This window comes from Phalangium opilio, unplaced genomic scaffold, assembly GCF_054372755.1.
Source record: "Phalangium opilio isolate 3A_F unplaced genomic scaffold, DU_Popi_V2 ptg000087l_1, whole genome shotgun sequence".
Lineage (NCBI taxonomy): Eukaryota > Metazoa > Arthropoda > Arachnida > Opiliones > Phalangiidae > Phalangium > Phalangium opilio.
In genome coordinates this window covers 777,930-850,018 of record NW_028324192.1, presented here as the reverse complement: position 1 = coordinate 850,018, position 72,089 = coordinate 777,930, and the positions used below count along the sequence as shown (strand labels likewise).

General features: G+C 37.0%; 9 non-coding genes across 9 annotated transcripts; all 9 read right to left on the bottom strand.

Moving 5' to 3' along the window:
* Positions 1 to 38,284: 38,284 nt before the first annotated feature.
* TRNAR-UCG (transfer RNA arginine (anticodon UCG)) lies at positions 38,285 to 38,357 on the bottom strand. The gene has a single exon. It is a non-coding gene; the product is annotated as a tRNA-Arg (tRNA).
* Positions 38,358 to 38,612: 255 nt separating this feature from the next.
* TRNAR-UCG (transfer RNA arginine (anticodon UCG)) lies at positions 38,613 to 38,685 on the bottom strand. Its single transcript has one exon. It is a non-coding gene; the product is annotated as a tRNA-Arg (tRNA).
* A 414-nt stretch (positions 38,686 to 39,099) lies between these two features.
* Positions 39,100 to 39,172, bottom strand: TRNAR-UCG (transfer RNA arginine (anticodon UCG)). The gene has a single exon. It is a non-coding gene; the product is annotated as a tRNA-Arg (tRNA).
* An 85-nt stretch (positions 39,173 to 39,257) lies between these two features.
* On the bottom strand, positions 39,258 to 39,330 carry TRNAR-UCG (transfer RNA arginine (anticodon UCG)). The gene has a single exon. It is a non-coding gene; the product is annotated as a tRNA-Arg (tRNA).
* Positions 39,331 to 39,421: 91 nt separating this feature from the next.
* On the bottom strand, positions 39,422 to 39,494 carry TRNAR-UCG (transfer RNA arginine (anticodon UCG)). Its single transcript has one exon. It is a non-coding gene; the product is annotated as a tRNA-Arg (tRNA).
* A 737-nt stretch (positions 39,495 to 40,231) lies between these two features.
* On the bottom strand, positions 40,232 to 40,304 carry TRNAS-ACU (transfer RNA serine (anticodon ACU)). Its single transcript has one exon. It is a non-coding gene; the product is annotated as a tRNA-Ser (tRNA).
* A 250-nt stretch (positions 40,305 to 40,554) lies between these two features.
* On the bottom strand, positions 40,555 to 40,627 carry TRNAR-UCG (transfer RNA arginine (anticodon UCG)). Its single transcript has one exon. It is a non-coding gene; the product is annotated as a tRNA-Arg (tRNA).
* A 742-nt stretch (positions 40,628 to 41,369) lies between these two features.
* On the bottom strand, positions 41,370 to 41,442 carry TRNAR-UCG (transfer RNA arginine (anticodon UCG)). Its single transcript has one exon. It is a non-coding gene; the product is annotated as a tRNA-Arg (tRNA).
* Positions 41,443 to 41,530: 88 nt separating this feature from the next.
* TRNAR-ACG (transfer RNA arginine (anticodon ACG)) lies at positions 41,531 to 41,603 on the bottom strand. Its single transcript has one exon. It is a non-coding gene; the product is annotated as a tRNA-Arg (tRNA).
* Positions 41,604 to 72,089: the final 30,486 nt, after the last annotated feature.

Genomic DNA, 72,089 nt, shown 5'->3' with positions numbered 1-72,089 from the left:
CGATGCGCTTCAAGCACGAAGTTCAGTATCGGATAGAGACTATGAAGTCGTTCTTGATTTGGCTTTAAATATATTTGATGTAATTCCTAATGAATGGAGGAGATATAACATGCCTCTTGAGTAACCAAAGACCGAAAACTCATGTGACGTCCGATTATATATAGTGTTATACGTATATAATTTACTACGTAACGATGAAGATATTAAGTTACCTTTCACAAGCACATTACTGCGAAGATGGATATTTAATTTAATCCAAACAATTTTTTTAGAAAACTCCTCAAAACCTTCTAGGAAAAACGTGATTGTTTTCAAAACTCCTTGCAAATATGCAAATGGTGTTCGCAGAACGACATAGAGTTGCTGCTGACATTGCGAAAGATTTTGATTTGAATGATTTCTATTGCGACGGTAAATGCACAAAAGAAATCCTGAATTTGGGAGAGTGTGAGTGTTTGAAACCTCAAGTATATATTGATGACAATTCATTGAATTATGCAGGCAAAGAGCTCTTGGATTTATTCGCAAGAAAAGGGTTTTTTGTGGAAACCAATATGTATTCGTCGTTTAATGAGTCAGAAGAAAACCGAAGATGAAGTTTGTAAACACATTATGCGTAATCAAACCGATTTTTATGAAAGAGACATCCTAATGATCCTTCCAAGAACCATGAACCAGTCAGATCATTGGCTCCTAGCAATAATTCGGAAAAACGGAATAATATCTATATTTGATCCGTCAAGCACGAGTCAACAGGTTATCGAGCCTCATGCAAATTTGAAATTGATATCATTTTGGCAATTTGAAACGGATCTTAAGGTTGAAATCCAGTACGTCGAAGAATCCCTTCCAAAACAAGAAAACGCTTATGACTGTGGATTGTTAGTTTTTTCATACGTGTACAGTACTTTAAAAGGAGTACCTCAAATGTTTTGGAAACCTCCACCCGACAGCTTAAAAGGTCGGCAATGGATTTATCATTTGATTGAGAGGTTCAAGAAACGCATGGGGCGTGTTTAGGAATTACGTTACGTTATACATCTCTGTTACGCAAATAAACAATAGTACAATTTTGACAAAAATTGAATGAAACTCAATATATATTTTAAAAAACCAAAAAGGTCCTTATACGAAGTGAATCTTTCATAATTTGGGGATCCAAAGCGCTCATGACGCCACTTTTTCACACCTATTGATTCAACAGTGAAGTTAACCACGCACATATAGAACTAAGTTTAATGCTCTCTTTAAAATTGAAAGAGAAATTCAGGGGAAAACTTGTAAATAAAGTTTGCATATATACCAAGCAAGAGGGGTACCCCGACTGATGCAAGTGCAAGTTTTGATTTTAAAAACGTCTTGGTTTGGACCAAGGCCGAAAAAACAAACGATATGCGTGACGTTTATCAATTGGCTGAAGTTCAGATATTGCAATTTGTTTTAGTTATTTTTATCCATTTAATCATTAATCAATATTAAATTCAATCAAGAGATTTTTCTGCTAATCGATCTATTCCCTCTAAATTAATTAAAAAATTACATATCTACGCTTTTTCACAAACAATTATATTTTCCGAAAACATTTTATCATGAAATTAATTATTTTGAAGGGAGTACGTGTTTGAGGGATCAATATTGAATATTAGAAATACTCTGTCTAAAGAGACCAAGCGAACTTTGACATAATTCGAAAGGAAAATGTAAATATTTAATAGTAGATGCCAAACCAGGTTGTTGCACGAATTCATACATTTAGCTAAATCGTCCCTTTGAAGAGAATGCGTCAAAGAGGTCTCCACAATTTTTTGTTGTATATTAACGAAGTGGATGTTTTGGCAGTTGTGTTGGACAATTATATATTTTTTTGATGCTCAAGATATGTCAGTTAAAAAAAGATGAAAACTCAACGATTATCCCTTATCACCTTATAGATACCTATTGGCTTGCTTCTTCTTTGCTTTTCGCGTACGCGGCGTACCTTGTCTTGTATTCGAAAATAACGGGTCCCCCTGAAGATACCCAGCAGATTTCATTTTGCAATTTTATACTGCGCTCGTCTAGTCTAATTTTAGTTTTCGCCAATTTTATATTTTGATTTATTTAACTCTAGCAGAGACTTTAATTTTTAGCAGACCGTCCGACTCAAAAGGCTGCCTGCTTTGTTTAACACAATTCTTCCTATCTAATTTTTAGGTAAAATGACAGTATTTCCCTACTCTTTTAAGTTTTCAAATCTTCTTTATTTTTGGCGATGACCCTTCCCTTTCAAGTCAGGAGAGAGAAACATCGTTTCTTTGTGATAAAAAAAGGTGATACAACGTGATTTTTTTCTTTAACCTCCGTCAATCTCTAGCTTTAGTTTTACAAATCTTTCTAGCTTAGGGGTAGTTGTAGTGCATGGAAAAAGGGAGAGCGGAATTTTGGCCTTGCATTTTGTTTGAAAACCCATGACGAAGGTATACTTTTTTATTTTTAACCATTTTGTCCATGAGAGTAACAGTTTAGGGGTTATGTATATGCATATGTTTTTTAATGGATAAAAAGGGAAGTGGGTATGTTTCACTTTGATTCGAGTATTTTTGGAATAAATTTTTTTTTGTGTATACAATATTCCAACTTTTCATCCTCCATGGTTTAAGGGAAGTCCCACACACTTTGCCCATTAAATTAGTCATTTGGTGACCGTTTTGAAATGGAAAGGGAATATTTGTTCAGTTAACAAAAAAGGTCCGCGAGTTTTTGGCTTTTTTTAAAAATTAACGCGTTTTACATTTCTAAAAATTTAAAACAATGTCAGAGAACAGTATTTCGTTGTTATTGTGCTTTTGTGAAAGTAAGAAAAAACACAAATTAAGGACAACTCTTTTTCAACTTAAATGGATCATCTAAACGAAAGCTTAAAAGATTTCACGGGTTCAAAAAATTTTATCAGGTTAAAATATATATATATATATATTTTTGTATATTATTAGCATTTCATAAGCTTCTATCCTTCAGTCAAAGATTGAAATAGTAGCAGCGTTAAATTTCGTTTGTTTTATTAATCGAAAATGGAAATTACAGAAATTAATGGAATTGATCACATTTTACCGAGTGAAAAATTTTGGTCAGAAAAACCTGTTTTAAAAACCATCTGATATTGACTTTAAAATCAAAGGTTTATGATGAGGATTTTGATGACTTTATTGATTTGGTGATTTAGGGGAAGATAGCATTCTTGTCAACAAATCAAAGATCAAACTGCTCCTGGCCCATTCGACCGAAACCCATTAGACCGATACTCATTCGACAGAAATGTAGCCAAATTTGGCGGTAAATTATTGCAGAAATTTGGTCTAAAAGCCTCTATAGTTATCTTCGTATAAAAATGTCTTAGCCAATTAATGTTTTTATATTTTGTACGTAAATATATGAAAAATTAAAGGTCATATTACACTTAAAACCTTTTGGGCACTAATTAAAGTTACCCCCCATTTCACCCAATTTCCAGTTTTCCTATTCTAATTAACCCAATATTGCAAACCCAAAAAGACTCAAATAGAGTAGAATTTGATGGTTTTATTTATTGTTTTTTCATTCCATAAGGGATACACTTACTTGAAGTGTATAGCCGCTCCAAAGAGGAAGAGACGTCCTCCTAACCAAACAAAACCTAACATAACAGAAATGTTTAGGAAAAGGCATATTATTTGACCCTAAACGTCAACATTTTGGAAAAGGTGTAACATTGTTAAATGATTTATAAAATATTCCTAACCTAATTTAACCAAACGTAACTTCACATAACAGTAATGATTTGGAAAAGGCATATTATTTGAGAAGTCAAGGAAGCTATACATCAATATTTTGGTAAAGGCGTAACATTATTAAATGATTTATAAAGTATTACTAACCTTACTTAACCAAACCTAGCCTAACATAACCCAACCTAACCTAAGAACCAAAATATAATACCCCAGCTATAACATCCAATTTGTAACTTAACCTAACAATGCTATATTTCTCGTTGTGAAATCCTTAATACTGCTGTATTATAAATTCGCCTTCTAAATTCAGCACCTGCAAGGAAAATAAATTCGATTATTATCGATTATTCAGAATTATACTTATAATTCGATTTTAGTACACTCACCTACCTGATGGAGACTCGAATGAAGATTTTCTGCTTTACCACTAGACCACGGTGAGACGCAGACCACTTCGAAATCAAATAAACTAATATACTAGCTTGGAACTTTCGGTTGAAGGGAATTCATTCCAATGGGATTCGATAGAATGGGAAAATATTCCCTTTTGATAGAAAACCGCTATCGGGCTAGATTTTAAAATACTGGCTAGAAATTTTCGGACGAATGGGATTCGTTCCAATGGTATTCGGTTGAATGGGTAGACTCCATTTTAACATCTTTTTTTCCCAAACAAAACACACCTGCTAATGTTTCGGTTACCAGGGTAACGGAAATGAAGATAATTAAGCTATCTAAACGATTTTTAATAAAAACAGGGATATATAGACTTTTTTAAGACGGAATGGGTAACAGGGTTATTCGGGTGCGCGTCCAAGTCCACGACCCCCTTACCCGTGACGGAGGGGTATGAAAGAAGAGGCGGGTCTTATTTTTGTTATGGCGTTGTATGTATATCCGGGTCAAATAAACGTCGTCTGCCAAGTTGGAGTGGGCTCGGATTGTAATTTTTGAAATAACATCGTTTAAAAATGGAAGTTACACAAGACATAGGGCTTGCAACTGAAAAAAAACGGGGAAGACCCAAGACAATTAAAAGTGAGTTAGAATTGAGTAAAAGTCTTCATAGATATTACAGCACGAACAGGTTTTAACCAAACACTAAGCTCACAAAACTCCTGACCATTCACTAAGCCTTGGTTAACTTCATCAAATTCGTTTACAAAATTATGAGGATAGTAGAATTGATTGGCTTAAGAAAGAATTAGCGAACACTTTTCACCCTCCAAATCCAAAACACCGGCACCAAATTCTCTAACTACCTTCTTAATTGCTATTAAAAACAATTCCCGAATAATTACCGGATCCTCGCATTTAGACGGCTCCATTTTGAACCCCTGTGAAGACGCTTATCTGTACAACGCAAAAGGGTCGTAGTCATAGCGACAGAGGTAAACAGGAATTAAGTATTTTTGGCCCTCCTTGTCAGCAACGTCACTAATACGTAGTTTTAGTGAGCCAATAAGATAATTTAATTTTTGGTTACGTGTTGAAGGAAGGGGCTATATACTCGGCTATGAGTCGGACTAAAGTAAAGGCCAAACGTTGTTCATTCCGTCTTAAAAAAATAAATCTATCCCTGATAATACTTAATAAATTTTGAAGCTATGCACCTTTAATTAGCAATGTAAATTTAAAAGTAGGGTGGTTCAAGTTTTTCTAATTGTGAAAGTTTTCAATATAAATTGGTGAAAATTCTGGATATTTATTTTTTTCAAATTTTCTAATCCATATACAGGGTGTATCTGAAATGGACGTAGGAGTGGAAGTATTTGGGTTCCTGGGGCCAATATAAGGCGAAACTGTGGTATGACATTTTGTCGTACGCCAACCCATTTGGAAGTTACTTGAACCTCACACTTGCTAGTTTGCATAAATCACAGCATGTTGACTTCGTCTTAAACAGTAGGAATTAAGTTCAAGATAGGATGATTATTGCAAATTAGTGGTTGCCAGCTAAAACAAGAAAAGCCTCATAGGCATAGAGTTTATAGTCAATTTTTGAGGAGTAGAAAGTTGTGCAGTTGTTGACTCATAACTAACATCGTTGTAAAACAACATGTCACGATTAGTTTTTTGAAACAACTGACCGATACTAACGGGAAACTGACAGCGATAACTAGCGGAAACTAATAAGGAACACCTACATATTGCTTCATTCTTCAAGCAATCGAAAGGTTGTAAAAGCGTTCATTTTGGTTTGTGTACAAGTCTACATATCCGGCGACGTCTTGTTTCCATTAAATTAGCAAATAATTTTTTACAGGCTTTAAAACACCAAAGTGTTTTAAAGCCTGTAAAAGAAGTACCTTTTTTACCGTTTTTATTGGCAAATTTCATAGAATAATTCTAAGGTGTAAGAACGTACATTTCCTTATGGGTACATTACATTGCATCTCGCATTGCATGGATGTCTCCTGTCGTTCTCAACGCTGGCAGATTGCTACCAGTTTGTAAACGTCATAAGTCTAAAGTTTTAGGGTGGTCTGCAAATTTACTAAGGTTTAATCGTTTATTAACTTATTTGTGAAGTTTTTTCTTAGTTTTAAGTTAACCCTCCACTTTTGGTTTTTTCTCAAATTATCTTTAGTTTTATTTGCGGTCATCCGTTCGGTTCCGAGGTGAAGAACGAAAATTTCTTCTTAAAATGTTTTCTCTGCTATTACCTATACTATTACTTTTGGTGGTACCTCGTAATCAGTGTAGGCCAATCACGAGCCTTTCAACCCTTTCTTGAACAAGTTAGTAGTGTGTGACCTTGAGAAGGAATGCTAGGTTTTATGAAGCCCACTCCTAAGTACGCTATTCAACATAGCGTACCTAATTTGTTACGGGTGAGGCACCAAGAAAAATGCCATTACTCCCTCACTGTAATTTTTTGGAGAAAGGAATGTTCCCTTTTTTGGTCACTTTGAACCATAAAAAGTTTTAATTCATTTTCAACATTTAGGTTTCTACAGTATTTGTTGATTTTTATAAGGGTTAATTTTTGCAAATTATGCATTTTACTGCTCAGTTTTAACAGGCGTTGCCCAACATCCCATCCCAAACATTCGCCCACTAACATTTATTCACGAATACCGATTTCGATAAGTTGCAACATTAACCTAATCTTTAAACTAAATGCAACCTTTCGATTTTAATGTCGATGTTCCTTATTAGTTTGCGCTACTTATCGCTGTCACTTTACCGTTAGTATCGGTCAGTTGTTTCAACTCACTAAATCGTAACTTGTTGTTTTACATTGATGTTCTTTATGAGTCACCAACTGTACAACTTTCTACTCCTTAAAAATTTGCTAAACTCTATGGCTATGAGGCTTTTTTGTTTTAGCTGGCAACCACTAATTTGCAATACTTATCCTATTTTGAACTTAATTCCTACTGTTTTAGACGAAGTCAACATGCTGTGATTTATGCAAACTAGCAAGTGTGAGGTTCAAGTAACTTCCAAATGGGTTGGCGTACGACAAAATGTCATACCACAGTTTCGCCTTATATTGGCCCCAGGAACCCAAATACTTCCGCTCCTACGTCCATTTCAGATACACCCTGTATGTATCAGTTCATTCCATAAAATATATTAAAAGAGTTTTAAACAAATCCCAAACATTCTTTTGTTGTAATTTTTTCACCCCAATGTTTTTCACTATTCTTTTTTAATATTAATTCATCAGATAGTTGATTAATTTTTAGAACTTTACAAGCGATAACCTTTTGGGTTTGAAGACTTTAAAACACGCCAACAACCAATAGTACGAAAGCTTTCCAACGACACGACATTTATACAAATTATAGGTAACTCTGTAGAAAATTTACTATAGATCTTCAGTCACGTACGATTTGAAGGAAAAATTGTGAAGATAATAGAGATGGGCCGATACCGATCCTATATCGGTATCGGTACCGATATTTCTGCGCGATATTTTTTGAAGTAAAGTACTTATGTTGAGAGTAGATGGCGCCATAAGACTTAATATTTAACGAATCTCAAGCTATAGAGAACTACAGGAGAGTGAGCAGACGTATAACTGGGGATTCTGTTACTCCAAGGAGAATTCGCCTGAAACCTCAAAAAGTCGAAAAGTTGGCTTTTTTGAACAAGTGCACTGTTTAAACACTGCATTATTACATAATACCAGAGGTGGATTCGGGGAAGTTACGAAAGAGGCCGAATTTATGGATGGGCAAATGCTTTATAAAAGCGATGGGGGAACATAGAGCTACTCTTTATTTTTAAGCCCCGCCAAAAATGAGAGAGAATTCGCGAGGATAGCAGGGTAACGATATCGCCACCTAACGGATTGAAAATAGCGTCTACTTTAGTATATGATGTAAAAGGCTTACTCAGTCAAGAGTCGTTTATAGTTAGAAATGGAACAATCGTCGGGAGGCGCGAACTTTCCCATTATTAAGAAGTTAATAGAACAATTAAAAAATGATCTCAGCTATTTTGTGACTTCTTCTGAAACTAGAGTAGCGTTGGTGGCTCATTTTTTAAGTTCCAAAGCAGGGTAAATACCTTTCCGTTTATCATCCGATTTCTTTGGTGGTATTGTGACGGGGTTTTTTAAAGTCAAGCACTGGGTTGAAACCGATTTAAAGCGCGGCAAAGGCTTAGCTATCTTTTCTGATTGTTCGCTTTTTTATCTATGTTACAACCTACAGACTTATTTCTCATATTTTGTTTGACCATTAAATAAAAATTACATTGAGTTGATACTTCTTCATAACTTTTAGAGCTGTTAATACTCATAATAGGTCGCGAAGAGTTTTCAAGCTTAACTTCGGAGGCCATTTTCTCAATTTCCCGTGTTACTTCTCTTAACATCCACCAGGTAGAGACCTTAATCTTACTCCGTTGATAGAGGACAGGAATTTTAACCCACCCAGCCGTTCCTCTCCCTCTCTCTCGTAGATAAAATGCCCCACAGTGAGCCCTATGGCTCGTTCATAACTTCCTCTAATCCACCTCTGATAATACAATTAGTATTATTTCTTAGGATACCTTTTTTGGCCTATCTGTCCTGGCCTATAAGGGGTATGAAACTCCACCAAAGATTTAGATACATGCAGAAGGGCCCAAATAGAAAAAAATGAAGAAACGCCAAATACAAAAGTATGGAAACGAATGACACTACAAACAGGAATTCATGCCTTGGCTCAAACCTGACCTCAACGATGCTATAAAAGCTAAATCTACCTTCTGCGATGTCTCGTTTTTGGCTAAACTTCAAGTTATAAAAATCATTTGGCCAGAAAAAAACACACTGAAAAGCTTAAAGATGCAAATCTGTCGGTAAAAACCTGGTGTATATTAAAGGGAAAATCTGTGGTTTTATCGTCGAACAAAAAATAGCCCTTCAATCTGTTGACCATTAAACAGAACTCATGATTCAAAAAAAGCTTGAGAGATGCGATTGACTCTGTTGCTAGACGGTTCAAACAATTCTGCCCTGGCATTTTCATCATGAAATATAATTGCCATTCACTCGCTTTTCGCGCTAGTGCGGCTTGCAAGAAACTTCCCCGTCGGTGTGAAGACCTAGCAAGAAACATCCACAATTTTCTTAAACATAGTCACAACCACTTAGCTGAATTAAAACAGTTTCAAGAAATTTTGGATATACCGGTGCACAAGATTTTGCATCCGTCTCAAACGAGATGGTTATCACTCATTGCTGTTGTTTTACGAATTTTGGATTAATGGGAGTCATTGAAATTTTTATTTTCAAATATGTGGAACGGCGAAAAGCTTTTTATTGCGAAGGAAATGTACAAAAGGCTCTATGATTCCAGCGTGAAACTTTACTTCATGTTTTTAAAGTGGATATTGCCAAAATTTACTGGCCTTAATGAGTATTTTCTACTTCATGTTTTTAAATAGGGTATTGCCAAAATTTACGGGCCTTAATGAGTATTTTCAGTCAGCTAGAGTTGTAATAGTAGAACTTAAAGCAAAAATGTGACAAGCTACAAAGGTCTCCTAATAATCTTTATGGACAGATTATATGTGACCTCAACTGATTTAAACGCGTTAGATGTATCTAACAAATCAAAATACTTTCCCCCTTCAACAAATATATTTGACTGAATTGAGCGACGAAAGATTACAAAGTCGACGAGGTTTGCAACAACTACAGAATGATTTTCTCAATAGATGTATGGAAGTTCTTAATAGAAGGCTGCCAACAAATGAAAAACCGGTATGATTTCAATGATCCGATCCTGACGAAAGTGTCTGTTCTTGCTCCAATTTCTGCAATTGATGGCATAGTTCCTTCATTGCTTTCGTTGGCCTCTCAACTACCCAGGATTATTAAACAAGATCAGCTTCTTAAGTTAAACGATCAATTTCGGTAAATGTCTTTATGTGCAATTCCAGATGAAATTAAAACCACTAAGGAAGTCGACGTCTTTCGGAATGAAGTTTTACAAATGGAAGAGAAGACTAGAAAGAAACGTTTTGATGTTGTAGCTAACTTTGTGCTCCATGTGTTTTCGCTACCTCATTCAAACGCTGATTGTGAACGAGTATTTAGTAAAGTTAATTTGACTAAAACGGAATCAAGAAACAAATTAATAAAATCGCTCGTAAATCTAATCTAATCTAATCTAACCTTTGTCTATGAAGGGATTTCGGATTTCCACACTAAGCCTGTGGCTAGTATACAGGTGGGTCCCTTTATGGATTAGTAGCCAATGTGTTGCTGAAAAAGTAAGCTGTGTAAAATTTGAGCCTACCAAAAAATATTTACAACCGGGATATATACAACTGATTCTAGTCAAAAAAACTGTGATGATTTAGACGTGATAATTTAGGTCTAGCGTGATTTTAATCTTTTTTATGGAATAACATTTTCCAACAAGTCATCTGATATGATTGTTCCAATAATAGAAACGCTGAAGCTCAAAAAAATGCCAAGTTGTACTTAAAAATAAAAAAAAAACATTTCAGTATTATTTACTTATCTTATTCAAGTGTTTTTATCATCTATTTTACATTGGCTTATTCATTAAATTCATCCAGGAAAAATTGTTTCGCGACCAAATCTCAAGCAAGTATAGTGATAATATTTAAATTTTCCGCCAATTTTGGTTGCTTAAGAGCGTACGATAATTTTGTTCTGAAATCGATATTTTTGTCCTTCGTGCGATTGTTTGGAAATTTTAATCTGGCAACGCTGAAATTCGGTTAGCGTGGAGTGGTCTGGCGTAGTAAGTATCCTACTTAAATTATTTTATTTATAACCTTTATTTAAATTATAATAATAATGAAATATATTTTCAAATGTTTATCATTTAAAATGCCCGGACCAGGTAGACCAAAAAAGGTACTAAAAGCCTGCCGTGAGTAAAACTCGCATATATTGCATTCACTATGGGGTATAGAGGAGAAGTGTCAAACTAGTTCTATTGCTAGTACATCAACAAGCGACGATTCAACAACAAGTACCAGTGCATCAACATCAAGTGCCAGTCCGTCAACGAATTCAACAAGTTCTATATTTGAAAGCAGTAAAAATGTGAATTTTGTGAAACTAGTGAATTGGAATGCTCTCCAATTTCAAACCAACCTCAGGGAGTTCATGATAAGAAAAGAAAATTTACTAGTTCCTGCAAGTTGCATTATGATTTTTGCAGTTTTGTGAGGAGGATAATTTGAGGTTTTGCAAAGTCTGAAGGAATAATGAACAAAAAAAGTTACAAGGAAAGTTGAAATTTTTTTTCCGTGTAACAAATTTTTTCAAATACCAGCAATTAAAGCACATAATAAATCAATAAGTCACATAGAATGCTTTGAAAAAGAAAAAAATATGCTTTCTCACTCTTCCAATCCTCTTCCTGCGGCTGTCCTTAAGATGAATGAAATTGTGAAAGAAAGGCTTATAAGCCTTTTTAACACAGTATATTACATAATTGTGTCTAATTCATCTTACAGTAAATTTCAAGATTTGTGGTCACTCAAAGAAAAAATGGCGTAAACATGGGATTTTCATATACCTATCATCACAAAACTGTTCCTTTGCCGACTATATTTCGCAAGTTTATGAAAAAGAAACAGCTAAAGCGATAATGAATGCCAAATATTTTGCCTTGATTATGGATGGGTCCACCGACAAAAGTTCATGTAACCAGTCGATAGTTTACATCTCTATTCTAAAAAATGGAAAACCGACAACAAAATTTTTGGCAATCTTAAAACCAGAAGTTTGTAATGCTGTTGGCCTTGAAAAATGTCTTATAGATCATTTCAAGTCACTTAAAATACTATGAAGAAAAATGAGTTTCCATGGGAACAGATGGAGCTTCAGTTTATCATGGCATGCATAATGGATTGATTGAAATTCTTAGAAAACGGAAATCTAACAAATTTCTCATTAGAGTACATTGTATGGCTCACAAAACCGAGTTGTTATGCAAACGTCCCTTCAAGGGTAATGAGATAATTGAGGATATTGTGGATGATGTTAAAGAAATATACAATTTCTATCACAAGTCTTACAAAAAGCTTGATGGATTAAATGAAATTTCAGAGCAAATTGATGAGAATACCTTAAATACTGGGACATTGTCCCAGACGAGATGGATATCCTTCCATTTTAAGGCTTTAAAGGCTATTAAAGGAACAGGAAAGCACCTTAAGGAGTTTTTATCAACACTAAGGACTCCAAGACTCAGGACAATGCTAAATATTTGGTTGAAAAGTATGAGTCTCAAGATAGAATGGAACTCATTCCAAAGAATAGTTTCAAGTCAATTGCCCATGAAAGTCAGGTGAAGTCCTAAGGATGAGTAATCGTTAATGTTTGAGAAATATTCATCTCGTTATCCAGCCCTATGCAAGATATTTGAAATAATTTCACTAGTTGTTCCTTCTTCAGCTGAGGCTGAACGGGGGTTTAGCAAAACAAACAGTATTAAAAGCAAGCATCACATGTTGCTCAGATCAAAAAACGTGGATGTCTCATTAAGAATTTGCTAACAAAAAATTTATTTCGATGATTTCAACCCTGTTCCAGCTGTGGCATTGTGGCTTAGTGATAAAATAAGAGAATGGCGTATTATAATACCGCAAGTAATAATAAATGCTTTAGAAATGGACAAGTTCCTAACTGCCTAGTTTAATTTGTGAAATTTTTCTTTAATGGTATTAAAAACATATTAGTGCAAATAAGCCAAAAAACTAAGTTATTTAAAAAAATGAGATAATTATAGCTCATGTACTTGTGATATCAAAAATTGAGTTAACAATTTGTTGGTTTTAAAACTATGCTTAAATTGTTTGTTTCAAAGCTATCCCGTATATAAATAATTTTGTAAGAGGATTAGTAAAAAACAAGTTGGGAAAACCAAAATATTACCTCTCCGAGTCAAGAGGAGGCGTACTTACAAACTTATTTACCCAGATATGGAAATGTTTCTTTTTTTATAAACAAATACTGAAGTTAATTTTATGAAATATTAAAGAGGTATACAAAGCATAGCGAATATACTGTAAATCAGACGACATTGTACATCCAATAAGGATATACTTGTACACATTAAAATCATCCGATGGGGGGAAAACGGGAAATGAAGAGATAAAACTTTGGAGGGATATTACCTTTACGTGTTTGTAAAGGCCCAATTTTCTACTCCTCAACTATATACCCTCTATGTTCAAAGCCAGATTCACAACAGGGTTGCCGTGCAAACACTATCCTCTCGTTTCACCTCAACGATTTTCTTAGTTTGTCAACATGACTGTTAACGTTACATAACACCAAAGCTTATTTGTGGCTACACGCACTGAAAGTAATTGCGCGCCATATAACGCATGAAAACACGAAGCTAGAACCCGATAACGATCAGACCTTCCACTGATCTGCGCTGCCTTCAGCAGAGCTCACCAAAAAAGACAGCGGATTTTGGAAAACGTTAACCGGTGAGCTCTGTCGTCATAGCTTTGCTGAACGCTTTTCTCCGGTCACCGGTGTTTTAGAAATTACGCTAGTGGAATAAAGCGTGCAAGGTACCAAGGCTTAACAAAAATTGTATGATAACATATTTATAGAGATATATAAAAACAACTTTTATAATTAAAATTAGAAAGACTAACATGTCTCTTAAAATTCTCGCTTGATCAACTGGTCTCACGCCAATTAAATAGGTATAGTCCCATCAGAATCAGCAAGAGCTATTTGTAATAATACCTCCATGTTTTTACCGCCAAGCTGAGAACTACGCGTTTTACGTCACGTTATCCAAAAACCCGACTATTTTCTTTGGTGACCGCGCTGGCTCAGCCCTGAGCACCGTGACGTCAAAATTCAAAAACAAAATCTCTTTCTGTTTGACATTGCTAACAGCGCTGAGCTCTGCTGAACGCGGCCTAGATTTTCACCATAATGCTTTATTCAATTATATAATCTAAGCCTGATTATTTAAAAGTGTATTTAACTTTCGGCCCACTCTGAACCGTTAATGTCTCTGCATTACAGAAACGAAAACCAAACCTAAGCGTTCACTTTTGGGTTCACTAGGCCTATTGAAAAATAAAAGTTCATTTGACCGACATAGTAGCGTTCTTCTTGTTATCAATAACGAAAGGATTATGCTATAAACAGATGTAGTATAGCTTAAGTAATATATAAACATCCATTTCAAATAATAATTATAAAAAATATTCCTGGGATATCAAAATGAAACAGAGCTTTAAAGCTACAAAACTACTAAAGGCATCGAAATTACGAAAAATATTTCCATGTATTAATTTTACATTATGAGAAAACCAAATATTAAGGTTTTGTAGAATTTCTTTCCACATCAACACAAGGCGAACTGCTAACGCGAAGCATTAGTGTAACAACGGACGGACACACACAGACAAACACATAGACTGCTGTTTTACCCTTTCCGTATTAATTTTGTTTTGAGAGACAAGATTACTTTAAATACTAAAATAAATATAATAAATATAATTATTATAATTATTATAATATATTTTCTTCGTTAGTTGTTCGCCTTATTGAACGTTACATCGTTTTGATAAAGAACAATTAAACATTCTTGAGAGACTTGACTAATATTGGCGTTTGAAATGAAACATACGCCGTTTGCTTCGCCTTACTCAAATAGGTAGTATATAAGGGTGCCGAATCGCAGCTATGGATAAGAACATCGCGAATTGCGTGAACCTTGGCGGAAGACCTCGTCAATGGAAGGCTAGACGTTTCTGGTAACCCTAGCCGATCGCCGCGTATGTCTTAACCTTAAGGATGGTGGTGGTGTTAGAAGCCAGGTGTGTAGACTGGTATCCATGTGGGATGGACAAAGAATAGAAGATGGTGGTGTTTAGAAGCCAGTAAGTACAGACTGGTGTCCATGTGGAATGGACAAAGACTAGAAGATGGTGGTGTTTAGAAGCCAATAAGTTCAGACTGGTGTCCATGTGGGTGGACAAATGAACAGAGTTGTTAAAAAGGCAATGGAGTAATAGCCTGTAAGTCGAATACAATTTCCGGGTCTGGAAATTTAATACACGTTTGCCCCGATATGCAAACTGCGAACGCGGTCACGTGGGTGTAACAACGGACAGACAGACACACACTCACACCAACACACCCCCCACACACACACACACCCCGACACGTCGAAATTAAAACCTCTCCGTGACATACGTCACTTGGAGAGGTAAAAATCTAATAGGTCACTTCTGCCATGCCTTTTTTTAACGAGTCATGACATTTTTCGCCTTCGGTAGACAGCTAAACAGACGTAGTGGGAGGAGTTACACTTCTCAAAATAAAAAAAAGACAACGAGAGCCCCCTTAGCCATTCCAGTCCCCTCCATACATTCCTGGTAATACCTATTACTGAGTAATTGAAGCTTTTGGAATGCATTTTCTTAATTTTATCTTTCTAATTTTAGGAATATTTTTGAAAAGCGTATCATATCTTTACAATAAAATACATAATCTGTAGATTAGGGCTGTTCGATACTACTCGATGCCAACTTGGTATCGAGTACTTCAGTCTTTCGATACCGGTATCGAGTACCGTTTTTGGGATCCGATACTGGTATCGAGTACTTTCGAAAAATCCGAAGCATCGAGTACTTTATCCCCTATCTTTTCCCCCTGGAATCGAAGGAAGGTTTATTTTTGAAACTTGCGGCCAATCATTAGCTTTATATTTTAACACGTGAATTTTTCCCTCGTCGACCTAGTTTAGTCTCTATACTCCATCCCTAGAGTAGACTGACGTCAGACGTAGCTTCTTCAACCATAGCCCATTCGATCGCGCACAAAACGACGCAAGCTGCTCGTGCTAAAGAATCCCGTTCAAAGAGTTGGATTTACATATATAAGCGCGACTTTTGAAGAAAATTCGTAGTAACCGAAAATTAATATTAAGTTTTATAGGAGGATTTATGTTTTTTGGCCAGTTCCTTCGTCCTATTGATACAAACGACCTGAAATTTAACTTAGACGCGTTTCGACGTGTTTTATTATACTTAAAAGGATTCTAGCTTTCTAGAGTGGATATTGTTTTATAAAAATTATTTTCCAAAGTCAAAATGATGTCCAGAAATTTTACTCTGAGATGTGATACAATCTATTCTATTATATTCCAAAGGATTCAAGCTTTCGTACCGAACTTAAAAGGCGTACAGAAAATTTATGTGAATAGCTCTAACTAAATTAAAATCACATTTTAAAAATTAGATTAAATAAATTTAAATTAAATTTTAATATATTGCAGCAATGGTTTTCCGAGAAAAAAAATTAATTACGAAGCTTATTATAATTAAATACGCAAAATCAATCATAGGTGGCGCTTTAACAAAAAGTACTCGATACTTTGGGTATCGAGTATTTTTTTCTCCGATACCGATACCCGGTATCGAATACAATATTCAGTACTCGATACCGGTATCGATACCAAAAATCTTCGATACTCCCAGCCCTACTGTAGATGCTTGACTAACATAAGTGAAACTTGTCCATTTGCTTGCACGCATAGAACCATAAGTAAATAATGTATAGCTCTCTAGGGGCTACATTTTATTTTCCTATGATAGTACATTATCTAGATTAATCAACCCCGAATAACCATTTGATTGCGTGCATACTTTGGAAAATAGCAGGAGCAAAAGCTGAAAATCCTTGCTTGTAACTTAAATGTCAGAGGGAAAATCTCTATAACTTCACATAATTACAAGTGGAGATAGGTTTATTGTAACCTTTTTCACATTTTCAACGGCTCCGTGTTTAAACTAAACCCTTCAGTCGATATTAGCAAAGAACGAGAGCAGTACGTGGCACTCAATCTCAGCCTTAGTTTCAATAGCGTAATTCAGTAAAGAGAGATGAATTTCTTCATAGTTGCTCTAACTTTTTGGGCTGTCGCTGTACCACTTCAGGAGACCACGGCTGAGGGTCATGAAAGGTATAGTGCTTAAAACGTTTTTCTTCTTCATTGATAACTATGCACCTAAATTTCAAGTCACAGCTGCATGACGTGCAAGTATTTTAAGAAACTGCATGAAAAGTATCTATCAAATGCAATTCAACGTAAAAATTATCTAAGCAATCAATACTTGAAGCATTTTCAATAAATCTGAATTTATACGCAGATAATTCTGTTGGAGTAATAGACGTTTCAGATCTTTAAATTATGCATTACAATTTGAACATTCAAGACATTATTCATTGTTTTTAAAGAGGCATAATATACCTAAAATTTAAAGTATTATAACTTAGCCCTTTTCAGCGTATTAAAATTACACACTAAGTTACTTAAGCGGGTTTTCACCTTTATCCTTGGGATATTTACGGGTTTGTCTTCCATTTCGATGTAGATATAAGAATTTGCTAACATTTTAGTCTCAGCTTTATAAAGAATATTTAGAAACAACATCAACTCTATATTGCACAAAGAATGTTTTACATAATCTAACTCCTATTTTTCTGAATTGATAAAAAGTTTGGTAATAATAAAGGGTACAGCGCCTGTATTTCAAAAACGTTATCCTTATTAAAAATTTAGAGGGTGAGTGTTAGCTCATTTTTCGCAAAATTTATGTTTAATAGAGTTAAGGACTTGGGATTTAGATTAGGTGAATCTAATTTTCATACGCCGACATTTAAATACTATAGATGTAAGCAAAAATCCATAAAATTGTCACATTCCAAATTCCAGAGAATTTATTTTAATATCAAAGGATACTATGCTGAATTTGAGTCCACATAGTATAAATTCCCTTCCAAAAATATAGAGACTATTCCATAATTGAAATGGTCGAAGAGAACTTTACATGGCTTAGGGGTACGTCAAGAAGTACCGCTAGAGGAAGTGCGAATCGGCTAGCCTCCCGCGTGTAGCGAACTCTGGCTCCATCTGGCGATGCCCCTTGACGAGTCGGTAGAGACCCCCTGCACGGTGGTCTCTCTACATGTAATTACGGGAACGGTCTATATGGCCTAAACATGTGCTTCCACGTAAGCTCTAAATCTTATCAGGAATGTATGGTATCCCTCGTCATGGCAACGTCAACAAAACTTACCACCCTGTGAAAAGGGAGAGTAAGTGAACCAGACTATTGTAGCCGCCTATCATGTGCATATCGTACGATTAATGATGCGTCATGGGAACCGTTAAGCTACGTTCGCACTAGGGAAATTTTTTTCCCGCTCCCCAACTACGCCAATAAAATAGCCTTGCCACATAATGTAATATTTCGCTTTGAGAACACTAGGAGCTAGTGGCGATAGAGGGGAAAAATGATCCCGAGCCACCTAGTTAACATCACGTATGACATTCGGCGAGCGTTTGTTCTATTCAAAAGTACAAATATCGTTTATATCAGTATATCCAAAGAAAACAAGTATTCATACAATGACACTTACTGCAATTTTTTTGCATGAACCGTTTCTTCGTCATTAAACAAAAAATTAATAGCCATATTATCAATGAAAATCTGATATACACAACCCTCTCTTACCTACCACTTCCTCTACTCGATCGACCACATTTCAGCTCGGGCAGCAACCACCAAAACTATTACCCACCCCCCGCTACTACGACTTCCTTTGCCAGATCAACAATAAGCCTATTTACGTTCTTATGCTCTTCCAAATCCCAAAATCTATCACCTATTTCAGTCAGTCAGGTAGATTACACCCAACGAAAGGATCTCCCAGCAAAGCGCTATTACTCTGGTTAAGCATTTTCAATTGTGGTTTTGTTAATTTGTTGAAATAGAAATGGGATTTTGGTATTGCCTTAATTTAATTTTACCTCTCCGAGTGACGATGACGTCTCTGAGAGGTATTTCATTGGACGTCTCTGTGTGTGTATGTCTGTCACCGCGTTCGCAGTTGGCAAATCGAAACAAACGTGTTCGCGGAAAGCAATTTTTGGCTTCTCGCATCGTTAGGATTAAGAGTTACGCGGCGATCGGGTAGGGTTACTAGAAACGTCTAGCCTCCCAATGGCACGGCTTACGCCAAAGGTTCACGCAATTGCGGGTTTTCTCATCATTTATTGTGAATCAATCGCCTTATCAAGAATAAATTTACTATAAGAATGCCTAAGTCACTAGATTTTACGCTTTTACTCTTACGCCGGTGTTAGTGGACAAGAAAGCCCTACCCCTTTCATGTCCGTCATTGCTCTGCGCTTTCCTATTGGATCCCGTAGGGATAGGTCATACAGGAGCGATTGACGTATTCTGAATAGAGAAAAATTATAACTCCAGCAAGGTAAACAGAAAATGGAGGCTGCCAGCGGTGCTGAAACGGTTAGGGAATGGTTTTTATTTGCCATTAACAAGTTAGTTAAAGGTTTTAAACTTAACTTGATGGATTTTGAATACGTGTCACTACGTGAAAATCGTTCGTTCTATAATTGCTTCTAAATCGAATCAAGTGTACTACATTTATGATTTCGTGAGTTCTAAAAACCAAACCAAGGCTTAACGAAAAGGTAAAAGAGATAGCTGGTGGAAAAAATAGAGTAAGCTAAAATATTAAGTCCCGCCTTGGTTTCCAGCCTCCCCCCACCCATGAGGGGGATCGTCGACTACCACGCGCGCACCGGACGCCTTTTTAGGCCTTCTTATAGTAAATTCCTTCTTGGCCTTATATACACTAAATTTCCAAAATTTGTGAAAAAATGTGTTTGCTAGAAGTGAAGCGTTAACAATAGCTATGTTTAAAATGATTTTAGGAGTAACATTTCTTTAAACGGCATAACTAGAATGAAGGTAGATTACTGACCACTAAAATAATTAATACCAATTTTATTTATTTATTTAAGAAAAATATCTTAGTTGGTTACTTAGCCCTCGCCTGGACATGGCTAAAGAGTCATGCGCAACAATAGCTATGTTTAAAATGATTTTAGGAATAAAGTTTCTTATCTCGATTTAACTAGAATTAAGGTAAATTAATGACGATTAAAATAATTAATACCAGTAATATTTTATTATTTAAGAAAAACCTCTTATTTGCGTCTCGACTCGGAGAGGTTTATTTGGTTTCCCAACTTGCTATTTAGATGGTAAGAAGGAAACAACGACATGGGGCAAGTTTGATAAAACATTTTTATACCCAGAAAGAAACTAGTCGGTGAATTTTATAGGTTTCATTTTATTTGACTTTATAAAATAGATTACATATACGTTTGCTTCGATATGGCAACTGTGGATAGAAGAAGCATATGTATTCCTAATGAAACTAACGAACGTTCTTATGAAATTACTAAATTATTTACAAGAACCAGAGGTTCAGGATTTTAAAGAAACCAGTACGTAACATATAAAGCTCAAGATCATAAGTAAAATTACCGGGAGAGTAAAGTGCAAGAACAAGATTAATTGTATTTTGTTTTATTATCACCAAGCATTTGAATTTATGTAAATAACCCAACCTAATTTTTCAGCTCCCTACCAATTAAGGACCGAATTCCCATTTGACCGCACCAGAGAGAATTTATAATAGGGAGTGGAAGCTCTTGACCTTGACAGTGCTAAATACAAGTAGCTCAAACAAGTAGGCTGTGACGCTAAAACTGGCCAGGAAAATTTCCGGTCGCATGACACTCCTTTAATTTTAAAGTTTGCCCTCAATCACTGTTTGTTGTAATGTTACCCAATAAGGGCTCGCGATTCCGAGTGCGACTGGCGCCATTTCCGTTCCCTTTCCCTAAAAACGGTAGTGTCCATCTCCCCTAGACCCTCACGGAACATTCTTGACCCACCCTAGAGGGAGGGGCCGCAAAAAATTATACCGGAAACGGACCTGGCCAGTTTTGTTGATCACGTGATTTTTGAGCTACATAATATTCCTCAGTTTCCACTCCCTATTATTAAATCTGATCGCACTCCCTCAGGGCGGCATAAACAAGATACTTTAACTTGTTGAGATATTAATAGATTTTTAATGAGAGATTTGTTTGTAGTTAAAATTTACTTCAGTAGAATCAAGAAATTTTAGTGCAGAATAAAAATTATTATTATTTGGGATTCTTTATATTTTAATTCAACAGAGAGTGCGGGCATCACGAGCACTTTACGATAAAGTAACGATGTTCGATTGAATTGAAAAGTAAAACCAGGAACATAATATGCCGAAATACTTAATGATTAGAGAACTTTATGGGAAATATAAAATAAGATGTACGTCGAAACAGTTCATTAGATATTAAGCCTTAATGAAGTTTAGACGAACGTTTTTTAACTAATTCTCAGCTAAGAAGTTTAATGAAGAAAACCGTTGATTCATTATAATAATCAATATTTAAACTATAAAAATCAATATTTAAACTATAAAAATCAATATTTAAACTATAAAATTATAATATACTTGAAATTAGAAAATGTGTTGTAACCCTCCGTAGAATAATTTACCTAAGGGAGAATTTAAGACAACTTACGTTTGAATCCAAAAAATAGAAAAGAACAAGCCTTCTATATCTTTATTAATAACAAAAAGGGATTAACCCTACTGTTCCGTACATTCGACAGATCTAACGTAAAACTTATACAACTGCTCTCCTTGAGAGACGACTAACGAGTAAGTAAATTAAAAAGAAAAAATCACAGACGATCTGAGAGGAGGAGCATGTAGCATGGAGGCATAATACCCGGCCAGATCCAAGGAGTAGAAACTTCATGAATCTGGCAGCTATGCTACATCCCCCCTCTTTAGGAACTGTGGTTATGACAAAAGAAAAAAGGGTTACCCCGAGGAACCCAGAAAACTTTGGCAGGGGTTATCAAAATATTTTTTTTTCTTTTTTTTTTCATTCATTGCTCTGAGTGTTTTGCTTCTAATCGTGCTCGTCTGCGAGCAGCTCTTCGTTCCATGGCTTCCTTACTTCGCCCTCCCGGGCAGTCGGAAACGACGTGGTGGGCAGTTTTATGGCACCGCCAGCATTTATGGGTGCTCCAGATGAGTGGATGCTTGGCATTAGGAACTTTCGAAGCTATGAGCACTTTTGGAATTCTAATAAGAGGGGTCCATCCCATTTGACCGAAAAGCTTCCAAAATATGTCATCTTCGTCATTCGGACATACCTCGGGCCTCCAAGGTTGCCGAGGTGCTGGAGGGACAGGGAACCGAGCAGGCGGTTGAGGCCACGGTACTTGGGTACGTTGGACAAGATCAGGAACTTGAGGAGACACCTCTGTAACTTGACGGCTTTGTAGCTCCTGCCTAGCTTCATGATCCGAAAGTTGTTCGTCGACTTCGAGGGAGCGTCGCTCTCCCGGTGAAATCATAAGAATGATTGGTATCTCGTGAGGAGGCGTACTGCAATCTTTGGTCCAGTGGGGACCTCCGCAATCTATACATGAAACGGGAGTGTTTTTATCCCTTTTTGGGATAAAGCAATCCTTCTGCAAGTGTGAGGATTGTCCACAATTTAGGCAAAATTCAGCGTATTTGGCGCAGATTTCCTGCGAGGAATCTAGTGTGGATAATTTTTCTCTTATTGGTTATGATTTTCGCTCCTAATGGAGGGTCGAAATATATGGGGCGTGAATGTTCCTTTCCTCCCTCGGCCATCTAAATATAAAATATATTTGTAAGTCCTCTTATTTGCTTGGGAAATAAATTCCCAAGGGAAAATAGAGATTGGCTCTCGGGAAAAAAGTAATATTCCCTTTTTAGGTTCGGGACGTTATTATTATTAAGGTAAACTTGAACCTCTTAAGGTGACCTTAATCTTTTATTATCAGGAGGTCGATAATAGATATCAACTTCATTATCTCCGGGCCGAACCGTCGCCCTCTTACATACCTCTCGTCGCCATCCCAACTTAAAAGGTTCTAAATAAATGTCGGGTAATGTAGCCCTATTTAGACGAGGAGTTCTCATTGATTCCGACAACGTGGTCGATGAACTGTCAGACACACGCTGTGATTGGGGTTTCGATTGAGGGATCTGTTCAGGGGTAGATATTTCCTCCGAAAGAGTAGAAATTGGTTCAGGAGGTACTATTTCTTCCGAAAAACCATAAGAAGGAGAATGGTGCAACGCCGGTTCTGATACTGATTGTTCAGAAGTTGTTGAGTTGTGTTCCGGCGTTAGAATTTCTCCGGTAAAACGGGAAGTTGACTTGAGTAGCTCTCGTTCCTCGACTGATTTTCTATGATCAGACGGGGAAGCCTCCCCTGCCGCAGATTTCGGACTATCGTTAGTGGGATGATCGAGCTGAAAAGCCCTCATATCATGATAGGTAAAAAGGAGGAGAGGAGGGTCTTCAAAAAGGGCCATGCCCGGTTCACTATCAGAATCTGTAGGTTGATGTGAATCATCTTGAACTGCAGGAGGGATCTGTGGATCCGCTGCTTGATCTTCTAGAGTAGTCGATGTCGAGGGTTGAAGGACATCTGGGATAGCAGGAATGATCGGGTGATCGACTTCCTGACCGTCCTGAGGTGACGGTGACGTAGAAGATGATGATGATTCAGATGAAGTAGTTGAGGAAGTCTCCTCAGGCTGGTGGTGCGCGCTGACACCATCCGTAAAAGGACTAGGCTCAATTTCATCTGCGACTTCTGATTGAGAAACGGGGCATTTTCGGCATTGTCGAAGACAGCTACGTTTGTCCAGTAGAGTTTTAAATGCTCTAGGTTGACTTTCCCTACATTTTGTCCTGAGTTAGCATCTTCTAACTCGTAAACTACGGGAGAATGTTTTGCTACTATTTTAAAGGGACCTGCCCATTTAGGACTAAGCTTTTTCATAAGCTGACCTGTCGTACTTGATAAAGGATGTGTTTCCATCCATACTAATGTTCCTACCTCAAACTCAAGAGGGTCATGGCGGAGGTCATAGTATTTTTTCTGGCGTCCTTTAGCTACTTTAGACAATTCATAACTGAATGCTAGTTGTTCCTTAAAAACCTTCAAAGCCTTACTACGACTGGGGTCATCAGGGTCCTGAATGGGTTCTTCAATGTCTAAATCCCAAGGGAGACGTGGCTCCCGCCCTAAATTCAAAAAGAAAGGGGATCTGCCCGTGGTCTCATGGGGTGCGGAATTTATAGCAAATTGAAGGAGGTCAAGGGATTCATCCCATCTATCATGGTGATTCCCTACATAGAATGATATTAACTCGCCTATTACTCTATTTACTCGGTGCTCCCCACCTAGTAATAATAGACTTGAAAGCCTGCACACAAGTCTTGGCAGTAATAGTTTTTAGTGGAATTATTTCCACGAATTTAGTCATGTAATCGACAAAAACTATTAAATATTTATAGTGGTGTCTACTTGAAGGGAAAGTTCCCATGATATCGACACTGATTTGGTCCCAAGGACTTGTTATTGCTGAGGGTTGCATAAGCCCTGGCTTTTTTCTATTCCTAGCCTTAAATTGTTGGCATAAAGTGCATCCTCTAACATAGTCTTGGACATCACTAACTATAGTAGGCCACCAATATCTAAATGTGACTTTACTAAGGGTTTTGTCTTTGCACCTGTGAGCCGATAAAGGGTGGTCGTGTAATAACCTCATGGCTTCTAGCCTTAACCGCGGAGGTAAATAAATTTTCTCAGGGTAGTTCCTGTAAGGTCTTCTATAAAGAAGATTATTCTTTAATTCGAACATTTTATGCCTAACTGGGTTAGGTTCTTGCAAGGAATTTATAATAGGGGAAGCAAATGGGTCTTCCCTTTGAGATTTTCTTACGTCTTCTAATGTGAAGACTGAATATAAGGTTCTAGGACCTGGAGGACGTATTCGACCTTCAACAGAATCACTAGAGGACGTTGAACTACTACTACCGGTAGAATTTGTACTAGTGCTACTACTAGTTGGGTCTTGGTTACTAGTAGAATTAGAAGTAGAGGAGCTAAAGTAAATACTTAAAATGTTTATCGGGGCCCTCGACAAAGCGTCTGCTACTACATTTTCTACTCCTTTTTTATGCTTAATTGTAAAGTCGAATCTTTGAAGGTACATTGCCCATTTAACTAGTCGAGAATTTGGTTCCTTGATGTTAAATAACCATTGTAGAGCCTGATGGTCAGTGAGGACAGTGAATTTACGACCTTCTAGAAAGGGCCTAAACTTCTTAACCGCCCAACAAATGGCTAAACACTCTTTCTCGCTAGTGGAGTACCTTGTTTCGGCATCTTTTAGTCCTGTACTAGCATAAGCTATAGGAACTTCAATATTATCTTGTATTTGGGAAAGAAGGGCACCTAACCCTGCATCACTAGCATCTGTAGTGAGAATGCACGGGGAATCCCTTCTAAAGGAAGCTAAGGGATGAGCCTTACAGATTTCTTCCTTTATTCTTTCGAACGCCTGTTGCTGTTCGATACCCCAAATAAATTTTTGATCCTTCCTTTTAAGTTTATTAATGGGTGCTACTATTTGAGAGTAGTGATTAAAAAATCGATTGTGCCAACCTGCCATCCCTAAAAATCTCTGGACTTCCTTAACATTTTTAGGTGGAGGGAATTTCTGAATGGCTTCTATCTTAGAAGGATCTATATGCACTCCTGATCCATTTACAATGTGACCAAATATGGTAGCTTCTTTCTGAGTGAACCGACATTTTTTTAACTGAAGGGTGAGACCCGCTTCCTTTAATCTATTTAAGACATATTCTAAGCACGTTAAGTGTTGATCCCAATCCTCGCTAAGAGAGATTAAATCATCTAAATAGTCGATTAGTTGGAAGTAATCAGCGTCTCTAAAAATTTCGTCAATTAAACGCTGGAAAGAGCTAGGGGCATTACAGAGCCCAAAAGGGAGTACATTAAACTCGTACTTTCCCATGTGAGTCACAAAAGCAGTTTTTTCTCTACTCTTAGGGTGCATTTCCATTTGCCAATACCCTGATTTAAGGTCAAGGGTTGTTATAAATTTAGGTCTTCCTACCCTAGCTAGCATATCCTCTATATTAGGCAAGGGATAAGGGTCCTTGATGGTAACCTGATTTAGTTTTCTGTAATCAATACTAAACCTATAGGGTTTACCCCGTTTTGTTTGATCAACTAAAACCACGGGCGAAGCCCAAGGAGATACAGAGGGTCTGATTATCCCGTCATCTAGCATTTCTTTGGCATGTTGTTCAATTATTTTCCTTTTCTGGTCATTAACATGATAAGGTTGAGATTTGATGGGCGGACTATAACCCGTATGAATCTCATGGAAGATTAGTCATGTTCTTCCGACTTTATCCGAAAAAAACTCAGGAAATTTCAATAAAAGGGTTTCTAATTGATGACGTTGTTCATCAGAAATAGGGGCTGCGGAAACTGCGTCCCTAATACTATTCACAATCTCCTTATCTATTGGATCCTTTTCAGTTGGAATTGAAAAAGGGATCTTTAAGTCACCCACTAGACATTGTGACGATTCAAAATCTAACTTGACCCTGTTTTCTTCAAGGAAATCTTGTCCCAATATAAAGTCACTATTTAGGGAAAGAACTATGTAGAATTTAAATTTGAATTGTTTCTCACTTTCATTTGACTTAAGAGTAAACTCTAGTTCGTGAGAACCTTTTGTAAAAGTATAACGGCCGTCGCCCCAAACTACACAATCCAATTTTTACAAATTTTTTGCCATTGATCTAGACTAACAAAAGAGGCATCGGCCCCACTACCTAACTTAGCGTGAACGGTCGCGTGTTCAAAAGTAACGGGAATGGTAACCCTTCTATAAACTGACCCCTTCCTGACGGATTCAATCCTCAGGGGGAACGCGACACGCTTCTTGATAGGGGAATTTATTGGGCACCGGGAGAGGGACCACGAGGGACCTCTCCCGTCTGGGCTTCCCCCGACTTGATAATCTTTTTGTTTGGACAGTCGGGTGCAAGATGACCTGGTTCTTGACAACTATAACAAGTGATAGAACGAGTAGATTGGTAAGACAAGGCCAATTGACGACCAGGGGACTTACATCTCTGGTTATAATATTTATTATAAGATCGCTGAACTCTATTTGAAGTGTTTTGAGCTCTAACTTGCGATCTAGAGTCTAAGGGTTTCAAGGGATATTCCCATTTAGGAGAAGTAGGAGGATTACAAGGGCTTTGACAATGCCCGGGGGAACACTGACTATGAGCAGAGCCCTTATTAGCTGGGCGAGAAGACTCAGCTTTAACCTTAGGTTTAAGGGGTGATTTCCTCTTTTCCCTTTTCTCAGCATTCTTTTTCCTAACTTCAATATCCTTTTCTATTGTTTTACAGGAATTTCTTAACTGTTCCATAGTGGTAAATTGCAAGAAAAGGAGGGGAGTTCTAAGTTCATCTTTCAAATTGCAAGAAAAGTAGGGGAGTTCTAAGTTCATCTTTCAAATGGCTCTTAATTATCGGAACTAACTCCTTTTCGGAAAGGGGATGGGTCATCCCTAGATTCAACTTCATAACTTCCCCGAAGAAATCCTCTACCGACTCCTTATCTTTCTGACTTCTATGGTTAATCTCTATCTTAAGCTTAGAGTCAGCTTCGGAGTCTCTAAACTGTACTTAAAAATGTCTTTTAAAGGTCTTCCAAGCTAAATGAGGATGGGCAGGGTTTAAACTACACATATCGTCATATTGACGGACTAAATCCCTGTACCAATACAAGGCGTGCCCTCGTAAAAGGAGAGGCAATGCAGCTAGCCTTTCTTCATTTGATAGCTTGTGAAATTTAGCATACTCTTCAAAAGCAGCTAAAAACTCAGAGGCATTATCGCTAGACGATACCATAAAGGCTAACCTTTCCGGCGGTTCAATAGGGACTTTTCCCGTCTGAGGAATTGTACTTCTATTTATTAATGAGGGTAGATCCCTAACTAACTTATCCAAACTAGTAGCTATAGCTTTATTTATTGCTATATTCTGAGCTACGGCGTTAGCCTGTGTGGTTGAATTATCAGCCAAGGTTTGGAGTAAGGGTAATATAAAGAATCTTAATTCCTCATCAGTAGTATCTGGTCCAAATTGTGGAATTTGTCGAGACGGAGATAATTGGTTTCCGATAGTTCTAACTCTTGGATTAGGTAATGTGGAAGAAAAACTAACTTTAGGCTTATCTCTTTTAGACGCTGATTTGGGAGGAACAAGGGAATCAATCCATGTTCGAGGAGGGAAATTTGAGGGAGTTGAACTTCCCTTTGGGGCAGGAATAGTTGATAGGGAGAAAATCCCAATACGGAAGAGGCGGCCGCTCTCTTTCATGTATCAGTATCTGCTTCCTCCTTTTCTTCTTCAAGACGAAGAATCCGGTTAAAATTATCCAATGGATCATCTGTTTCTGGCGGTGCTAGTGTGTCGCCATCGTCTTCCGTAGAAGTAAACAGATCTTTCTTGGACTGGTTTTCCCTTTTATTTAATGTTGAATCATCCTCCTCATCCTCAGATGTTCGAGGCGACCTCCATGTTTTATTGTCCGAGTAGGTCATTATTGTATTTATTTAATAATCAAGTTGATGATTGAATTAAGTTTACAACAGTCAAGTTAAGTTAAGTTTATACAAATATACAAGTAAGTTATCTAAATTCAATACATCAATTATAAAGATAATTTTAATTTCATTTAATTATTAAAATTTGTCATGATTAATTTACATTTAATTTAATTATGGTTAATCGTTTACCTTCGTGGAAGCCAAGGCTTAACACCACGTGGGGGGCGGATATACCGGCAATGATAAACAATTTTGCTGCGGGACTGACCGAGGCTTAAGGCCTAGTCTTATCTATTCGAGTCCCTGTTCGGGCGCCAATTATGTAACCCTCCGTAGAATAAAACAAAATAGGTAGAAACTCCCGAGGGCCATAAAATGAATAAAGACAACTTACTTTAATTATCCAAAAGTAGAAGAACTCTTCTATATTTTTATTAACGATTTAAAGGGATAAAGATCCCGCAACGCACTACGTTATACAAAAACTCCGTCTTTGGAGATATTAATCAAAAAAGGAGAGAACTGCTCTCCAGCCGAAGTCAACAGTAACTAGATTCTAGTTGTAAATATCGCAGTATGAAAAGGGAGGAGGATAATGTAGCATGGAGCCATAACACCCTGCCAGATCCAAGGAGTAGAAAGTCCAGGAATCTGGCAGCCATGCTACAATGGGCAATTTAAAATAAGGATCTCCGACCAATCGCGTAGCGCCCTATCCTTTTATTAACAATTTGGTCGTGGCACGTTCCGTGTTGATGTGACAGTTGTGGCGCGAGACATGGAGCGTGCCACAAGAATTTTATTAACAAAAATGCACGGCGTTACGCGATTGGTCGGAGGTCCTTATTTAAAATTATTCTTAAAATCTTAGCCTAATTTGAATATTAAAATCAATGGGAGGTATTTCCTATATTTTTAATAATGCAGACTGATCTTATAATTATTATAAGATAATTTTATAAAAAAATCACTTTAATTTCCACTCCCCTCTCCCTTTACGAGAAAACTCGCGTCTTTTGAAGAGGAGATGCGGTTGGAAAATATTGATATTTGGGACATGATATCATAATATTTAGAACTCATATTAATTACTTCTAGGTCTTCAGCCCGACTCATTGCAGCCTAGTGAAAATCTCATTCATGAAAGCATAGGCGCTCCACGAGATTCCTTCAAATAGACATATTCGACTATTCCATATGAGAAACAACTTCAGAGGAGATGGCTTCTATGCAAGGAACGTTCGCTACGCGATTGAGCTTCGCTAAACGGAGCCTGGGGTTGCCTATAGTCTCCCGCGTTTATCGCAAATGTTAGGCCAGGGATAGATTTAATTTTATAAGAAGAATAGAGAACAGAGTAATCTGGGTGCGCGTTAAAGCCCGGACCTCCTTCCACGGGACGGAGGGGTGTGAAAGATGAGGCGGGTCCTAGCGACAGAGATAAAAAGGAATTACGTATTTTTCGCCGTCCCCGTCAGCAACGTTAACAAAACGTTCTTTAAATGAGCCCATCAGAAAATTTAAACTTTTCATTACGTGTTGGAGGTAGGGTCTCGTTACTTGGCTATGAGTCGGACTGAATCTAAAACTAACCGTTCTCCATTCCTACTTCTAATATTAAATCTATCCCTAGTGAGGCTTAATAGTAAAGCCGACCGCAACCAAAGCATGGACAAAGGCATATTTCACAACTGCCGTTCAACGCTACCGATGGAAAAGCCTAAAAATTAAATGAAAAACATCTAACAGCTAAAACGAGCTCGAACGGTAAAAACTTGAAGTAGATCTCTGGGCGCTGCCATGCTACTCCTTTTGTTTATTTTCTATGGCAAAAACACTATTTTTGGGCATCGAGGCGTAGTGAAACAAAAGCAAAAAAAATCAATGCAGTTACTTGCTCGATCATTTATATAAATATATTACCGAGGGCGTGATAAATGCAGTTAGGGAGTGATTGGGGTATTAGGGAATTTTGTGTTTTAAGACTTTTATTATGAAGGAAATAAGACATGCCTTTTTTGAAGAATTCTTGGAAAACTTTTATTATCTTTATTAATAATTAGTTAAAAGTTGAAAAATATTAATAAAATTTGGAGGAAAATTTTCAAAAAACAATAGAGTTTCAAATTACAAGACTTCCTTCGAGATTTAAATTAAAGATTGTTCATTTGCTTTATTGAACTAATTATTACAAACAAGGCTGTCACTTTCAGTTTCAATTGTTGCTAATATTTTACTTAACCTCACTTAGCCCTTAAACACATTTTTAATCTTTTATTAAATGACAGACATAAACGCTAAATTGGGTTCAAGTCGGTCAAAAGAGCGGCCCAGTCCAATGCGTCACTTTCTTCGTTCGCCAGAAATCTTGCAACGCATGGGCTGGACAATTGTTTTTTTGAGCCTGAAACCATACACTAAAACAATGTTTTAAGTTAGTCAAGAATAATTATCAGGTTATTAAAATTAATATCGGTCACGACGCGGGCTGGTTACTCATAAGGAGAAAAAAAATACCAGCGAACAGGGCGGATCTCTATTTTTAATATTACAATGCTTTACCTCCTAATTTCATTAGAGTTTATGTCTGTCTTTTAGAATACGATTAAGAATGTGTATAATGGGAGGGTGAAATGAAAAATCAAATAATATTTTATCGATTCTTCTACTAAGTATAAGACCATTCTGCGTAGTGAAAACATCCAGGAAATATCTCCGAATGATTTTGAAATTCCAATTAGGTTCCGATTTTATGGATAATTTGAAACAATGACCTCTGAGCCATCTCGTAACGCCCTGCCTTCCTATAATACGATTTAACATGTAAGTTCTGTGGATAGTTTTCGGGTATGGATAAAGATAAAATAAAGTGGATAATTGATCGAAAATGCCGAGCTCTAATTTCAATATTCAAATTAGGTTAAGATTTTAAGAATAATTTCAAAAAAGGAACTCCGACCAATCCCGTAACGCCGTGCCTTTTCGTTAACAAAGTTCGCGCCACAATTGTCACATCTTGCAAATTTTTTCAAGTCTCGCGATAAATTTATTCAACACGGAGCGTGCCAAGAGAAAATTATTGATAAAAAGGCGGGGCGCTACGCGATTGGTCGGAGATCCCTATTTAAAATTATCCATGAAATTTCAAACTAATTGTCGTTTAAAAATCGTTCGGTATTATTTCTTGGTTGTTTCACTGTCTTATGGAAAAATCAATAAAAAATTACTTTATTTTCCACTTCACCATCCCTTTAATGAACGTCTGATTTGTTTCAAAGTATTGCGCCACAAGACCAATCATATATATATGCATAAAGTGTCATAACATCTAACAAGCATTATTACGACAAAGATTCGCTACCCGATTATGAATTATCGCCAATCTAACCAAGTTTGCCAGATTTTGAATAAAGGCTGATTACTCGTGATCTATTCATCCGAATTGAATCTGGTGAAAACTTTTCAAATATGAATCGACCCCAAGGAATCCGAAAATCGCATTTATATCCTCGAGAATCCAATATTTTCAAAGTTGATAATTTTGACATTTCCGGTTTCCGGTATACCTATGCAAAGGACAACTGTGGAACGGGTAAAATATGAAAGAGGAATGCAAAACTTTTATAACGCACTTTATTCCAGAGCGATAGCTCTAATAGTTTTTGAAATATAGTAAAATATGTGCGAAAAACGCAACGCGCAAAGACTTCTTTAACAGTCTGTACAAATAATGGTCAGCCACTACCTAGTCAAAATCTCAACCCAAGGGCATTTTACGGAGCACCTGATACCTTCCAATTTGATACTGATGTACCGAACAGGGAAAAATGAGGGATTCCATTAACCTTCTTGTCAACCCTTAAAAGATACGCGTCGCAATTAGATTTAACCCAAGTCATTATATTACGACGTATTAACCATAATGGAAGCGAATTCTAAAAACATGAAAACGTTTGAGAAGCTAGTCGTACTAACATTTAATGAGGTTAAAGTAACAGCGACAAGAGAATATGATGTCAAGCGTGATCAGATTATTGTACCCCAAAGCCAAATGCAAGAAATTACGGCCCGTGGTCTCTTTTGTGGCTGGAAACAGCCGATATACTTAGGATTTGACCAAAAAATTACTAAAGCTGTTCTTTCGTCTGTTATTATTGAATTAAGTAAATCAGGATTTACGGTAGTTGCATGCGTAAACGATATGGGTGGTGGTAATCAGGGTCTCTAGAGGAAATTAGTTGTGAGTATTCATAGAACATGGTTTGAGAACCCAGCTGCTCAGGAAGATGTAATTTACTGTTTCGCGGACACCCCACATCTTTTGAAATTAATTCGCAATTGGTTTATTGATAATGGTTTTCTTTTTGATAACGAAGAAATCAATAAAAAACCTGTAGAAGAAACTTTTAAAAACAATCAAGGGGAACTGAAAATTTGTCATAAGTTAACAAGATTGCATTTGCAATGCGTAAACACACAACGGCAAAATGTTTGACTAGCTGCATATCACATAGCGTTTCCACAGCTATTAAGAGATCAGGGTCGATAATGCCACAGCTGAATTTATTGAAATGGTCAATGTATGGTTCGATGTAATGAACAGCTATGCCAAGTATGATTCGTCAAATTCTAAGTCAGGTTATGGGGTTTGTTTTGAAGAACAAAACGAAATCCTGAATAAAATGACAAAATTAATGAAAAACATGAAATGTAAAAAGAAACCAAATCCAAAGAAACCAAGTACCGAAATCAAAGTTCGTTAGTCGCTGCAAATGTTTCAAAAGGGAATCAATATAACCAATACCTCGTTACAAAATCTTTGGCATGATCTCAATTAGAAGTATGGTATTAAATTCATTTTTCTAACCCATAGATTAAACCAAGATTGTCTAGAGAATTTCTTCTCCCAATTAAGGACTAGGGGAGGATTAGATGATCATGCAACTCCACTCAATTCTTTGTTTCGGATAAGGATGACCATATTAGGGAAAAACTCTGGGATTGTTCAAACCCACGCAAACACTGTTTCAAAAACTATAGATCAGTATTTTATTACGGATATTCTGTTTCAGTCAGATATCACTGTGGATGATATTGAAATTACTGATTACATAGATGATATATTCAGTGTAGATCCAAAAACTAATAGCCCCAATGAAAATGTAGAGTCTAGAACACCAAACCAGTCCCCTTTGAGAAAAAATCCTAAAATTCTAACAACAACTTTAGGAAGAGAAATTTCTAATTTAAACTTAAGCCTTAGTAGTTCTCGTTCGCCAAAAAAACCACTGGCATTTGTTGAGAAATATAATATAATTTTAAACGACTACGAAAAGGGGGGATGGAGTATCTAGCTGGGTGGGTGGCTAATAAATACTTCAAAAATACCCCAATATCAGTCTTAAATCTAAGTCAAATCATTTGATTTATCATATGTATTGTAAACCATCATGGGTATCGAGCCTGAGTTATGGTGGTATAGTTGTACCAGCACAAACGTTTTTAAAAGCTACTAATAAAATGGAAAACTATTTTTTAAAATATCACGGCCAAGTTTCCTCACCCAAAAAGGTTGGCAGTGTCTTCCTTAGCAATGAAAAGGGGGTCGTCAAAAATTTAACTGATAAACTAGTACCATTATTCTCAGAATATCCAAGAGAAATTATTTTCTCCTATATCAAAATGCGAACGCTAATAAGAATGAAGGACTTGAATATAAAAACTTGTGAGGATGCTCAAGAAAGAAAGAAAGAAAGAAAAATGGACAAGCTAAAGAAATGAATGTAAATTGGATTTTGTTAATTAAAAAAATAATTCTTAAACATTCATGGTTGTGTTTTATTTAATATAATAAGGTATTTTTTATCTTACTTTTTAAATGCATTTTAACTTGACTTTAAAAACCAAACTATAGTTTTAGCAAACCTCAGTTGAAGCAAATAAATTCTTAAAACATCCATGGTTGTGTTTTATTTAATATAGTAAGGCATCAATTATTTTTTAATACCTCATTTGAAGCAAACGCCTCTTTAAATCCTAAGTTCAATAGAGACAGACAAAGTCATAGATACTATGAGCCCGCCTTACTCGTTTGGGAGCTTATCCTAGACATTCAGCTACGTCACTCACCCCATGCAGGCTCGAGTGCGACGAATTTCGGAAGAAAGCCCAAAGTTTGAGAGAGATAGTCCCCCCTTGGTGAACACCAATGTTTTCAATTTGACATTTTTAAAATTATTATTCGTGTTATTTATTGTTTCGTATTTTAGTATACGATGGCTCCACGTGGCACTAGAATATCAGAAGAACAGCGTACAATGCTTTTAGATTATTTGGAGGCTCACCCTGAGTTGGTTTCTGGGATATTGACGTCAGAATTCACCAAAGCAGCTCAAGATAGATTGTGGAACCAATTAGCCGAAATATTAAATGCTCATGGATTGGGTGCGACTAAAGACGTCTAAAAGTGGAGGAATGTTGGTTGACTGTTTGTGTAAAATGATTACGCATCTAAATATTTCTATTATTTTTAGTCTTGGGCAGACTGGAAATCTGACGTTAAAAAAGCAAGGCTGCATCTATAAAAATTTCTGCTCGTTGCACTGGGGGTGGAGAGAAAAGCCCATTAGAATTATCGGAGTTAGAAAAGCGGCTACTTCTAATTATCGGTGAAATGTGTGTTGAAGGTAACGCAGAGGTTATGGAGTTAGGGTTTGCCATTCAAAATACACAAGAGCCAGAGGTAATACTAGATTAAATTGATTTTTCGAAATGGCATTTTTTTGCAACTTTTTAAATCTAAGTAAATTAATTTGACTGTTGAAACCATATAAATTATTACTTTCGATAAAACTTTTTAAAGCTGCAGATAGCTGGGGGTGTTGGGCCTTCGTTCTTAAATCAAGTAGGCCAAGATGGACAACAGTCGCCTCCTAAAGCACCCGCTGAAGAGGAATTTGTTGAATTTTGTTTGGAAGATGGCGAAAGTTTTACAATGTTAAGAGACGCCGAAGTTACTGTACCTAAGCAAATTGATCAACAATCTCAACGTAAAACAACACCGGAGCCAATAGGTAGTATAAATAGTGGTTGTGTACCGCAAAACATTGGTAAAGTTTTTCTTTAGTTTTATAGTATGTGTTTTGAATTAGTACTAATCAGCATGAAGTATTTCTTATAGGCAATGTTTCAACGCAAGAAAGCCAAAATCGCGCTAGTTCAACTTTAAGAAATAGAAAGCGAAGTAATTTGTTTCATTGAGTAAATCTTAAAATTTTAATAATTTATGAATTTTGTAGAAAGGAACATAAGGACGGAAATTACTGAAAATTACGACAAAGCTACGGAAACTTTGAAAGAAATTGAAGAAGGAAAAAATGAAATTAATAAAGAAAAAAACAGCATTTTAAAAGACATCAAAACTGCCTTGGAAGAGCGCAATGAAATTGAACGCCAAAAAGCAAACTCAATTGAAAAGATAGCTTCAGCTTTCGTTGACATTTCAAAGCATTTGGAAGCTATTGCGCAAGTTGGGCTTCAGTTTCTTCGAAATAAATAACTAAAATTCCAATTTTAAATACCCGAAATAAGTCTTTCGCCAATAAGTCTTTCACCAAAACTTTTTTTTGTAAATTTTTAAAAATAAAAACAAGATAAGTTTGACAAATAATTTGTATAAAAATTTTTTTTTTTTTATTCCTTACAAGCACTATAGTTTTTATCATTTTCAATCTTTAATCATGGATCTTTTGTGATACCATCATTGTAGAACTCTCCGTTTAGCCTTAGGTAACATGTATATTAACGGAAGCGTCGAACTAGATGTTCTCGTACTAATTGTCCACCACGGAGCCAATTGTCATTTTGCCCGGGCACATACTCAGGAACATCAAACACCATAGCCCTCCTCTCAATTCTAACTTCCCTTCTTCGTAATCTAAGCCTTCTTCTCATCCTCCGTCTGGCATCATCCACCTCTTCTTCCGTGTCATCATCGTCAGACGTTTCTGTCTCTGTGTCCGAGAACTCGTCGTCCGATTCCCTATGGCCTTGATTACGTCGCATGTTATGCAGAGTACAACAAGCGTAAACTATTTTGGCAGCAATTGTTGGGTGGTAGTGAAGCGTACGATGCAAGAGCAAGCAACGAAATACTTGCTTCAAAACCCCTATTGTGCATTCCACTATTTGACGTGTTTTCGTAAGGGCATTGTCCTAGCTTTCTTCTGGGGAGCCTCTTGCTGTATGTGTTATTGGAGTTAGTAGCCACGGTTTTAGAGCGTAACCACTATCCCCTATGAAATGATAGTTAAAATTAAAATGGAAAACGACGCAGTTGTGTTGAACCTTTTGTTCATACCAAGGAGCCAACAATCTTTTCTTCCATTAATGTATTGTCTTTCGAGATGATTTGACAATTCGGACATGCGTAAAACGTGCGAATCATGGGCTGACGCAGGAAATTTTGCGTTGCAATTTATGATACGCATTTTGTAGTCGCAAACCTATTTTTAAAATTCGGTCACACAGTTTAATGAACTAAAACACACATGATATATTGGTAAGGTATCATATTTACAATTTGAACATTTAGAGAATGAAACCCTTTACGGTTTACGTAAAGGTACTCTCGAAAATGCTCGTCGTTGATCGATGGTGCAACAATGGCAATCTGCGTACCATCAATAAGTCCAATTACGCCTGGAAACTGGGCTATTTTGCTAAATCTTTTGAAACAAAACTATTAACTAACAAAAGTAATTAATTGAAACTAAAAATTAATAGATACCCAATTTTATTTCTCTTAATTTCATCATCAGTGACTGGAAATCTTATATATTCCTGCGCCAAAATATCAACACTAGCGTTGCACACAACTGTAACACACCGGCTTACAGTTGACTGGCTCACAGCGAGAAAAAGGTCTTGCCCTATTGCTAATTGGTATGAGCCAACAGCATAAAACCTTAAGGCCGTCAAAATCTAAATGACATTTAAATGGTTATAAAAAAATTTTAGGATTAACTAAGACAAATTTACCTTAATATTTGGAGGTATTGCAAAAACATTTTGCCCCGAAAGGCGCTCTTCAAGCCTATCACAAATATTTAGAACTATATCTTTCCTTATTCTAAATAATCTTTTAAACCTATAATCGTCAAGTTCAAAAGCTTGAAGCCTATCTCTTAAAATTCATTGACGCTTTAAATCACGTCGAGGCAATTCATCGGCAAGTATAGCTAATCTTAAAACTTCACGTTGAACTATATCCGCCATTTTCAAAACAAAATAGACAAGAAAAAATGTTCGGTAGAAACCATAACGAAAGGAAATTGATATCGTTAGCCTACCGAACGTTTTCCATCATTCCTAACGACAATACTCCCTACCGAACGCCTCAGAATCACTACTTTGCTCTCTAACGAATATTTTGGGCGCTAACGAATATTTTAATTCGATAGAGATCCTACCGAACGTCTCAGAATAGGGCCCCTGGAATCTTCTGCTTCGAAGGCAGTCGCGTTATCCATTACGCCACAAGCCCTTGCTTCGTATTATAAATAAAATTTCCAAACATTGTATTTATGCATTTTTTATGACGCATAAAAGATCTTTTACGAAAATAAAAAAAGAGCTTGCCAGGACTCGAACCTGGAATCTTCTGCTCCGAAGGCAGACGCGTTATCCATTGCGCCACAAGCCCGTTAGATGTTGATCAAAATGCTATTGAAGCATTTCAATATTATTAATTTCCCTTCCGTTATACTCTAATAAACATCTTTAAATGGTAATACCGAGCTTGCCAGGACTCGAACCTGAAATCTCATGCTCCGTAGGCAGACGCGTTATCCAATGCGCCGCAAGCCCGTTAGAGGTTGACCAAAATGATATTGAAGCATTGAAATATTATAAATTGCCCTTCCGTAATACTCTAATAATCATATTTAAATGGTAATACCGAGCTTGCCAGGACTCGAACCTGGAATCTTCTGCTTCGAAGGCAGACGCGTTATCCATTACGCCACAAGCCCTTGCTTCGTATTATGAATAAAATTTCCAGACAATGCATTTATGCATTCTTTATGACGCATAAAAGATCTTTAACGAAAATAAACAACTAGTTTGCCAGGACTCGAACCTGGAATCTTATGTTCCGTAGGCAGACGAGTTATCCATTGCGCTACAAGTCCGTTAGAGGTTGATCAAAATGATATTGAAGCATTGCAATATTATAAATTTCCCTTCCGTTATACTCTAATAATCATCTTTAAATGGTACTACCGAGCTTGCTAGGACTCGAACCTGGAATCTTCTGCTTCGAAGGCAATCGCGTTATCCAATGCGCCGCAAGCCCGTTAGAGGTTGATCAAAATGATATTGAAGCATTGCAATATTATAAATTTCCCTTCCGTTACACTCTAATTATCATCTTTAAATGGTACTACCGAGCTTGCTAGGACTCGAACCTGGAATCTTCTGCTTCGAAGGCAGACGCGTTATCCATTACGCCACAAGCCCTTGCTTCGTATTATAAATTAAATTTCTAAACATTGTATTTATGCATTTTTTATGACGCATAAAAGATCTTTTACGAAAATTAAAAAGAGCTTGCCAGGACTCGAATCTGGAATCTTCTGCTCCGAAGGCAGACGCGTTATCCATTGCGCCACAAGCCCGTTAAAGGTTGAACAAAATGATATTGAACCATTGAAATATTATAAATTTCCCTTCCGTTATACTCTAATAATCATCTTTAAATGGTACTACCGAGCTTACTAGGACTCGAACCTGGAATCTTCTGCTTCGAAGGCAGACGCGTTATCCATTACGCCACAAGCCCTTGCTTCGTGTTATGAATAAAATTTCCAGACATTAAATTTATGCATTCTTTATGACGCATAAAAGATCTTTAACGAAAATAAACAACTAGCTTGCCAGGACTCGAACCTGGAATCATATGCTCCGTAGGCAGACGGGTTATCCATTGCGCCGCAAGCCCGTTAGATGTTGATCAAAATGATATTGAAGCATTGCAATATTATAAATTTCCCTTCCGTTATACTCTAATAATCATCTTTAAATGGTACTACCGAGCTTGCTAGGACTCGAACCAGGAATCTTCTGCTCCGAACGCAGTCGCGTTAACCATTACGCCACAAGCCCGTTAAAGGTTGATCAAAATGCTATTGAAGCATTGCAATATTATAAATTTCCCTTCCGTTACACTTTAATAATCATCTTTATATGGTAATACCGAGCTTGCCAGGACTCGAATCTGGAATCTTCTGCTCCGTAGGCAGACGCGTTATCCATTGCGCCGCAAGCCCGTTAGATGTTGATCAAAATGCTATTGAAGCATTGCAATATTATAAATTTCCCTTCCGTTATACTCTAATAATCATCTTTAAATGGTACTACCGAGCTTGCTAGGACTCGAACCAGGAATCTTCTGCTCCGAACGCAGTCGCGTTAACCATTACGCCACAAGCCCTTGCTTCAAATTATAACTAAATTTTCCTAACAATGTATTTATGCATTCTTTATGACGCATAAAAGATCTTTTACGAAAATAAAAAAAGAGCTTGCCAGGACTCGAACCTGGAATCTTCTGCTCAGTAGGCAGACGCGTTATCCATTGCGCCACAAGCGCGTTAGAGGTTGATCAAAATGATATTGAACCATTGAAATATTATAAATTTCCCTTCCGTTATACTCTAATAATCATCTTTAAATGGTACTACCGAGCTTACTAGGACTCGAACCTGGAACCTTCTGCTTCGAAGGCAGTCGCGTTATCCATTACGCCACAAGCCCTTGCTTCGTATTATAAATAAAATTTCCAAACATTGTATTTATGCATTTTTTATGACGCATTAAAGATCTTTTACGAAAATAAGAAAAGAGCTCGCCAGGACTCGAACCTGGAATCTTCTGCTCCGAAGGCAGACGCCTTATCCATTGCGCCACAAGCCCGTTAGATGTTGATCAAAATGCTATTGAAGCATTTTAATATTATAAATTTCCCTTCCGTTATACTCTAATAAACATCTTTAAATGGTAATACCGAGCTTGCCAGGACTCGAACCTTGAATCTCATGCTCCGTAGGCAGACGCGTTATCCATTGCGCCACAAGCCCGTTAGAGGTTGATCAAAATGATATTGAAGCATTGCAATATTATAAATTTCCCTTCCGTTATACTCTAATAATCATCTTTAAATGGTACTACCGAGCTTGCTAGGACTCGAACCTGGAATCTTCTGCTTCGAAGGCAGTCGCGTTATCCATTACGCCACAAGCCCTTGCTTTGTATTACAAATAAAATTTCCAAACATTGTATTTATGCATTCTTTATGACGCATTAAAGATCTTTTACGAAAATAAGAAAAGAGCTCGCCAGGACTCGAACCTGGAATCTTCTGCTCCGTAGGCAGTCGCGTTATCCATTGCGCCACAAGCCCGTTAGAGGTAGATCAAAATGCTATTGAAGCATTGCAATATTATAAATTTCCCTTCCGTTATACTCTAATAATCATCTTTATATGGTAATACCGATCTTGCCAGGACTCGAACCGGCAATCTTCTGCTCCGTAGGCAGGCGCGTTATCCATTGCGACACAAGCCCGTTAGAGGTTGACCAAAATGATATTGAAGCATTGAAATATTATAAATTTCCCTTCCGTTATACTCTACTAATCATCTTTAAATGGTAATACCGAGCTTGCCAGGACTCGAACCTGGAATCTTCTGCTTCGAAGGGAGACGCGTTATCCATTACGCCACAAGCCCTTGCGCTTCGTATTAAAAATAAAATTTCCTAACATTGTATTTATGCATTATTTATGACGCATAAAAGATCTTTTACGAAAATAAAAAAAGAGCTTGCCAGGACTCGAACCTGGAATCTTCTGCTCCGTAGGCAGACGCGTTATCCATTGCGCCACAAGCCCTTGCTTCAAATTATAAATAAAATTTCCAAACATTGAATTTATGCATTCTTTATGACGCATAAAAGATCTTTTACGAAAATAAGAAAAGAGCTCGTCAGGACTCGAACCTGGAATCTTCTGCTCCGTAGGCAGACGCGTTAGATAAGACTTCATACTGCTCTTAATGTATAAGGAGGGTTTTTTGTTTGGATGTAACTTTTTTTGTATTGTTTCAACTGTTTTGAAATTATTCCACAGAACTACAATTCGGGCTTTCAATATGTGGTTAAAATTTCAGAAAAAATCCACGCATTAGTTTATTTTATAAAAAATAAAGTTGCTAAGGGTGGTTTTCATTTCAATAAAATTTGTCAGTGTTTTTGGTGAAAAAGTTAAATTTTCCCATAGAAATAACATGGAGTTTTTCTCAAATTTAGCCATTTTGTGGCCACTTTTTGGAAATGAAATATTCGTTTGTTACGTTTGGGAACGGTTTTATATCAAAATATAAACCTTTTTCTAGGACCATTTTTAAGGTTTTTGAGAAAAATTAAGTTTAAGTGCTAAATTTCATATTTTTAATCATGCTTTGACTTACGTTGTTGCACCCTATATGTCATACTGTTGGACTTACGGCGTTTTACCGGGGATAAAGCCGAGAAGAAAGCCACTCTTGCACTTACGCTGTTTTGCCGCGGACTTTGATCTGATTTTACTCTCTTTCGTTGCAAAAACTGAATGATTTTACGTAATTAAACTAGATTAACGATTACAGGTAATTAAGCTAGTTTAACGATTACAGGTAATTAAGCTAGATTAGCGATTACAGGTAATTAAGCTAGATTAGCGATTACAGGTAATTAAGCTAGATTAGCGATTACAGGTAATTAAGCTAGATTAGCGATTACAGGTAATTAAGCTAGATTAGCGATTACAGGTAATTAAGCTAGATTAGCGATTACAGGTAATTAAGCTAGATTAGCGATTACAGGTAATTAAGCTAGATTAGCGATTACAGGTAATTAAGCTAGATTAGCGATTACAGGAAATTAAGCTAGATTAGCGATTACAGGTAATTAAGCTAGATTAGCGATTACAGGTAATTAAGCTAGATTGGCGATTACAGGTAATTAAGCTAGATAAGCGATTACAAATAATTAAGCTAGATTATCGATTACAGGTAATTAAGCTAGATTAGCGATTAGAAATAATTAAGCTAGATTAGCGATTACAAATAATTAAGCTAAATTAGCGATTACAGGTAATTAAGCTAGATTAGCGATTACAGGTAATTAAGCTACATTAGCGATTACAGGTAATTAAGCTACATTAGCGATTACAGCTAATTAAGCTAGGTTAGCGATTACACCTAATTAAGCTAGATTAGCGATTACACCTAATTAAGCTAGATTTGCGATTACACCTAATTAAGCTACATTAGCGATTACAGCTAATTAAGCTACATTAGCGATTACACCTAATTAAGCTAGATTGGCGATTACAGGTAATTAAGCTATATTAGCGATTACAGCTAATTAAGCTATATAAGCGATTACAGGTAATTAATCTACATTAGTGATTACACCTAATTAAGCTATATTAGCGATTACAGCTAATTAAGCTAGATTAGCGATTACACCTAATTAAGCTACATTAGCGATTACAGCTAATTAATCTACATTAGTGATTACACCTAATTAAGCTATATTAGCGATTACAGCTAATTAAGCTACATTAGCGATTACACCTAATTAAGCTATATTAGCGATTACAGCTAATTTAGCTATATTAGCGATTACAGCTAATTTAGCTATATTAGCGATAACAGCTAATTAAGCTAGCTTAGCGATTACAGATAATTAAGCTAGCTTAGCGATTACAGATAATTAAGCTAGATTAGCGATTACAGTAAATTAAGCTAGATTAGCGATTACAGCTAATTAAGCTATATTAGCGATTACAGATAATTAAGCTATATTAGCGATTACAGATAATTAAGCTATATTAGCGATTACAGCTCAAGTAGTGAGGATTGATGTTATGTAATAGATGCTTGGCCCTAAAACGTTTTGTCTCGAAAGGTTTCTAAACTATTTTAATTAATATTAAGACTGAAGTAACAGATATTAATAAAAACTGTCTTTGTAGACAAAGACGGGAAAAAGTAAGAGATAAGTGTAGAAAATGAAATGCCTGAAGTAACAGATATTCAATTTTCACTTTTGAACACATGATTATAAAACATCAATTATTTGAAAAAATTCTTATCTTAGTTTTTTTCACCAAAAGTTCATATGCGAAAAATATTTTTCATCATTACTTACCGTAGTATTTTACTCCCAATATTAGCTCTAGAAAAAGGCTTCTTCAAGAATTTTTTAAGGGATACTAGCTTGATACTACGTTTTACCCGAGGGGGTAGACGCTCTAGATCTCTGTGTACACCTGAGTTCAAAAGAGTTCAGCTTTGACAGTGCATCGAGTTCAAATCCTTCGGAACTCAGAGTTCAGCTTTGACAATACATTGAGTTCAAGTCATATTGTACACCTGAGTTCTCAAGTGTCTTCCCCCTCGGTTTTACCAGGGAGGAGAGCCTTGAGACTCAAGTCTCTCGTCCCTGGTTTTACTTTCGACTGACATGGTCTTTAAGAAGGTTCAAATACTTGCATATCTGAAAAAATTGAGATTTATGAGTTTAATTTTTATATTTTTAAATGAGAAATATTGCGAAGCGGAAAGTTACATAGGCAGTTTGATTGTGATGTTGATATTAGTGTCGTAAAGAACTGTAGATTGATCGTCAATTTTTGAAGCTTCGAAAACTTTGAAATTAACGAACATTTCTTGTTTGGATACGGTTTTTTCTTTATCAGCTATAAATGTTTTTCTGTCCATTTTATTCCCCTTATAGGGCTCAACCTAATTGGAAATATTTGAGAGAAGAAAATGGAAAACGCGTATTATTTTTAAAATGATATACAAGTGTCATATTAAAATATTTTTACTAAAGTAATTTTGGTTAAAAAAACTAAGATAAGAATTTTTTCAAATAATTGATGTTTTATAATCATGTGTTCAAAAGTGAAAATTGAATATCTGTTACTTCAGGCATTTCATTTTCTACACTTATCTCTTACTTTTTCCCGTCTTTGTCTACAAAGACAGTTTTTATTAATAACCATTCGTTGTTATTTAAAATTTGTAAATACTTTCGAAAATTTTCACAGTCACAGAAATTGACCCATATAGGAAAAAATCAATAGCTATCAAAATCTTCAACGCAATTTCGGCTCAAATCGAAACTGATTTGACGATAAGGAGCTTAAAGTTCTCGAAATATGCTGTTATTGCGAACGACAATGGAAATTAATTTTATTTTATTTCTACGACGAGTCCACGACAAGTCTTAGATTAGATTTTCCTATAAGAGATAAATTAATTGATTTTAATTTTGTCTGTCAAGAATTTGACCGAGACGAGAACGGTATAAGGAGCGGTATTTTGACTTAAGGGCCTTTCACGCCGGGAAAGATATACCTCCAACTAGTTGGGTTAATTAATTTGAGAAATAAGTTGTCCCAACTCCTTATTCATACTCTAAAAGTAATATAAATCTATATGTTTGCAAGTTTCAACAACAACACGGTTTTATGTTAGGCCCATTTTTAAGCCTTAACAAATTATTTGAAGCAGTCATGTAAAACCAGTTTATTTTTATCTCCAAAGAAATTCAACGCAACTTTAAACAGGGATAGATTTAATTTTAGAAGTAGGAATGGAGAACAGTTAGTATTTAGTTCAGTCCGACTCATAGCCCAGTATAGAGCCCCTCCCTCCAACACCTAACGAAAAGTTTAAATTATCTTATTGGCTCACTTAAACTGCGTTTTGATTCCGTTGCTGACGGGGACGGCGAAAATACGTAATTCCATTTTACCTCTGTCGATATGACCCGCCTCTTCTTTCATTCCCCTCCGTCCCGTGGAAGGGGGTCCGGGACTTTGACGTACGCCCACATTACTCTGTTCTCCATTCCTGCTTCTAAAATTACATATATCCCTGGTTTTAATTAATTTTTTTCTCAGTCGGAAATAAAATGGCCTAATAAGTGATCATAAAGTAATCCGTATCACGTGGGTTTTAAACAATCCCTTATTGGTTAAATTTGTGAAGTTTCGTATAGGCTACTCAAAATTAGGTCAGAAATGCAATATATCTTGAACAACTTCAATTCCAGCAACTCTATCAATTGTTATTCATAGGAACCGAGTGGCTCCAATTGGCTATAGTGTGAAAGGACCTTGACTATACAATATAGAATGGTAGTACGAACTTCATTGGGTTCTAAAGGGGGGAAATAGTGCGCGAATAAAACACTCCCTCCCCCCTTTCTCTCTCATAGCAAAACTCCCCATCTTTTTCCAGACGGTTGCTTCGGTCTTGGAGAATTCTCCAGAGTCAGATTTTGATGCTAAATGTCTTTTACCATCGTATAGCTGTCCGATTTGCAGCCAGCTCGTAACCCTCTCTTAGGCCTTTATCTCGACTATCGGGAGTCGTTTTGACCCCCCTCCCCATCCGTGACTGTCGCCTTACCTCCTGGGTGCTTATAGACTAGTTCAACCATAAGCTTATAAGTTATGTTCCATAAGTATGTCAGTGACTGACTATACTTCGTAATGCTTGAGACTTACGGCTCGAGCTAGTTCGAGAACGACAAGCGAGAATTGCAGACTACACACGGTTTTGTAGTCCATCTTCCTATTTAGTCTGTACCAGAAGTAAGATAAGGGACTAGAAGTATCTAGGTAACCAAATTCTTCACTTGGCGAAAGTGAATATTCTTGATAACACACCAACGGTTGACCCTATGGTAGCGGTTTCTGAATTTTGCCTCCAAAACGTGAGACACTCGCGGCGGTAGACGGCCAAACTAGATTCAAGCACCCGCGTCCGTGTTCCGCGGCTTTAGGGGAAGGGGAAGGGGGTAGGAAATGTTTTTGGAACTCGACCAATTTTTTCTCTCTAGTCTAGGCGCGATGGAATCGGCATAAAATCCTCAAACTTGTTCACTAGTGCCAATGCTAGAGCACTTTACTTCTAGTCTCTTATCTTACTTCTGTTCATACTAAGCCTTTGACAACACCTCACCAGGCGTCGCTTTCTATGACCTACGTCACCTTATAATAAGTTCTCAGTACCAGTGACAAACTTATGGAACATAGCTTATTAACTTATGGATCAACGGTGTTGCAATCCTAGCGTAAAACTACGTCAGCCAAATAGATATCTTCCCATTTCGTGCAAAAATTTCTTCTTTCCTGGGATTTTTCTTCCCAGGTCAGGTCTCTCAATGGACTATAAAGGGGTCGAACCTAAAATTCTGTTTTTGGTAAATAAAAAAGGAACAGGGAATAAGGTCATAAGCAAAAACGGTGACAGAATAACTGGCGGGGAAAACTCTTTCTCCGTGACAGGTGTAGCAAGATTTAAATTAAGTCTGTGTTTAATATCATTGGACTGCTGCTCGGGGCTCTCGAAGTTCTATGTAAAAGGTTTTGTGTTCCACTCGGAACCGATCCGTGTTTAAAGACAGATCAGTACGGATTGCTCGATAAATCGGAATAGACATTTTGGCGGCGAGTAAACGTTAAAACTGCTCCGGAATCGATGCGAGTTTTTCTTCAAGGTTGAACTGAGAACGAGCTTATTGCTTTTTGACGTATTTGATGTCGAAATATAGAGCAAACCGAAAGCTATCCAACAACAACAAATGGAATTCGCTATTAGAGTGCAAATGTAATAATTGAAATATTTGCAAATAAAAGATTGAAGAAAAGTATAGTGCATTAATTAAGGAGTATTCCATTTACCTGCTCTGGGATCTTTCGGTATATGCTCTATTGCGTCATAAATTCCGATAGAGATGGCCAAGAACGTTCACAGATTGCTCTGGAAATAAAATATACGTCATCTCCGGAGCTGGTTTAATTTGATTTTTTTACATCCAAAATGTCTGTACAAATTTAGTGAGCGATTCATACTAATCTGTCTTTTTAGATCAGCTCGGAGTGGATCTCGGATCAAGCGCTCCGACCTAAACTAGATCAATAAATGGAACACGCAATATTTTTCATAGAGCCTCAGAGCAGCAAACGAGATTTAATAGGAATTAAGAGTTAACCTGGTGAGGGTCAAACTCATCTTAAGTGTCCCTTTTCTTCCTTCTTTTTCAACACGGAGTTTCATTGGGTGGGCACCCTGATCATAAACCTCTTGGTGGAGGATAGAATTCGGCGGCGGCTAATGTAGTAATAGCAATTGGGCCTTCGATAATCGCTCCTTCAAAGGAATACCGGCACAAAAATTTAAAAGCATTTTTCTGTCTATAACCTTGGGATCCTTAAAAATCGTAATAATAGTATCTTTTAATAGAATGATCCGTTAATTAAGTAAACTCTCAAGTTAAAACTGAACAGTCAACATCTATAGATCTTTTTTAAATTTTGTTAGAGGGCGGGGTTTTTGTAAGACGTAGTGAAGTATGAGTTTAGTTGGTCTGATGAGAGCGACAGTAACGACATAAGCCTTGGTGCGACAGAGAGAGTTGTTAATTGGTTCTGCCTGGAATTTGCCTTATCAATTTGATAGATCGTGGCATGGTGCCTGCTAGCAAATTCGTGACGTATTCGGACATTTAAGGAGGCTAAATCCGGGTATACGATGTGAAATTCAAATATGGTGGAGACAAAGGCAAGCCAATCGCTGTTTTTAATCTATTACAGGGTTCATACAAACCTGGTAAACCGGGAAAATCTGGAAAAATCAGGGAAATAAATGGTTGCCAAAAACCTCAGGGAAAATTTCGAATTTTTAGTAAAATTTAGGGAAATCAGGGAAATTTGCGTCAAACAGGGGCCGAGTAATAAGCAAAATGTTCATAAACATACCCTCCATGCGATTAACATTACACTATACTTTGGAGGCTCATAACTCTGGTTATATTAGAGATACGGGGATGTCCTTCGATTACGTAATATTTGCACTCCCCCCTCCTTCGCTAACATTTGCTCCATAGGATACTCCATATACGGGAAAAACCTGGAAATCTCAGGGAAATTTGTTTTCCAAAAGTTGTATGAGCCCTGTATAATTATTTTATTTAAGTTATTGGGTGAAACAAAAAGTGGATATTAAAATTCTTTCGTCTGAATACGTAAATTAATCTACTTTAAACTTAAAATAAGGAAATTAATTTAGTTTGAGAGTAACCCTTTAAATTGGAAAGGGGATCTAGCGTGGAGTCGAATATGAAATAAGTCGGGACGTCCTGAGGAACTCCTTGATATTTGTGTAGCCATATAGAAGTAGCCCACTCTCGTTCTAGTTGGAGCCATGCATGTTACAGGGCTCTCTTTGTTACTTTCGTTGGAGGTAAATCGATCGAATTGACCCCAATTAAGGGCAGCAGGAACTTTGCCAAGTGTTCAGGAACGTGGAAAGCCCGCTTGATTAGAATCGAACCAGCCGGGCCTCGCCATAGCCCCATGTACTAATTATATAAAAAAGACTTGGTTTTCCCAAGCCTTAAAAACAAAACGATAAGAGTTTTTCCAGTTGTCTGAAGCGCGGATATTTTTTCTATTGAATTTTAAAGACAATCCGTATTTTACTCCTCTTTAGAATTTAATTCAATCACCTGATTTTACTGCTAATGGACTAGTTTCCTAAAAATTAATTGAAATAAAAAAATTACTTATCTCAGATTTTTCAACAACAATTCCATTTTCCTGAAACATTTTATCATGAATTTTCTTTTCTTTTCAATGGAGAACGTACTTTAATTTTCAAATAATATTCTCTTTAATTATGTATTATATGCGGTCTTTTCGAATACAAAAGGGGCCTGTTATCACCATTCTTATATTTGATAAAGAGGTTCGTTTCATCTTTAAGCACAGTCACAATTATTGAACTGTGTATATCAGTACTTGTGGGGAAGATTTTAAAAGTGTTGGTTGAGTTTACACGATATCCCTCAAAATAATAAATGCATGATTAAATGTTTCAGGAAAATGGAATTGTTGAAAAATCTGAGACAAGTAATTATTTTATTTCAATTAATTTTTAGGAAACTAGTCCATTAGCAGTAAAATCAGGTGATTGAATTAAATTCTAAAGAGTAGTAAAATACGGATTGTCTTTAAAATTCAATAGAAAAAATATCCGCGCTTCAGACAACTGGAAAAACTCTTATCGTTTTGTTTTTAAGGCTTGGGAAAACCAAGTCTTTTTTATATAATATCTGTTCCTTCAGCCTTAATTTGTATTAATCTATTATAAAAATAATAATATGCTTGTCAAACGTCATTAATTCGATGTTCCAGTTGGCTCACTCCAAGTGCCTCTCATTATTTTATGGGAAAGATTAAAATTTTAAATCATTTGGCAGGGAAGTGGTAAATTAATTCACAATTGGTAGAAGGGTGGTAAATTAATTCACCATAGATAGGCGGGTGGTAACTTATTTCATACAAAAAGGCGGTTGGTGACTCAATTAAGTTTAGTTGACCTTTTTGTATAGGTTTAAAAAAAACGTTATTTCTAAACCACGCGCCTATTTCATTGAAAGTTTTTTATTTAAGAATTTTCCCTTTTATATACTAAGATTCTTCATCAAAAATAGACAACGCGGTTTCCAAGACTCGAACCTGCAATGTTTTGCCTCGAATGCGAACGCGTTATCCATTACGCCACAAGCCCGTATTTCGTGACAAAAAAATTATCCAAACATTGTATTTATAGGATTATTTCATTTATGTTGAATAAAAGATCTGTAAAAATAAACACTGAGCTTGCCAGGACTCGAACCTGCAATCTTCTGCTCCATAGGCAGACGCGTTATCCTATGCGCCACAAACCCGACGAAGGCTGAATAAAATGCTATGCAAACAGTGTAATATATGTAACGGTTTTACCATGATTTATAAATTAATTAAAATAAAGTACTTAGAATTAATTGTTCTTAATCAAACTTCAGAAGTTCAACATTCAATAGTTGCTTGATAATTCAAAAGTGTTCCGAACCTTAACTTGGAAGTAGTTTCTGAGTTATTCGATGGAGTGGACCACCAAAAATCCCATGCTTTTTCTATGGGACGCTAAGCCTAAAATCTGTGAATTATTTCTTTAACATTACGGGAGGGTGTGGGTTCTTATCTCGAAGGGCCTACCGGCCCTCTAGAATACTCTACCTACCCCTTACACCTTACCCTAATTCCGAACCTCTACATGCTGGCTATTCTTAGTACGTAGTTTAGTTTTTTCGTCATTTTGTTACAATTAGATGATCGCTACACTGTAACGATAGCTTAATTTTTGATTAGTTTATGAATTTTTTTTATTGAAATCGCGGATGTTTAAGAATATGGCCTAAAAATAAAATAATTTATACAGGGTGTTTCTGACAAATTAAACGGGATGTTCTTTAGGCGATTTTGAGTCGAAAATGTTTTATGACATTTTGACGTCCGGGCCACTGTTTTCGAGTTAAGATTGGCGTATTTTAGGGATGACCCCTTATATTTAATTAAGAAAATGAAAGACAATTATTTATAATTTAATTAAGGTGTCGTCCCTAGTGGCCTGGACGGAAAAAGTGTCATAGAACATTTTCGGTTAAATCGCCCAAAGAACATCCCCCTTAATTTGTTCCAGACTTATCAGAGACATCCTGTATTTCACATAAAAAACTGTATTAACATCAAAGAAGATGCGGTGAAGTCTTATTACTTAAAATTCACTTTATATGTACAATTAATGTATCTTTTAAAGGAAACTCAATTAGGACATGCGCATTTTATAATATAAAATGCAAGGGGGGACGTAAAATGAGGCCGGGCTATTTCGCCTCTCCTCAGTCGGAGAATACGTAATTTTCGTCATTCGCGTCGCGGTGACGTGAGTTTTCAAGAACCAATGAGATGCTGGTTGTAATTTAGAGGCGGGGTTTAACTCCGGACCTACGTTTGGACTGGAGATAAAGCTGGAAATGTGGCGAATTTATACCTTCTCCTTAATAAACTAGATATCACTTCTTGGTCAATACAAAGAGCAATACTGGCTGTATCGGATTTTGAATTTCACGCCACCATTCTTGGTCCGAATAGACTCTTTCGGCGTAAAAGGTGTGTAGGCAACCCTCAGCTGTATGTGGTTCTGTTGGTATTAACTTAGAAATGCTTGTAGATCCATAAAAATATTCCAGACTCTTGAGGCATTTTTATCCAAATAAATAATTCCGAATTTTTAAACTGTACATTTTAGAGGAAGTTGAGGAACCTTATGCAGCAAATTGGGAATAGTTTAATTTAAATAATGAAATTTATCCCAACGGCGTTCCTTACGACTTGGGGCTATCCCATATATTATAAACTATGTTTGTTTAAAAGCGTAAAGTAAACTGTATCACTTTTCTGAATTTATTTAATACCATGAGGGCTTACTTTCTATCCGAAAACTCCTATGCGAGAGAATGAATAGGCTATAATTCACTCTGCAGGGGGAAAGCGGTGTAAAGCTTTGTCTGCATGGAGAACGCGTTTACCACCGGTAACGTTTTCTTTAATACCGGAAGAAAAATGGGCCTCGCAGGCTTAGGTTCCTTTTACTTCCACACTCATTTTTCAAGTAGTAATTAAAGTAGCCAGGCTGAGTGCGTGGGCGGCTTGCACTACATACGATACCTCGGCCCGTAAATGAACCTATACCGAAGAGCGACTAGAAGCCCAAAACACAATTAAGTCTGTAGGAGTCGAGTCTTTTTATCGGTTCTTAATAGTATGCCTTTATTAGCGTTAGATTATCTTGGTACTAACTATTCTTAAGCCTAGAGAGCTTCCTTATTTTCGAAGACTCAAGTCAGATGTAATAAATACTTGGATCATGAATTTATTTATTAACATGAATATATATCTGCATTGACTATTTAAACTACATATTCAGGGATGGGAGGGGCTTAGTTTGAGTGACGTCAGAGAATTTCTCGCGGTTTGTTTTTAAAGCTAAAGCTCTTGTCACACGGAAGGCTAATCATGCTTGTAAATTGATCAACTACCGCATTATTTAACTCCAACAGCAGGGAAAAACCAGCATCATCAATTCTCACGATTTAAAATGTTAGTAGTTTACTTTCAACCGTTACATTAATTTTCATAATGGCCAAGGCTTAGCACTTTACCAACAGTTTTCAGTTTCAAATTTGGGAAAACATTGCAGACACTTAATATAATTTCCTTTAAAAGATCACTATCACTTTCGGACATCGTGTTGAGATATTTATTCACGTATTGGCGATCATTTTTAATATTCAGTTGACGCAGTTTGGTGAACCTAACCGAAAATTGTGTCCCTCATACAATTTTGTTAAACTGGTCGTCTGCTGTTCGAACTTCCAGGTGTCTCAATTTTGATTGGCTACCGCGATGACGTTAAACGCGTATGTAATAGAAAGGTCCCTCCCATCCCTGAATAACACGATAGAAAGGCTAATGATACACATATATATTCATGTTAATAAATAAATTCATGCTGCCACTTAATTTAACATTACGCTAAATTTATCTTTGCCACTTTTTAACTTGCAGTCTTCCTAATACAAAACAATAAAGATAAGCTACCTAATCTCACTAACACTCTTGTAAAAAACAAAAAGGAGTTTTGGTTTTAATATCTATATTTCAGTATAAAAGCAAAACTAAAACTAAACTCGTCAATCTTGAAATGGGATAAAAACTAAGCCTTGGACTTTTACAATTCCAATTTAACTTTAAGCCACCCACATTATCTATATTCAGTGACACCTGAACTCCTTAAAACATGTGTTAAAACCGTAAAATTAAAATTAATAATGATAACAATAATTAGAAATTTCAAAAACGAATACTTACTCGTTACACAAAACGGTTTCCTGCAGCGATCAACGTTTTTTTTTAAGAGGTTTCAATGTAAATTGGGTCCCAGAAGGGTCCGCGACAAGGATGCGATTATTCAGGTTTCAGTATGTGAATAATCAGGGAAGGAAATGAGGTTTACTTGGGAGGTGACGGAAGGGGTGTGGGGGTCAGGTCACCTCCGGCGGACACGGGGCAGTCGGCACCTATAGGTTAGGATCGCCGACATGTGTCTTATTCCCTCAAACTTTGCCGCCCAGAAGCTTGGCTTACAGGAGTGCGCCACACTCCCGGCATTGCGATCAACGTTCGACCGTCTTCTCTTTCTCTCCGATTCTGCTGACTTAGTGACTCTTCTCGGCCTGAGCCTCCTAGATCACGCGACTCAACGGACGCAGGCTACTCTCTCTATAGCGGGAGCAGCCTACGCCGACGAATCGCGAAATCGAAGAGGCTATGTCTGAACAATGCAACCGTTAAAAAAGCGGCAATTTTTCCTGCCAGCTTTTTCAAGGGTATGAGGTCCAGGGCTGGAAATAACTACAACACACGACAGCGTCAGGTAAATTTCTAAACTGTAAGATATACTTATAGGGTCACTGCTGAATGGCTATTGGTCCGAAAGATTTTCCAGTTTTTGAAATACCTTTTATTTAGTGTCAAATTTCGATAATTTATTGTATATTGTACGACATCTTTAGAGAATAGTTCTGGAGTTCACTAATGTCCGACATAAATATATGCTTATATACGTCCCACACCAGCCAGGTGGATGCCGAATTGCAGTCAGAATTCAGATATGTGTAAGATGTGTTTACAACGTCCTTAAACGGTTCATTGGGGACGTGAATGCCTAGATTTAATCAATGTATCTTTAGAAACAATAAACGTCGCAATTATTTTTTCATATTACGTAAATTTCACATTAAAACCTTTACTCACGTTTTGTCAAATATCAGACAAGCGAGTGAATAGTTTTAATCAATGAATAAAAAACTCTTAGCAACCATAAATGATAGAATTTTTTTTCCATTCAACCTTATTTCACACACACACAGTAAACAATTCTCTTTATAGACTGTGAAGCAACGTTTTCTTCAAGACCAGCTTCGATTGTGTTTGAATCACACATTTATACACTATAAAAACACGTTACTTATTTGACTCAATAAAATCGTTCAAAATGTAACGTAACAGAAACGTCTCTAACACGCTTGCTAGCAACGTCAATTCATTATTGCGAATAATATGGCGTTCTTTTAACGTAATAAACCCGAATATTATTGCATTCCTCGACAAAACGGTAAATTGGGAAATCTAATGAGAATTGAACGGATTTGAAATGTTTTTTGAAGTTAAAGTTTTACACACTATTTAAAAAATTATTTTCTGCAAACGTGAATACAACGTGCGTAAAAGGTAGGGCTATTTTAATCACGTTTAGTCAATTCCTCGGGGACGTTAATGTACTAATAGCCTTCAGCAACCAAAAAAGATGGAATTTTATTTTCATTCAACTTTATGTAAGACGCAAAAAAACCTTTATACACGGTAAAGCAACGTTTTCTTTAAGACTAGCATCGATTGAAATCGAATGAGAAATTATTACACTATTGAAACACGTTACTTTTTTGATTCAATGATATAGTTCAAAATATTATGTAAAAGAAACGTCTCTAACACGGTGGCTAGCAACGTAAATTCAATAATAAGCATAATATGGCGTTCCATTAACGTAATAAACACGAATAATATTATATTCGTCGATAAAACGGTACATTGGTAAATCTAATGAGAATTGAAGGGATTTGAGATGGTTTATGAACTGCAAGTTTATACACACTATTTAAAAATTTATTTTCTAGAAACGTGTATAAAACGTGGGAAAAAGGTTTGGTTATATTACACACGTTTTGACAACTCCTCGTGGACGTCAATCAATAAAAAGCCCTTAGCAACCATAAATTATGGAACTATAACTCTATTCAACCTTATATAACACACAAAAAACCTTTCTAGACTGTGAAGCAACGTTTTCTTCAAGACCAGCTTCGATTGTGATTGAATAAGAAATTATTACACTATTAAAACACGTTACTTTTTTGATTCAGTGATATCGTTCAAACTATAACGTAAAAGAAACGTTTCTTACACGGTGGCTAGCAACGTTAATTCATTATTGGGCATAATATGGCGTTCTTTTAACGTAATAAACACGAATAATAATATACTCGTCAATAAAACGGTAAATTGGTAAATCTAATGAGAATTGAACGGATTTGAGATGGTTTATGAACTGCAAGTTTATACACACTATTTAAAAATTAATTTTCTAGAAACGTGTATAAAACGTGGGAAAAAGGTTTGGTTATATTACACACGTTTCGACAACTCCTCAGGGACGTTAATCAATAAAAAGCCCTAAGCAACCATAAATGATGGAATTTTATTTTCATTTAACAATATATAACACACAAAAAACCTTTATACACGGTAAAGCAACGTTTCTTCAAGACCAGCTTCGATTGTGATAGAAAGAGAAATTTATACACTATTGAAACACGTTACTCATTTGACTCAATGATATCGTTCAAAATGTAACGTAAAAGAAACGTCTCTAACAGGGTTGCTAGCAATTTAAATTCATTATTAGGCATAATATGGCGTTCTTTTAACGTAATAAACTCAAAACATATTGCATTCGTCGATAAAACGGTAAATTGGTAAATCTTATGAGAATTGAAGGAATTTGAGATGGTTTTTGAAGGTGAGGTTTATACGCACATTCTCTTTTACAAACGTGTAAATAACGTGCCTAAAAGGTTCGATTATTTTACACACGTTTCATGAACTCCTCGGGGACGTCAATAAATAAAAAAACCTTAGAAACCATAAATGATGAAATTCTAATTCAATTCAACTTTTAAGTTAGACTAAAACATTTTTTTAAAACATTAAAGCAACATTTTCTGGAAGAGTAGCTTCGATTGTGTTTGAAATCAAAATTTTTACACTTTTAAAAAACGTTTTTTTTTTTGACTCAAGGATATCGTTAAAACCCTAACCTAAAAGAAACGTCTTTATATATGAATTTTATTTAAAGTTTATAAATCGTGCACACGTGGTAGTAAAATAATTTTCGAAGATATAGGTTATGATTTAACCGACAACACACTCAAAACTTTAGGTTTTAAAGGTTTGGAAGTAACGTTCCCTAATAAACCAATTTTGACTGTGAACGTATTCACGATTAGTTAACCCAAAAACAACGTTATAAATTCTTCGTATAATTGGAGAAAATCAAAATTATTAATATTGAAATAAAAACTACTTTCATTACGCAATAAATATTTTAAAACGTTTTTTATTTAAAAACGGAGACGACTAGTTTCGCTACTTTGTTACAAATGCATCATCAGGTCTGATCTGTCGCTCGCTAAAATTCGATTTAGGAAAGCGCATGATTCGGGTCACGTGTCGTCCGTTGCGGGAACTTTGTATTCACCCCTATGCCACAATTCAGCTAAAAAACTCGCGGGGCCGTTATCTCGATTTAGACATTTTTTAGTTTTCCTTTTTTTAAGGATATTCATAGATTCATGTAGGTTAAGTTTAAAACAAGTTGGGAAAACCAAAATATTACCTCTCCGTGTCGAGAAGATTATATAACCTTAAGTATCCAATGAAAACGTCGACTTTTTTGCCCTCATCCTTTCCCGCGCTTTGCGCTTCCGCATTTCACCTTACTCTCAACATTATCTTCCTCCATTTTACATACAAAAATCAAATACTCACAAAAAGAAGCGGCAAAAACCTGCTGGCTCTTTACAACCACTTAATTTGACTTAATATCCAATTTCCAACAACAATAATATACCGGTAGTTTAATTGACAACCTACTAGCATCGAAATTCTCATAAAGAATGGCTCCCGCGGATTAAAAAGGGCAATTTTCAACTAGGTTGGCGTTATCTCATTAGATTTGAAAAATATCATTTGTCTTTTTTACCAATGCCTAGCCGTTTGGATTTTTTTAAAGCAATCTTAGCACCAAAAAATATTTTTTGATACAAAATAAATGTTTTATATTCTTATTAAGAATAAAACGAGAGGATAAAAAAGGTCTGTCCTCTCGTAATTGTTTAAGCTTTTATCATGATTACTCTATACAACAGTAACAAGGAGTATAAACCCATTAGTGGAAGCAGTATTTTTTTCCGAAACAATCTCGCTTATGTTTATCCTCTCTAGACTTCGCTAAAACGTATTACTCCTACGTAATATATTAATAGACAGGCAAGGATTCATACCATTAAAGAAGGAGCGCAATATTATCCATATTTTCATTTCATATACAGAGAAAAGAAATTATTATGTTTCTGAGAGGAGCTTCTCATTTTTGTTGTTGTTTTGAAAAATATATCGCAATGCACGGGCCTTGATAAATATAGGAGGCAATGAATGAAATATATCGCATGCACGGGCCTTGGTAGATATAGGAGGCAATGATAATCTCTCTCTTTGCACGAGAGGTTTATCTTTAATATTTAGATAAATATAATTATTTTTAATTATTTTAATCTTCAATAATTAACATTAATAATAGTTAAATCGTTTAAAATAAAGTTATACCTATTATCATCTCAAACTTTGCTAATATTGACGTTTAAAGTGAAGGGTACCCCTCTTGCCCGCTTTCTTCAAATTTTGGGGTATATATACGATTCGTTTCCATTATAATAGTAAGGAAAAAGCGCAATTGCGAAAACCTTTGGTGGCGATCCCACCTTAGGGAGGCTAGACGTTTCTCGTAACCCTAGCTGATCAACGAGTATATCCTAAAACCAAACGATGATAATGGAGTAGAAGCCAATGATACAGATTGGTGTCTATGTGGAATAGACGCAAGACCAGTGGATGGTGGTGTTAGAAGCCAGTGTAAGTGCAGACTGGTGTCAATGTGGGATTGACAAAGAACAGAAGATGGTGGTGATTGGAAGCCAGTATATACAGACTGGTGTCCAAGTCGAATGGACGAAGACCAGAACATGGTGGTGATTAGAAGCCAGTAAAAACAGACTGGTGTCTGTGTGGGATGGATAAAGACCAGAAGATGGTGGTGTGAGAACTCAAATAGAGGAGCCATTTCCGTGACTGTGAAAGCAGTTCGGAAATGGCGAACACGTTTGCTCGGATACGCAAACTGCGAACGCGGTCACGTGGGTGTAACAACGGACAGACAGACAGACAGACACAGCCGTTACAGAACCTCTCCTGGACTACGTCACACGGAGAGGTAATATTGGTCTAACATAATTAGGTTTTTTGCATTGTTAAACAGTATAGAATGGTTAGGGTTTAAGTCGATGTGTTCTGCCAGTGCTGACGAATCACATCTTTTGTTTTTTATATCATTTTTATGTTCATTGAACCTAAATTTAAAATTACGGATAGATTGGCCGATATAAACCATTCCACATGAACATGGGATTTCATATACTCCAAATTTTTCTAACGTTTTGATTTTGTCCTTTAAGGGGGTGATTGTAGATTGGATTTTGTTTAGAGGTCGAAAGATGGGTTTTATCCTATTGGTACTAAAAAGATTACCTATGCTTTCACTTATACCTTTGATATACGGTAACACTACTATTGGTTTATCTTTAAATTCGTTAATTAATTTTGTATTATTCCTAATTTGGTGTCTGTTGACAATTTTATCAAAACCTCGTTTTGGTATATTGGGATGAAATCCCCTGTTCATGGCTATTGTTTTTATCATATTAATTTCGTTCTCTAAATCTCAGACACATAACAGATTGAAAAATCAAAAACTCCATTAGATCCTCTTGCAACGTAATTCTACAATCGAAATCTAATCCTTCAAAGAACAACAACCTCTCAAAACTAGAAATTAACGCTTTAACAGAACTCAATAAAAACCGTGAACTAATTATTACCCGTGCAGATAAGGGAGGTTGCATAGTACTATTAGATAAATCTGAAAATATAGAAGGAATCAACACACTTTTACAAGATACCACAACGTATACACCGTTGAAAAAAGATCCGTCACAAGTGTTCCACAATAAGGTCAAAAACGTAGTCAAAAATTGCGCGTCATTAGACGAATATGCGCAAAAACATTTAATCCCGTCACATTATCTCGCCCCCAGACTGTATGTCCTACCCAAAATTCATAAAAATCCGATAAAATTTAGACCTATTGTAGATAGCATCGGCTCCTCCACACATAAAATTGCAAAATACCTCGTTAAAAAACTTAACTTCTTATTACTTAGCCATAACCATACCTTAAAAAATACGAGTGAAGCCCTTGGCGAAATTAAAAAGATACAACTCGACCCCAACGATTTGTTAATCTCTTTTGATGTCGTTAATATGTTCACTAGTATACCAGTGGAGGAAGCTTTAAATGTATTACACGATAGATTAGCAACTACCTCTAATTTTAATTACTTAGAGATCATAGACCTTATCAATCTAGTGAAACTGTGTATCGTTGATCCGTTTTTTAAAATTAATGACAAATTCTATAAACAAAAAATAGGCCTAGCAATGGGTAGCCCACTCTCACCATTATTAAGTGATATATTTATGAACAAAATCGAAACAGTAGCTCTGAGGAATGCATTATTCCCTATCAATTTTTGGAAAAGATATGTAGATGACGTCTTATCTGTATGGAAACTAGGAAAAGAAAAAGTACAACCATTCTTAAAATTCTTAAACTCAATTAACCCCTTTATTCAATTTACAGCAGAGATCGAACAACAAAACAAATTACCATTCCTAGACATTTAATTAGTCAAAAATAATAATAACGTAATTAACACAACTGTTTATAGAAAACCATTCGCAGTATCTCTACCCCCCACATGCAGAATCACGGCACACTCTAAACCAAAAATTGTCGGCATTCTATGCCTTCCTCACAAGAGCACTGAATATCTGTACAGAAAAATCGGATTTAGAGAACGAAATTAATATGATAAAAACAATGGCCATGAACAGGGGATTTCATCCCAATATACTAAAACGAGGTTTAGATAAAATTGTCAACAGACACCAAATTAGGAATAATACAAAATTAATTAACGAATTTAAAGATAAACCAATAGTAGTGTTACCGTATATCAAAGGTATAAGTGAAAGTATAGGTAATATTTTCAGTACCAATGATATAAAACCCATCTTTCGACCTCTAAACAAAATCCAATCTACAATCACCCCCTTAAAGGACAAAATCAAAACGTTACAAAAATTTGGAGTATATGAAATCCCATGTTCATGTGGAATGGTTTATATCGGCCAATCTATCCGTAATTTTAAATTTAGGTTCAATGAACATAAAAATGATATAAAAAACAAAAGATGTGATTCGTCAGCACTGGCAGAACACATCGACTTAAACCCTAACCATTCTAAACTGTTTAACAATACAAAAAACCTAATAATGTTAGACCAATATTTTAAACTTAACCTACATGAATCCATGAATATCCTTAAAAAAGAAAAGCTAAAAAATGTCTAAATCGAGATAACGGCCCCGCGAGTTTTTAAGCTGAATTGTGGCATAGGGGTGAATACAAAGTTCCCGCAACGGACGACACGTGACCCGAATCATGCGGTTTCCTAAATCGAATTTTAGCGAGCGACAGATCAGACCTGATGATGCCTTTGTAACAAAGTAGCGAAACTAGTCGTCTCCGTTTTTAATAAAAAACGTTTTTAAAATTTTCATTGCGTAATGAAAGTAGTCTTAATTTCAATATTAATAGTATATGTTGGATTGAAAATATTTGTCTCCGTTGTTCAATTTACATGACGTCTTTCGACATGATCAATTCAATACAGTATTATTACCTGATTTGCCTCCTTCTCCCCAAAGAGGAAAATATTTGATGACGTGCTATAAAGTGTACTGTTATTAGAATAACAATAATTCAAATACTATGCATTCCACATTAAATACATTCTCCCTCCTTGAAATTACATCCTTAAGGAAAAGGAACGGTTTAAAGAGTGGCCACTTGACAAGGAGAATATCTTCCTTAGCTACGTACTCCTGGCCAGACCTTTTTTTGCTGCTGGCATGGAAATTAGTAACAAACTGGTCTCGTAAGTATTTTTAGATCTTTTTGGCCTGTGGCTCTTTTTACAACAATAAGTAGACAACATTAAACAAAGTATTTCCCAGATTTTGACAAAAACTTACATGTTAAAGAGGCCATACAAGCCACTTTATCGCAAGCCACGTCGGTTGCCTCGCGATCTTTATGGCTGGGGTCAGTTTTAGCCCAAATTTGGGGAAAATCACGAATAATGTTTATTAAATTTTCTGTAATTTCATATTCTCTCTTCCTTTCTTGTTCTTTCAAAGCCTTTTGCTGCTCTTTCAATATTTTAAGCAACATTTTTACACCAGTTTTTTCCACTTAACAACATCGTTGAACACGAAATATAGTGACAAGTAAAATAGTAGCAGACAAAAATTGGATTATTGGCTACATTCAAACACGTGATCCTAACCGCAAGCCGAAAGCTCAAACCCGACCAGAGAGAATATCAAAACCACTTAGAAGCGTTCGGACTGATCAATCAGCGTACGCCGTTTGCACTCGCATGTCGAAAACCGGTTCTCGCGGCTTTGAAAACGACCATGCGAGAGCCGGCGCTGAACAAAATATTTTCGCTCGAACTCTAAGCGTCGGCTTTTCGCTCGCCTGTAAAGGCACCTTAACTCAGCTAGGGTAAGCTTAGCTATCAGGATCAGCCGTTAAGCCTTAAACCATGAGTCTCTCCGCAATTAAGTTACATTTCATTTTGTTCACACATAATTTTTTCATTCAGTTGTTAAATAGCGATCAAGGAGACCGTCTCAATCTAGTTGTGTTTTTCAAATCGTTCCTATTCTTAACTGTTATTAGCAGGTGAATCATGCAAGAGCGAAAAAGGTAATATTGAAATGATAATTTAGTTCTGCAAAAATCTACGCTGACTCGATGGGTATGTTTATTGCGTTTGTTGTTAATGGTAGGACTGTTCACGAGCCGAGCTGAGCGAGCTCTTTAAAAGCTCGGCTCGGGTTGAAAAAATGGCGGCTCGAATCGGCGCGGGTTGAAAAACGGCGGCTTGACTCGACTCGATTATTTTCGAGCCGAGCCAAGCTGGCTCTGTTAAAAAATATATGGTTTAGAAAAATTGCTACTATGAACTTTCAAAATAGAGGATTTATTAAACGTGCAATAACAAAGTTAGCAAAGGTTTTTCAGCTGTAAATAGCATTATTTTACACTGGGTTCTTCTCTCTAATACAAACTTTTTTGCAAATGCACTGATGTATAGTTTCGGTACTGACGGCGCGGTGAAAGCAAGTCAGGCCTAGAAGAAAACTGGAACCCCAGTGCCCGCCACTGAAAAACATCTCTCGCCATCTTTGATAATGAACGATAGTCATTGGCATGTCCCTTAAATGTGCAATAAATAGAATGACTTGTAATAAAGAGTGAAGCAGTGTCATCAATTCGAGCGGAAAATTGCAAACTAGGTGTACCTCCCACCATTCTAAAGCACCACCTTTTAACGTTGAAGGGTTCACCGTTGGTTCTGCCAGGTACCTTTCAAGCTCATCCTTTTTTATCAGCTTTGCTTAGTTTTTTAATTCTTAGAAATGAATCGGATGGATCTCTGTTACTTTCTTCATCTTCGAATGTCCCAGCATCTGCCTTATTGTAATTATTTTTCCAATACGAGGTCACCTGAATTTTTATATCAAATAAAACGGTGAAACGTACTATTGAAATTACACCTAATAAAACTCTAATTTTGGTAATGGGGAGCATTTTTTCCAAAGGGTTTCACTGAGGAATTGGGGATGATTATTCCCTTGTATGGATGATGCCCTTAAGGCGAGGTCAGAGAAGGACGCCATTATTTGTGAATGCGGGAACAGGTCTGAAGATGGGTATCTTGTGGGCGTTCAGGATGCACAAAGGCGATTTGGTTATTTAATCCGCTGTTCAGCCGCCAAATCTCGCGATAATAAGCGAAAAGCCTTGAAGGCGAAAAAAATAATGGTACCAGAGTACTTGGTACGCGAATGTGTAGTGGCTTTCGTCCGCTCAAAAACACCTGGTTCTACAATTAAAACTTGTCGGTCACTGGCAATCTCTTTTTGGTATTCCTGTTGGTGTGCAACATGAGCGTATCTGACGCTGTTACCCACAGTGAATGTTCTGCCCATACCGTCGTGGACTACTCTTCCATGGCCCGCGAGGTAGCCGAGAGTGTAATCTCGAACAGGGCCGACAGGGTTCAGATAGGAGGACCAGAATTGTTCGTAGAGGTGGACGAAACGTATTTACACAGTCCAAAATACCACCGTGGAGCTCAATTGGCCGGAGAGACCATCTGCATCTTTGGCATTTACTGCAGAGATACAAAAGATGGTCTCTTTTTAAGGGTCAAAAATAAGTCCAGGGTGGTTTTATGGACGCAAATGTCTAAATATATAGCACCTGGGTCCGTTATAGTTTCGGACGGTGCCCCAATGTACATGAATTGTACTTTGATGAGGTTTCAGGAACATCTGACTGTCCTTCATAAGTTTGAGTTTGTGAATTCTGAGGATTCACGAGCTCATACGAATAACATCGAAGATAGGAACAGGCATTTAAAAGACAGCATTAAGGCATATAGAACTGACAGGGCATTGAACAGCTACATGGCTTGGTAGAGGTGCTTGATTTCAAGGACCAACTTCCTCCAGGAACCAACTTCCGTCTGTTCTTGGAGGACGTTAAGGAGGAAGAAAATTAAGGCCTTGAGCTAATAGAAATTGGCGTGTCGGAGGAAGAGTTAAGTTCTCTGAGCCTAGAAACACAGCCGGCGTTCCTTGTTGCCGGGGCAAAACGCTGAAAATGCTATTGAAGTCAGCGATGAATGATGCAGTTTTCCTCGTTTTTAGTTAGTAGACAAAAGTGCTTCAATGTCCTGGATAGTCTTCATTCGGCAAGCCCTCTTGCCTGCTGCCGTCTTCGTTGCCCTGCGGAGTAGGCAAGGGGTCCTGCCATATAAAAACTCCCTATGAGAAACGACTGTGACCACCTCCAAGTGGTGTTTATCGGGACACGCTAAGTGCCACAAATTACTGCATACCATTGAGTTCCTCCCTAGCACGCTATTTACATTTCGTTACATCCCAGAATAAGTTGACACATGCTCCAAAATATTGCCCTTCACATTTCGAATTGGCAAAGGGTTTGAAATCTCTTTCAAAATATGGTTGATTACAATTATAAAATTACCGAATACTTCGACACATATTTGCGAAATATTGCCATTCAAATTTAGCTAATTGCTGAATAATTAGACACCTATTCGAAAATTTTCCGTTCACACTTAACAAATTCAGAAATAATTTGACGCCTTTCCAGAATATTACTGTTTACATTTATCAAATTGCCGAAAACTGGGCACCTTTTCCAAAATATAGTTGCAATAACTTAACGCGTTTTCCAAAATATTGATGTTGATTTTTGCTAATTGCCCAAACATTTGTCGCCTTTTCTAAAATGTTGCTGAAATAACTAGACTTCTTTTTCTAAAACACTGATGTTGACATTTGCTAATTACCCAATAATTTTCCGCCTTTTCTAAAATATTGCTGAAATAACTAGACACCTTTTCTAAAACTTTTATGTTGACGTTTGGCACTTTCCCAAAAATTTGTCGCCTTTTCCAAAAGATAGTTGCAAAAACCGGACTTCTTTTCTGAAATATTGATGTTGACATTTACTAATTTCGCTATAATTTGACACCTTTTTAAAAACATATTTGCAATAACTTGACGCGTTTTATTTAAAAAATTTGTTCCAAAAAACCAAATTCCCCAAGGATTTGACACGTTTTCCAAAATAATGGTGATTAAATGAAAAAAATTCTCAAATAATTTGAGGGCATTGAAAATTTATCGTTTTCTATTATTGAATTCCCAAAAAATTCAACGATTTTCACAAAACATTGCCGTTTTTTCGCATTATTTCAGTCCTTGTATCGGAAATGAACAGTTTCCGTAAGTTTAAAAAATTCCATAGCTATAACTCCGGCGCGAGTACGTTATTTTTTACAGTCCCCCCGGCTTATTTTGTTAGATTGAGTGCAGAAACCAACTTGCGGCGGCCAAATAATTTAAATATTTTTTTCAGACGCCTCACAGTTTAATTAATTAGAAACCATTGTTAGTTGGGTGGGTCACGTGAAGTGCAATCCTACCAAGACGTCCATCAAAATTTAGCTTTGACTAACAAAGGCTCCTGTGTTTCATTTAAGCAAGCTGAACTCACGTTCCGAGAGCCCTTAAGGCTTCTCAGTGAACTCCGCACTTCTCTCGGAACTTCATACTTTCACTTCAATTTAATTTCATCAACTTGAGTTTTGCAAGTAGATTGTGTCAATGCGGTTAGAGAAAATATTTTTCGCGTTTGTAAGTTATATGTTACAAAGAAATTGCCTTAAATAATATTACAAAGAAATTGCCTTAAATAATATTAATTACTCCGAAAAGTGGTACAGTTAACTTCGTCGCTACCGTCCAAGCACTCTACGTGTCCATTGCACTTTAAGGTCAAAGACTGGTGCAAGTTAACCTGTCCATAATTGGGAACAACAAAGGTTGGAGTCAAGGATGAACGACAAGAGAACCTAGAAGCGTTGATGGCACCGAATATGGGATGACGTTAACCCAACCAAGTGTTGTCAAGTATATTTTGTACGAGAAACGTAGAAAATAAAGTCCAGTTCGCGAAACCTTGGTCAGATCGGACTGAATAAAGACGGTCGCGACGTTAAGCCTTGGTTCGCGACAAGATTTATGGTCGTCAATACAACGACGAACTAATGAATATATATCGCTTCAAAAATGTATACTGAATGCTCAGTTTAGTGTGGTTATGTGACAATTTTAATTGGATTTCATTGCACTCTAATTCGAGTTTTTGTCACGGAATTTATGAACTAACCACGCTACCCAATAGCTATGTTTGTGGCGCGAAGTCCACCTGCCCATGGCGATAGTCATCTCTCTCAGCCTCAATCTCCATTTACAAGTCAAGACCCTCACAATAACATTATTACTGACATCACTGCTCTCAAAACTCGGATTCTTAATATACAAGCTTCTACGCCGCCTCGTACTTTTGATCTTTCTACTAACTTCTAATCTACATCCCCTCTAAATCATGCTAATACTATGAATAATAAGAACCTCGCTGAAAATGACTGTTGCAACCTCCACACCAAGTCTTGACCTAAATATATCCCACACCACAGCTACCACTAGTCAGTCAAGCACTTAACCGGAATCGCGTGTATGCAACTCTTGCAGCCGTACAGTTCGACGGAATCAAAAGGCCTTAATATGTGATATATGTAACAATTGGTGTCATAACACTTGGTGTCATACTAACTGCCTTCAAATCGCAGACACCCTCTATAGTGCCCACTTAGCATACCCGTCCAATTGTTTTGCATTCCTTTGCCCATCATGTGTATCATCTGGGCCGAAACTCCTGTCTGCAGTCTCATCTGCGCTCATTAAAATTTCCCAACTTCAGGTTCAATTAAACTCCCTCACTAGTTCACAAGACGACTCTGCCAAAGGACTTCGCGAAAACAAATCTCGCCTTAATCTCATTGATTCTAGGCTCGCTGCTCTCGAGTCCATTCAACCCCTGGAACCACCTAGTCAAGATACCCCTGAAGCTCTACTCAAGGACTCCAAGCTCCTCGAAGCCGTCACCACCCTAACGGAAAAAGAGAATGATCTCTCGTCCTTTCGCGACAGTATAAACTTGAAACTATCCAGCTTAGAAACCATAACATCTTCCCTGTCTGCCTCTGGCAGTTCTCCCTCTAATTTAAATCAAGATTCCGATCACACAGATACCTCCCCATTGCCCAATATAACCCCTTCAATACAACGACTCGATGATACCTCCAGCATAACCTTTCGCAAGTATAACGCCATATTTTTAATGTCTACGATGACCAGCGAGCTGACAACGATACGCTCCAAACCCTTGATTTCTCTTACTCTGATTGTGCCGGGGAGCCTAACCCATAGGCCATTGCGCTTGCGGTTCCAATCAGTTTCTGACCGCCAAAATTTTGTAAAAGGAGCTAATGACCTCCGTCGTCAACACGCCCATCCCTTTAATTATCCAGTAATGCCTGACAGTTCTCCATCACAGAGACAATCCCACCGCTCACTTGTTCAAGAACTAAAACGGTTCAAGTTGGCTGGTGAGCACAAAATATATATAAAACAAGGGAAAATAGTCCAAGACTCCGATAACTCCTCCACGCTCCTAGATATCAATAAGTCATGGAGTTCATTTCACTTGGTTTTAACCGCCTATCTCAAAAGCTTCACACCTTACCGACCACCCCCAAGACAACCGAAAATAGGTTTACGCACACGTCTGTCTCGTACTGAGAAAAACAGATGTACGCTCCTAAAAAAATCATGATTCGACCTTGGTTGTCTCTGCCAATTATGATCACTATATAATGCGTAATGCTTACAACCACCACCTACGAAACCAACAACGTCCGCGCGAACGCGCTTTACTCTCACAGATCAAGAGCAACTCCAAAGCTTTCTTTGCTTATGTAAACAAGCACCGAAAAAGCCATCCACCAATTGTAAAACTTAGACGGTACCTACACCAGCTCGGCTCTAGAAAACGCGGCTATCCTAAACAACTACTTCGCTTCGACTGTCGCTGACCCCTGGCTGAAACGTTGAATCCAAAACCTCATTCTGGTCTCACCAAATTTTATTGCGACTCCCTAGAGGTTTTAAACATATTAAAGCATATCCCGACAAACAAGTCTCCGGGATCAGACGGCCTCCTTCAACTCAGGCGTAATCCCATCATCTGCAATGCACCAACTTCCTCACTTCAGCCCAACACGGGTTTCTCCCAAAACCTTCTTGAGTAACCAACCTACTGACTGCTACAAACCAAAGGACAAGTTGGCTAGATGAAGGGCATAATATCAATGTTATGTATCTCGACCTCTCTAAGACCTTTGACTCTATCCCCCATGGTAATCTGGTCGTAGCGGTTAATAATGCTGGCATATCGGGCCTCGCATTAGATTGGCTCCAAAACTATTTGCAAGACCGCAAGCATCGTGTGATCCTTAGCGGAGTTCACTCCGAATGGGTCCCTTTCAAACGTGAAGTTCCACAAGGCTCAGTTCTAGGTCCCCTACTATTCAACATCCTTATCAACTCCATGTCGGACACGATCAAATATTCGCAGATTCATCTCTTTGCTGAAGACACGAAACTCTCAAAAATGATTAGAACACACGCCGATTCTCAATTACTCCAATCTGACCATAACTCAGTGGAATGCTGGGCTTCAAAACATGGCTTGAGCTTTAACGTTAGTAAATGTGCCGTACTACATCTGGGATCTTCAAACCCTCGGTCTACGTACTATCTCTATGGCAAGCCCTTGACGACTACCGACTCTGAACCCGATCTTGGCATAATTATGGATCCCAATCTCAAATTTCGCTCAAAAACAAATAAAATATGCAAGAAATTATACTCTCTGTCTGGACTCATTCGACTCAACTTCGATGCTCGCTCACCACACCTAATCAAGAACCTATACAATGCCCTTGCACTGCCTCTATTAGATAACTCCTCAACAATTTGGACTCCTAGTGATGCTAATACCAAAATTTCCCTTCAAAAGGCGCAAAATCGCTTAACCAAACTGACCACTAAACTTGAACATCTCCCGGCGACCACTCGCTTACAACATTTTAAGCTGGACCCTGTCTTGATTCGGCACAAAATTAACGACCTATGCCTACAGCACAACTTTTTCCACAATAAACTCGATCTGCAACTCGAAGATTTCTTCACGTTACCTACAGCTTCCGTAACTAGAGGTCACGCCAAAGAGATAGAAAAACCACGCTCGACCTCCGCAATTCGTCAATACCACTTCACCCACTCTATCATCTCTAACTGGAATAAATTACTCGCGTCCAATCTCCAACTAACTGATCAAAATTTCGCAAAGCCCTATCTACTCATTATAATTCGATCCACGAATGATATATTTTACACCTAATGATACTCTAGGTGTATGATTTATTTTACACCTAATGATACTCTAGGTGTATAATATATTTTACACCTAATGATACTCTAGGTGTATGGTATATTTTAAACCTAATGATACTCTAGGTGTATGATATATTTTACACCTAATGATACTCTAGGTGTATGATATATTTTACACCTAATGATACTCTAGGTGTATGATATATTTTACACCTAATGATACTCTAGGTGTATAAGTAGTGTTCGTACGGGGTAAAAATTTAATCGGGGTCGGGGGCAGGTTGTCCCCGAAAAAAACAAGTCGGGGTCGGGGTCGGGGTAAGACATCGCAAGCTGAAAAATTTGGAAAAATGATAAAAAAAATCGTTAAATTTCTGGGTGTTTGGAAACAAGCTTTATTAATATACAAATTCGAACTCAGTCTCAGAGAGACTCATCACTCATATTATCAGTCTCCGTCTCTGTCGGGGTGGTTGGCAGGGGCAAAACCCATGGGGTATCAAGAACAATGGAATTGGCTTTGGCATGTTCATATTCCTTAACAACTGCTTCGATTTCATAATTCATAGATAGCCCTCCGATTATAATAAGGCCAAAGTTGTTTTTCTGCATTTTCTGGCAAGAGGCGATTTCTAGTGTCTGTGATCGTTCGTTTTCCCACTTTAAACTCTCTTTCCGAAGAAACGCTACTAAGTGAGGCGCTAAGATATTGTCTAGCCAATGTTGCTAAATCTGGAAGAAGTTTTTCTTTGGCTTTCCAATATTGTAGAGGGTCCTTATGCACCTCTAAATTTCGTTCTAAGAAATAACTTTCCACTTGCCGAGAAGACTCAACTGCTATATCATTTTCTGTTATCTCCATCTGCGTGTCCATGACTCTCGGGCCGTCATCTTTAGGAGTTTCCATTGAGCTAGGCTCAGGCTCAGCATCTACTTTAATTGCTTCTAATGATTTCTCCCAATAGGATGAGGCTTTTGAATGTTCGTTGGAAGAGCTACCATACGGAGAAAAACTGAAGCTTGGACTATCGAGGCGTTGTCTATTACTGGCGCGAAGTCTTAGCGCGCATTTCGCAGAAACTAACTCCTTAAGTTTCTCAACGGCGTTAGAGTAGTGTCCCTCATTTCTGAACCATGCTTTATGCTTGAATCGAGGGTCCAAAAGAGTAGCGATTCGGTAGCCGTCAGACGTTTCTATGTTGACATAATGTTCCCGTGGGTCATTTCCAAAGAGGTAACGATCAATGCAATCAATCATACTGTCTTGTGTAGAAACCACGAACTGCGCATTCAACTGCATTATTTTCGCGTACAAAGATTTAGCGTGTGGAATAACTTCACTGATACAACTTTGCTCATGTTGTTTCATGTACCAATTCTAAGAGTTTGCACAACGGCCCAATCAACTTCCAATCGTTTGCAGTTAAATTGCTCTTTTCTACTTTGATACCTGTTGATTCTAGCATACCAAAGAGAGATATGATTTCTTCTTTCATTAAGAGTATTCTTTGCAGCATAGCATGCGTACTGTTCCATCTTGTGGGCTGGTGTTTAACTAAGTGTAGAAATATTTTTCCGTGGTTTTCAAAAGCTTTTCGAATAGAATCCTTGAAATTGAATTTGTAACTGAAGTCCTTCACCGTTTTCTGGGCTAAAATTCCCTTTGAAACAGTAAGGTTAAGTAAATGCAAGAAACAGTTTGCATCATCGATTTGGCCAATTCGCATGGCGCAAACCATATTTATCCCAGAATCTCTCAAAGCCAAGTGAAGACCTTCTTCATTCAAACCCCAACGCTGCCTGATTTCTAGGAGCTCTGCATTAATATTCTTCCCAGTGTGTCGACTATAAACCGGCTTACATTGCAAAACAGCCATTTTTCGATTCCACGATTCGTCAATGAAATGAATTACAAAGCTTAAATACGAATCTTGGATGGGTGAGGTCCACAAATCTGTATCAAAGCAATACAACTGTATATCTTTAAGCATCTCCTTTAGCTTCCATCCTAAAGCGTCAAATATCAATGGCCCCACAGAAAGCCTCAACCTTCCCTCGTGTGGCAATGCATAGCGCTGAGGTAACTTATTCGCTGCTTCTATAAAAGCTCGAAACCTTTCATTTTCCGCTAAGTAAAACGGCAGGGAAGCATCGGCTAACCAAACCATTAGTAACCTATCAACTGTTGGCATCTGCCTTGGATTTCCATAATACATGTCAAGCGGTCCAGGTCCCGAATTACAACTTCTTGACCTTGAGTTTCTAGACCCACTGTCAGAAACAGCTGATGTCGTGGTTAAAAGGTACATTAATGTGTCATCCTCGCCAGTTTCTGCAACTTCCAAACTTCCACCCTTTTCATGGTCGGGAATAGAAACCTC